The sequence below is a fragment of the Erithacus rubecula genome (genome assembly GCF_903797595.1).
Source record: "Erithacus rubecula genome assembly, contig: scaffold_661_arrow_ctg1, whole genome shotgun sequence".
Classification (NCBI taxonomy): Eukaryota; Metazoa; Chordata; class Aves; order Passeriformes; family Muscicapidae; genus Erithacus; species Erithacus rubecula.
In genome coordinates, this window is record NW_027635679.1 from 1 (window position 1) to 52,508 (window position 52,508).

General features: G+C 46.3%; 5 long non-coding RNA genes and 1 pseudogene across 9 annotated transcripts; 4 read left to right on the forward strand and 2 right to left on the reverse strand.

Moving 5' to 3' along the window:
* Positions 1-4,010: 4,010 nt before the first annotated feature.
* On the reverse strand, positions 4,011-6,199 carry LOC306816536. Of its 2 annotated transcripts, XR_013777699.1 has the most exons (6): positions 6,139-6,199; positions 5,423-5,523; positions 4,815-4,850; positions 4,652-4,690; positions 4,239-4,307; positions 4,011-4,146 (listed from the first exon to the last, which is right to left on the reverse strand). It is a non-coding gene; the product is annotated as an uncharacterized lncRNA (long non-coding RNA). The 2 variants fall into 2 exon arrangements; XR_013777700.1 differs by having other exon boundaries at positions 4,011-4,307.
* A 5,282-nt stretch (positions 6,200-11,481) lies between these two features.
* Positions 11,482-13,026, forward strand: LOC306816539. 2 transcript variants are annotated; one of them, XR_013777704.1, is made up of 5 exons: positions 11,482-11,614; positions 12,187-12,222; positions 12,347-12,385; positions 12,730-12,798; positions 12,891-13,026. It is a non-coding gene; the product is annotated as an uncharacterized lncRNA (long non-coding RNA). The 2 variants fall into 2 exon arrangements; XR_013777703.1 differs by having other exon boundaries at positions 12,730-13,026.
* A 16,647-nt stretch (positions 13,027-29,673) lies between these two features.
* On the forward strand, positions 29,674-33,471 carry LOC306816541 (annotated as a pseudogene). Its single transcript has 2 exons — positions 29,674-30,810; positions 33,243-33,471. The product of its transcript is annotated as an uncharacterized misc_RNA (transcript).
* Positions 33,472-36,236: 2,765 nt separating this feature from the next.
* On the reverse strand, positions 36,237-37,209 carry LOC306816537. The gene is made up of 2 exons (XR_013777701.1): positions 37,123-37,209; positions 36,237-36,386 (listed from the first exon to the last, which is right to left on the reverse strand). It is a non-coding gene; the product is annotated as an uncharacterized lncRNA (long non-coding RNA).
* A 3,591-nt stretch (positions 37,210-40,800) lies between these two features.
* Positions 40,801-47,842, forward strand: LOC306816540. 2 transcript variants are annotated; one of them, XR_013777705.1, is made up of 3 exons: positions 40,801-40,948; positions 42,508-42,598; positions 47,804-47,842. It is a non-coding gene; the product is annotated as an uncharacterized lncRNA (long non-coding RNA). The 2 variants fall into 2 exon arrangements; XR_013777706.1 differs by lacking the exon at positions 47,804-47,842 and adding an exon at positions 43,853-44,070.
* LOC306816538 lies at positions 44,103-47,175 on the forward strand. Its single transcript, XR_013777702.1, has 3 exons — positions 44,103-44,180; positions 45,329-45,395; positions 47,020-47,175. It is a non-coding gene; the product is annotated as an uncharacterized lncRNA (long non-coding RNA).
* Positions 47,843-52,508: the final 4,666 nt, after the last annotated feature.

The window sequence follows — 52,508 nt, forward strand, 5'->3', positions numbered from 1 at the left end:
TCTTTGAGACCCTTGCCAGGGCGTTTTGAGACCCCCAAGGAGGCCAGGGTTATGCCCTGGGCTCCCCATCTCCCCCCATGTTTGCACCAAAAACACCCTTTTCACAGCTTTGTTGCCTAACATAGTGGACAAAAGATAAGATAAAACAGCATATAAACAAACATGTTTCACTGTCAGTCCTTAAGTCTTTTATATCTTGTTTGAAGAGAAGTTCACATCCTTTGTCCTTGATTCTGCCTACGAGCTCCCTTCTTCACTTCCTGGGCTGGCATCTGCCTACGTCTTGGCCGGACATTGCCTCACGTATCTCACTGGCTTCCATCTCCGTCCTCTCTCTGTGGGGACACAAACAGAGCCCTTCCCCCAAATGCTTACTTTGAAAGCTTTTCAACTTTCTCTGTCTCTAAATTTTTGATCAAAACTGGAGAATTTTTCGTTCAACTATTATTTCAACTATTACCTAACAAAAGAAACAAACCCAAAGTTTACAATCTTCTGCAAATAAACACAATACAATAATTAACAGTGCTTTAAACAACAGACATACCTTTACAATATTAAATAATCATCAATTTAAAAAAAACTGTGTCATCACCTCAGTGTCTGCAGACAGATCACAAACCTTGATTCAATGAGGAATTAGATGGTCATCTCCGGAAAATGAGCACCAAATTCACTTCAAAGTCAGCTTCAGCTGTTATATTGATAAGTCAAATTGCCAATCCAAATGACTGGAATATTATTTTGATGCAGAAAACACCTGGGTTTACACAATTTCTCTTTCAGTTAGAATCAAGACTTGGCCAGAGCCTAAATTCTATTTGGAAGAGAACTCCCTGACATCTTCTTATTAAAGAAAAAAACCACAACTCTTAACAACAAAGATACAATTAAACATTTCAAAAATAAATCAAATTCCTCTAACAACTTGTTTTCTCTAAAATTCTTGTTTAGGTTAAGATACTTTGAACATAGCAAGACACTGCAGTGCTTCTGTGATAGCAACTCAGGAAACCAAAACACTAGGAATTTGTTCTGAGAATGAAGCTCAAATAATTTTCTGGAATTCTGCAAAATATTCAAAACCATAAGATAGCACAGTGCCAGGTCACAGAAGACCTGCCAAAATAAAAGAGAGAATTAATAAAAGGAAAACAAGAAACATTAATTTCACAACTTAGCTGATTATCTTCATACATTTGATTCAAGGACACGTCTGGAGGCTTTCCAAAACTTACTTAAAATATTGAAAGATTTCAGATTAAACAATGAAACAGAACACAAAATTGTTCTGTGATACAGAATTCATACAATCTTATTGCAGTGTTTTTAAAATTAAATACAGAAATTAAATTTAAATTCTAAAATCTAACTCAAAATCTATTGATTTATATTGACTGTATTGCAAATATTATAAAACTGGCTTCTTTAAAACAATTAACTACAGGAAAATTAAAACTCAATGTTGACATTTAGATAAATGTCTATTCATATCTGAACAATAACATAAATATAGATGATATGTATTCAAATAAAATACAAAATACTTATTATACCTTCAATTATTAAAATACCTAATACTATTAAAATACTTTCACAATTCTTAAAATTTCTGCGTCTTTTTTTAACAACAATAAAAAAAGAAACACCTTTAGTTTAACATACAAGAACTGAAAATAAAAGTGAGTTGGTTATCATGTTCCCTTGCTCTGTTTGTTCTCCACAATATAGGTAAAAAGCAGCTCTTGGCATCTCTCCATCCCCCATCCCTCCTCCCCTCTGCAGCACTGGGTCTGTGCAGGCAGGGCAGAGCAGCGGGGGTGCTGCCAGAGCCTCTGGGAACCAGGCGGCTGCACCCCCCTCCCTCGGTGAGTCCCAGAGCTGTGACCTCACGCTGCTGCACCGTGGGTTTGAACGGGCTGTGTCCGGACTGGCTCTGTCTCAGCAGCTGCCTGCAATTGCTCAAAAGTTGTTAATGTTTTCTCCTTTGACTTTAAAAAGCATAAATTTCTTTCCCCATTAGAATCTGCCAGTTCTAATGTGGATATCTCAGGTTTCCCTGAAACAGGGCATTCACCTCGTCCCCCAGCATTCCTAACAGGTGGAGGCAGGTCTGTCAGTGCCTTTTCATACTTCCCGCTTTTCTGCGTCCCGGTTGCCGCCGCAGGTTGCCTATCCCCGGACATCCCCGAGCCCGCGCTTTTCCCTGCTTTTTCGCGGTCCTGTCCCCCTCCCCTCTGTCCTCCATGGCCCAGGGAGTTGCCTGTAATGCCCTCCCGCCTTCTGGGGTCAGGATTTCTGAAGAGGCAAAGTAGCAATAATCTAAGTTTTCTAACTCACTTGGAAATAATTCTAACTTAATTTTTCCCCACCTTGCTGTTGGCAAGGCCTTTCCTGAACCACCTGCTGCTGGCAAGGCAGTCATAAACTTCCCTCCCCCAGCTCATGGCTAGGTGAGAATCCTTCCCCAGTCTCTGAGGGACTTCAATTGCTTTCTCCGCCTGCTGATAGCAAGGCAGCCATAAACCTCCCTCCCCCTGCTCATGGTTAGGTGGGAATCCTATGATGAGCCTGATTCTGAACCATCTTACCCAAACCAATTCGTCCAAAATCGATTTGGAGGTTCCTGAAACCGACCAGCAGTGCACAGGAGTGAGGCTTCCCGGGACAACTCCTCTCTGACTCGCGTCTGGAACTTGGCTTTTCTTGGCAGAGGGCCAGAAATCTCCTCGCCAGTCCTCTTCATCAGCGTGCCTTTTCTGAAGCTCGGTCTTCTGGGGGTCTGTAACTGCCTTTGCAGGCTACATAGATACACCAGGGTCCGTGCCAAATGTCTCTGCCTGAGGGGGTCTCCTCCATCTCTGTGCATCTAGTTGAGCTTGCCCTTCTGAGGGTCGGTACCTGCCTTTGCAGGCTGCAATGCCAATCCAGAGGGATGACAAGTGTCAGGGTCCAGGGGTCCGCAACCACCTTTGTGGGCTGAAAGTGACCACCCAGAGATGCCAGATGTCAATGCCCACCCAGAGGAACGCCAGATGTCAATACCCACCCAGGGATGCCAGATGTCCCATTCTGAAGTTTCTCCTTAGACCCAAGATCACCTCGGAGAGATATGAGGTGGTTCAAACCCTGGTTCTCTCTGAAGTAGCCAAAGAGTGATTGCCGCAGACGGTTTTCTCTTGTTTCAAGGATTGTTTATTATATCTTATCTCAGGGACCTTTTACTTGGCCAGCAGCGATCTGCTCAGCCTGGCATCCAGGGTGGAATCTGCCTGGTGAAGGCAGGGCTTATTTTATGTAGTTTGTACTATGTGTTACATGTTTACAAAATGTTCCCAATACAATACAATTTTATTAAATGGTCCAGCCCTGACCCCATCCAATCCAAGAGTGCCAACGTGTCACCCAATATGGATGACATGGAGAAGAAGGAGTAAAAGGTGTCCACCCCCCAAATTCTCCATCTTGGCCACATGTCCCTTATAAGAAACATTCCAAAAAGTCTATTTATCTACATTCTAACAATCTAATTTACACTTTACTAATTTTGATAGCTTGTTTCCATTCCCTCTGGGTTTACAATTTCCCTCAGGGGTTAGAATTCAACGCCTGAGACACCAGGGTCTCACTCAGGAGTTTTTGAGACCCTTGCCATGTTGGCTTGAGACCTCCAAGGAGGCCGGGGTATGCCCTGGGCTCCCACAGGACCCCACAACACCCTGCAATGGAGGATTATCCTTGCCTCTGCCAGGTTCTCCTTATTCATCTCTGGCCTGTGTGCTCCTGGCTTGAGCTCCCCACCATGGTCATTCCTGGTGGTGGGGAGGGGGAGTGAGGATTTCAGTGCCAATGTGGGAGGTGCCAGCAGGGTCAGAGATGTGTGGAGGTGACAGTGATAGAGTGATGGGAAGTGCAGATGGACACAGGAACAAGACAACACCTCTGGGGGAAACTTCTTGGAAATTTGGGGTATTTTTCTTTGTAAAACGAATACAGACAAAGAGCAAAGCTTTGCTCAAAGGGTTTATTGATTATTCAGGGGAAATGGCCCAGGGCTCAAAGGGTTCAGGGGGTTCCTCCAGGGGTGATCATCTCCTCATGCCGCCAGAGGGAATCAGGACACCGGTGTCCCCATAACTTGCAATCCTAAAAATCAAAACCCAGAATGTGACCTCTGGTGCCCACTGGCATAGGAGAGGGGCCCTGTCCCCACCCCTCTCCCTGCAGGCACAGCTCACCTAGGCACCCAGAGAGGCAGCCAGGCGCTTCTGCCGCAGAACAGCCTCCAGCTTTTCAACAACTGGGGGCTGGGGACAAACACAGCATTAGAGACACACTGGGGGCACTGGGCTGCACTGGAATGTGGGGAAAAGCATGGGGTCCTTGGGGAAAGGGGTTCTGCAGGGAGCAATGGGGGGCAGGAGCTACTGTGCTCCTGCCCAGAAGCCCCCAGGGGGGTGCTGGGGGAACAGGGGTGGGAATACAATGGGGCCTGGGAAATAGGTTCTCTGGGGAAGATCTATGGGGAAGGGGAGTTGTCTAGGGTGTCAGAAGGGGTGCAATGGGCTGTGCTGGGACAAACTGGGATGGTCTGGGGTGTGCTGGCCGTGCAAGGGGAGGGTCTGACACGGGCAGAACTCGTGGTACGCACCAGAGGCGTCTCCAGGTTCACGACATTGTCTAAATCAATCTGCAGAGAGAACAGGAGACTTTGCTGGGCACTGGGAAGGCCCCTGTGCCAGCAAGGGATAGGCGGACACAGCTACCCCCAAATTCCCAGAGGGGATGCCCTCCAATCCCAGCACACCACTCACCTCCTGGAGATCATCTTGGGTTCCTTCCAGGAGCGCCTGGAAATGGAGAACAAAAGTTTGGTCTGGATTGGACCTTGTGTGGCTGTGGGGGCACAGGGGTGCAGGGAGCAGGGTGGGGACGATGGGGTGGGATTTCAGGGCCTCCAAGGAGATCTTTTTGAGGTGGGGAGAGACCCAAAGACATTGAACTGGGGTCAGTGGAGGGCCCAAGGGACAGGACTGGGGCTGAAAAGGGGCTCGGTGTAAGGTAAAGGGGAGGAGAAAGAAATTGCAGGGTAGGGACATGGGGTGCAAGGAAGGGGCTGGCTGGGGACAGAATAACGAGGATGGGTGGGGACAAAAGAGGCAGGACCCAGAGAGGATTTGGGAAGGGGGGTGAGTCAGGGAATTGTTGAAGGGGACCCTGCTGCTTTGGTCAGGAAGAAAGGCAAAGGATTGAGGGGGCACCTGGAAGCAAAGACCTTGGGCATGGTCAGTGGGAGGCATTTGGGGACCCTGGAGAGGACACAGAGGAGGGAGCAGGGAGGGAATTTCTGAAGGGACCCAGAGTGTGGGATGGGAGGCGACCAAGGGCAGGGTGTGGGGACAGCGTTTGGCTGGTGCCTCACCTTGGCCTGTGCCGGGGGGCACAGCAGGATGGAGAAGAGCAGGGCCACGCTGAGCACAGCCACCTTCATCTTCCTCTTGCTATGGACAGCACTGACTGAGGCTGCAGCAGGGCAGGAGCACATTTATCCCTGCCAGGACTCCTCCCTCCACCCTCCCTGACAGCCCCCAGGCCAAAGCCCGGCTTGGCACAGTCCCCAGTCATGGCCACAAGCCTGGCCCTGGCACAGAATCCATCCCATCCGTGGCACTGATCCAGCCCCCTCCCTGCATACCCCCAGCTTCCTGCATGGGGCAGCTGCCCCTGGAAGGGACCAGGCACCCGGGGGACCAATGGAGGCAGGCAGGGATCCAAAGGCTGCTGGGGACCCTGTGAGGACAACCCCCACTCCAACACAATCCATCCTCCAACAGCCCCCTTGGGCAACACCCCCCATCTCCTGGTACCCCTCCTCTCCAAGGGTTTTTCCTTCAAGACATCCCAGAGCTGACACCAGCCACTCACCCAGACTGTCTAAGCAGAATTGTCACTGTTCCCCATCCTGCCCCATGGGGAAAAAGCAGATGGACTGACCCCTCTTCTTGGAACATCAAGACTCCAGAATCTTGGAAAACTGAGACATGATAGGACAGGGGTGTCAACAACCTGGGAAACATCAAGGTGATTTGGATCTCCAGACACTGGAGACACTGGGGAGAACTGGGAAATGATGACCACCTGAAGACAAGGCTGAAGCTTGGGGAATTGCTCAGGTGTGGCGCTTCCCCCATTCAGACCACCCCATTATTTCACTTTCCCTGCATGGCTCAAACTGGTCCCATCTTCAGCCCCAGGGTGGAGTCCAGGTGGCAATATCCTGTGACCTGAGGCTGACCCTCATCCTGTCACACCTGCAGTCAATAAACCCTCCCAGAGCACCTGGGTCCTGCTCTACACAGCTGCCACACACGGGGGCTGCCAGGGACCCCATCCCCAACAAGGCTTCAGCTCTAGAACTGTCCCTGCCTGGGGCTTGCCCACAGCTCCCCAAGGCCCTTGTCCCCACACAGGGTCTCTGCAATGCCCTGAACCAAGGCCAGCAGTGGCCCTGAGCAGGATATGCCCATCCCTGGGACATGGAGAAGTGGGCACTTCTCCTAGAGCACCCATTGGGATCAAATTGGGCAAACAGAGGTGCCCAGGTAGGGGAAGGATGTTGGTCCCCAGCCAGCATCTCTGATAAGCCCTGTTTACCCAGAGCCTGAGGCAGCAGGAAGACATTCAGAAATCTTGGGCATCCGAGAGGTGAAAATCCCCTGTGAAGTGGTTCCTGAGGGCTGTCCATGGCTTTGATTCCCCCATCCCCTGCTGCCCATTCCCTCCCATAGCCTTCCCTGTGGGACAGCCCAGGGCTGACCACATCCCCAAACCCGTTGAATCCAAGAAGAATTGCCGCTATTCCCGCTCTGGCACTTTGAGGAAACAGTGGTGGGCACTGACTCCTCTTCCTGGGGCATCAGGAATCAGGGCAAATAGGAATGTGGGAGGACTTTGAGTCAAGGGCAGGCAGGTGATTGGGATCTGCAGTCACTGGAGACACTGGGAACTCTGGGCAATGCTGATCACCTGAGGACAAGGCTGAGGCTTTGGGAATTGCTCAGGTGGGCCTATTCTCACAGCCAGGCCACTCCATTTCCCTTTCCCAAACCAGTCCCTTTTCCCTGCCCCAGAGCAGAGTCCAGACAGGAATGTCCCCTGCCCTGGTGCTGAACCCAGAGCCACTGTGGCCACCCAGAGCACCTGCGTCCTGCTCTGCACAACTGCCACACACTGGGCGTGCCAGGGACTCCATCCCCAACAAGGCTCCCTCTCTAGCATTGTCCCTGGCTGCAACAGGCTGCAGCTCCCTGAAGCTCTTGTCCCCGCACAATGTCTCTGTAGTGCCCTGAACCAAGTCCAGCAATGGCCTAGAGCAGGATGTGCCCATCCCCAGGGATGTAGGGGAGCAGGTGTTTGTCCCCAGGCAGCCACTGGAATCAAATTGGGCAAACAGTGGTGCCCATGCAGGGGAAGGATGTTGGTCCCCAGCCAGCATCTCTGATAAGCCCTGTTTGCCCAGAGCCTGAGGCATCAGGAAGACATTCAGACATCTCGGGCATCCAAGAAATGAAAATCCCCTGAGAAGTGGTTCCTGAGGGCTGTCCATGGCTGTGATTCCTGTTTGACATTCCAGGACATTACAGAAGATTTCCTACTTCCTAGGAGGTGCCTTGGAGTCCTGAAAGGTTGCAACGAGGTCTCCCCACAGCCTTTTCTTTTCCAGGCTGAGCAGTCCCAGCTCTCTCTGCCTGTCTCTGTCACAGAGGTGCTCCAGCCCTCAGAGAGTCTTGGTGTCCTCCTCTGGAACAGCTCTGTGAGTTCTGAGTCTTTCCTGTGCTGAGAATCCTCTTGCAAATTATTTATGCAGAAGACACCACCGATAGAAGAGGGGAAACTCATTCATCCTGAAGGACTGGCAGGAGTGTAGAGTCAAACTGTAGGGACAGATCCTGGAGAGCTGACACAGCCCCCAGAGAGAAAGGAACCCTCTCACGGGGTTCTCTGAAAATGGGGGATCACTCTACCCATACTGGGAACATCCGTGTGTGTCCAGCTCGTTCTCCTCAGGCTGTTGCACATGGTAAGTGCCCGTCCAGTGCCATCTCCAACTGGCACAGATCTCCAAGGCAGCCTAGAGCTCTCCTTGGCCAAAGTTCCTAAATTAGGACCCGCAGACACTTCCTGAATTCCTCTCCAAGGTGATTAGGAGCTTTGGTGCTTAGGAACATTGGCCAGCACACCAATGACATCCCAGCTCTTGTCCATCTGGTCAAGAATCCCCCACAGAGACACTCTGCTCTCTCATCCATGGGGCACAAAGCAAAAAAATTCCAGAGGAAAATCTTCCCCCATGGGCATTGTGGCTCTTGGTGCAAGTTCTAGAGCAAACAGTCAAGGCAGTGGCCTGAAATGTTTTCCCAGTTGACCCAAAATACCTCTCTGATGCATCCAGAGCAGAGAGAAACTAGAAATATTCACTAAAGTCCCGGAATGTGAAACAGGAATCACAGCCATGGACAGCTCTCAGGAACCACTTCACAGGGGATTTTCACCTCTCTGATGCCCAAGATGTCTGAATGTCTTCCTGCTGCCTCAGGCTCTGGGTAAACAGGGCTTATCAGAGATGCTGACTGGGGACCAACATCCTTCCACTACCTGGGCACCTCTGTTTGCCCAATTTGATCCCAGTAATTGCCTGGGGACAAATATCTGCTCCCCATATCCCAGAGATGAGAGAGCAGAGTGTCTCTGTGGGGGATTCTTGACCAGATGGACAAGAGCTGGGATGTCATTGGTGTGCTGGCCAATGTTCCTAAGCACCAAAGCTCCTAATCACCTTGGAGAGGAATTCAGGAAGTGTCTGCGGGGTCCTAATTTAGGAACTTTGGCCAAGGAGAGCTCTAGGCTGCCTTGGAGATCTGTGCCAGTTGGAGATGGCACTGGACGGGCACTTACCATGTGCAACAGCCTGAGGAGAACGAGCTGGACACACACGGATGTTCCCAGTATGGGTAGAGTGATCCCCCATTTTCAGAGAACCCCGTGAGAGGGTTCCTTTCTCTCTGGGGGCTGTGTCAGCTCTCCAGGATCTGTCCCTACAGTTTGACTCTACACTCCTGCCAGTCCTTCAGGATGAATGAGTTTCCCCTCTTCTATCGGTGGTGTCTTCTGCATAAATAATTTGCAAGAGGATTCTCAGCACAGGAAAGACTCAGAACTCACAGAGCTGTTCCAGAGGAGGACACCAAGACTCTCTGAGGGCTGGAGCACCTCTGTGACAGAGACAGGCAGAGAGAGCTGGGACTGCTCAGCCTGGAAAAGAAAAGGCTGTGGGGAGACCTCGTTGCAACCTTTCAGGACTCCAAGGCACCTCCTAGGAAGTAGGAAATCTTCTGTAATGTCCTGGAATGTCAAACAGGAATCACAGCCATGGACAGCCCTCAGGAACCACTTCTCAGGGGATTTTCATTTCTTGGATGCCCGAGATGTCTGAATGTCTTCCTGATGCCTCAGGCTCTGGGCAAACAGGGCTTATCAGAGATGCTGGCTGGGGACCAACATCCTTCCCCTGCATGGGCACCACTGTTTGCCCAATTTGATTCCAGTGGCTGCCTGGGGACAAACACCTGCTCCCCTACATCCCTGGGGATGGGCACATCCTGCTCTAGGCCATTGCTGGACTTGGTTCAGGGCACTACAGAGACATTGTGCGGGGACAAGAGCTTCAGGGAGCTGCAGCCTGTTGCAGCCAGGGACAATGCTAGAGAGGGAGCCTTGTTGGGGATGGAGTCCCTGGCACGCCCAGTGTGTGGCAGTTGTGCAGAGCAGGACGCAGGTGCTCTGGGTGGCCACAGTGGCTCTGGGTTCAGCACCAGGGCAGGGGACATTCCTGTCTGGACTCTGCTCTGGGGCAGGGAAAAGGGACTGGTTTGGGAAAGGGAAATGGAGTGGCCTGGCTGTGAGAATAGGCCCACCTGAGCAATTCCCAAAGCCTCAGCCTTGTCCTCAGGTGATCAGCATTGCCCAGAGTTCCCAGTGTCTCCAGTGACTGCAGATCCCAATCACCTGCCTGCCCTTGACTCAAAGTCCTCCCACATTCCTATTTGCCCTGATTCCTGATGCCCCAGGAAGAGGAGTCAGTGCCCACCACTGTTTCCTCAAAGTGCCAGAGCGGGAATAGCGGCAATTCTTCTTGGATTCAACGGGTTTGGGGATGTGGTCAGCCCTGGGCTGTCCCACAGGGAAGGCTATGGGAGGGAATGGGCAGCAGGGGATGGGGGAATCAAAGCCATGGACAGCCCTCAGGAACCACTTCACAGGGGATTTTCACCTCTCGGATGCCCAAGATTTCTGAATGTCTTCCTGCTGCCTCAGGCTCTGGGTAAACAGGGCTTATCAGAGATGCTGGCTGGGGACCAACATCCTTCCCCTACCTGGGCACCTCTGTTTGCCCAATTTGATCCCAATGGGTGCTCTAGGAGAAGTGCCCACTTCTCCATGTCCCAGGGATGGGCATATCCTGCTCAGGGCCACTGCTGGCCTTGGTTCAGGGCATTGCAGAGACCCTGTGTGGGGACAAGGGCCTTGGGGAGCTGTGGGCAAGCCCCAGGCAGGGACAGTTCTAGAGCTGAAGCCTTGTTGGGGATGGGGTCCCTGGCAGCCCCCGTGTGTGGCAGCTGTGTAGAGCAGGACCCAGGTGCTCTGGGAGGGTTTATTGACTGCAGGTGTGACAGGATGAGGGTCAGCCTCAGGTCACAGGATATTGCCACCTGGACTCCACCCTGGGGCTGAAGATGGGACCAGTTTGAGCCATGCAGGGAAAGTGAAATAATGGGGTGGTCTGAATGGGGGAAGCGCCACACCTGAGCAATTCCCCAAGCCTTCAGCCTTGTCTTCAGGTGGTCATCATTTCCCAGTTCTCCCCAGTGTCTCCAGTGTCTGGAGATCCAAATCACCTTGATGTTTCCCAGGTTGTTGACACCCCTGTCCTATCATGTCTCAGTTTTCCAAGATTCTGGAGTCTTGATGTTCCAAGAAGAGGGGTCAGTCCATCTGCTTTTTCCCCATGGGGCAGGATGGGGAACAGTGACAATTCTGCTTAGACAGTCTGGGTGAGTGGCTGGTGTCAGCTCTGGGATGTCTTGAAGGAAAAACCCTTGGAGAGGAGGGGTACCAGGAGATGGGGGGTGTTGCCCAAGGGGGCTGTTGGAGGATGGATTGTGTTGGAGTGGGGGTTGTCCTCACAGGGTCCCCAGCAGCCTTTGGATCCCTGCCTGCCTCCATTGGTCCCCCGGGTGCCTGGTCCCTTCCAGGGGCAGCTGCCCCATGCAGGAAGCTGGGGGTATGCAGGGAGGGGGCTGGATCAGTGCCACGGATGGGATGGATTCTGTGCCAGGGCCAGGCTTGTGGCCATGACTGGGGACTGTGCCAAGCCGGGCTTTGGCCTGGGGGCTGTCAGGGAGGGTGGAGGGAGGAGTCCTGGCAGGGATAAATGTGCTCCTGCCCTGCTGCAGCCTCAGTCAGTGCTGTCCATAGCAAGAGGAAGATGAAGGTGGCTGTGCTCAGCGTGGCCCTGCTCTTCTCCATCCTGCTGTGCCCCCCGGCACAGGCCAAGGTGAGGCACCAGCCAAACGCTGTCCCCACACCCTGCCCTTGGTCGCCTCCCATCCCACACTCTGGGTCCCTTCAGAAATTCCCTCCCTGCTCCCTCCTCTGTGTCCTCTCCAGGGTCCCCAAATGCCTCCCACTGACCATGCCCAAGGTCTTTGCTTCCAGGTGCCCCCTCAATCCTTTGCCTTTCTTCCTGACCAAAGCAGCAGGGTCCCCTTCAACAATTCCCTGACTCACCCCCCTTCCCAAATCCTCTCTGGGTCCTGACTCTTTTGTCCCCACCCATCCTCGTTATTCTGTCCCCAGCCAGCCCCTTCCTTGCACCCCATGTCCCTACCCTGCAATTTCTTTCTCCTCCCCTTTACCTTACACCGAGCCCCTTTTCAGCCCCAGTCCTGTCCCTTGGGCCCTCCACTGACCCCAGTTCAATGTCTTTGGGTCTCTCCCCACCTCAAAAAGATCTCCTTGGAGGCCCTGAAATCCCACCCCATCGTCCCCACCCTGCTCCCTGCACCCCTGTGCCCCCACAGCCACACAAGGTCCAATCCAGACCAAACTTTTGTTCTCCATTTCCAGGCGCTCCTGGAAGGAACCCAAGATGATCTCCAGGAGGTGAGTGGTGTGCTGGGATTGGAGGGCATCCCCTCTGGGAATTTGGGGGTAGCTGTGTCCGCCTATCCCTTGCTGGCACAGGGGCCTTCCCAGTGCCCAGCAAAGTCTCCTGTTCTCTCTGCAGATTGATTTAGACAATGTCGTGAACCTGGAGACGCCTCTGGTGCGTACCACGAGTTCTGCCCGTGTCAGACCCTCCCCTTGCACGGCCAGCACACCCCAGACCATCCCAGTTTGTCCCAGCACAGCCCATTGCACCCCTTCTGACACCCTAGACAACTCCCCTTCCCCATAGATCTTCCCCAGAGAACCTATTTCCCAGGCCCCATTGTATTCCCACCCCTGTTCCCCCAGCACCCCCCTGGGGGCTTCTGGGCAGGAGCACAGTAGCTCCTGCCCCCCATTGCTCCCTGCAGAACCCCTTTCCCCAAGGACCCCATGCTTTTCCCCACATTCCAGTGCAGCCCAGTGCCCCCAGTGTGTCTCTAATGCTGTGTTTGTCCCCAGCCCCCAGTTGTTGAAAAGCTGGAGGCTGTTCTGCGGCAGAAGCGCCTGGCTGCCTCTCTGGGTGCCTAGGTGAGCTGTGCCTGCAGGGAGAGGGGTGGGGACAGGGCCCCTCTCCTATGCCAGTGGGCACCAGAGGTCACATTCTGGGTTTTGATTTTTAGGATTGCAAGTTATGGGGACACCGGTGTCCTGATTCCCTCTGGCGGCATGAGGAGATGATCACCCCTGGAGGAACCCCCTGAACCCTTTGAGCCCTGGGCCATTTCCCCTGAATAATCAATAAACCCTTTGAGCAAAGCTTTGCTCTTTGTCTGTATTCATTTTACAAAGAAAAATACCCCAAATTTCCAAGAAGTTTCCCCCAGAGGTGTTGTCTTGTTCCTGTGTCCATCTGCACTTCCCATCACTCTATCACTGTCACCTCCACACATCTCTGACCCTGCTGGCACCTCCCACATTGGCACTGAAATCCTCACTCCCCCTCCCCACCACCAGGAATGACCATGGTGGGGAGCTCAAGCCAGGAGCACACAGGCCAGAGATGAATAAGGAGAACCTGGCAGAGGCAAGGATAATCCTCCATTGCAGGGTGTTGTGGGGTCCTGTGGGAGCCCAGGGCATACCCCCGGCCTCCTTGGAGGTCTCAAGCCAACATGGCAAGGGTCTCAAAAACTCCTGAGTGAGACCCTGGTGTCTCAGGCGTTGAATTCTAACCCCTGAGGGAAATTGTAAACCCAGAGGGAATGGAAACAAGCTATCAAAATTAGTAAAGTGTAAATTAGATTGTTAGAATGTAGATAAATAGACTTTTTGGAATGTTTCTTATAAGGGACATGTGGCCAAGATGGAGAATTTGGGGGGTGGACACCTTTTACTCCTTCTTCTCCATGTCATCCATATTGGGTGACACGTTGGCACTCTTGGATTGGATGGGGTCAGGGCTGGACCATTTAATAAAATTGTATTGTATTGGGAACATTTTGTAAACATGTAACACATAGTACAAACTACATAAAATAAGCCCTGCCTTCACCAGGCAGATTCCACCCTGGATGCCAGGCTGAGCAGATCGCTGCTGGCCAAGTAAAAGGTCCCTGAGATAAGATATAATAAACAATCCTTGAAACAAGAGAAAACCGTCTGCGGCAATCACTCTTTGGCTACTTCAGAGAGAACCAGGGTTTGAACCACCTCATATCTCTCCGAGGTGATCTTGGGTCTAAGGAGAAACTTCAGAATGGGACATCTGGCATCCCTGGGTGGGTATTGACATCTGGCGTTCCTCTGGGTGGGCATTGACATCTGGCATCTCTGGGTGGTCACTTTCAGCCCACAAAGGTGGTTGCGGACCCCTGGACCCTGACACTTGTCATCCCTCTGGATTGGCATTGCAGCCTGCAAAGGCAGGTACCGACCCTCAGAAGGGCAAGCTCAACTAGATGCACAGAGATGGAGGAGACCCCCTCAGGCAGAGACATTTGGCACGGACCCTGGTGTATCTATGTAGCCTGCAAAGGCAGTTACAGACCCCCAGAAGACCGAGCTTCAGAAAAGGCACGCTGATGAAGAGGACTGGCGAGGAGATTTCTGGCCCTCTGCCAAGAAAAGCCAAGTTCCAGACGCGAGTCAGAGAGGAGTTGTCCCGGGAAGCCTCACTCCTGTGCACTGCTGGTCGGTTTCAGGAACCTCCAAATCGATTTTGGACGAATTGGTTTTGGGTAAGATGGTTCAGAATCAGGCTCATCATAGGATTCCCACCTAACCATGAGCAGGGGGAGGGAGGTTTATGGCTGCCTTGCTATCAGCAGGCGGAGAAAGCAATTGAAGTCCCTCAGAGACTGGGGAAGGATTCTCACCTAGCCATGAGCTGGGGGAGGGAAGTTTATGACTGCCTTGCCAGCAGCAGGTGGTTCAGGAAAGGCCTTGCCAACAGCAAGGTTGGGGAAAAATTAAGTTAGAATTATTTCCAAGTGAGTTAGAAAACTTAGATTATTGCTACTTTGCCTCTTCAGAAATCCTGACCCCAAAAGGCGGGAGGGCATTACAGGCAACTCCCTGGGCCATGGAGGACAGAGGGGAGGGGGACAGGACCGCGAAAAAAGCAGGGAAAAGCGCGGGCTCGGGGATGTCCGGGGATAGGCAACCTGCGGCGGCAACCGGGACGCAGAAAAGCGGGAAGTATGAAAAGGCACTGACAGACCTGCCTCCACCTGTTAGGAATGCTGGGGGACGAGGTGAATGCCCTGTTTCAGGGAAACCTGAGATATCCACATTAGAACTGGCAGATTCTAATGGGGAAAGAAATTTATGCTTTTTAAAGTCAAAGGAGAAAACATTAACAACTTTTGAGCAATTGCAGGCAGCTGCTGAGACAGAGCCAGTCCGGACACAGCCCGTTCAAACCCACGGCGCAGCAGCGTGAGGTCACAGCTCTGGGACTCACCGAGGGAGGGGGGTGCAGCCGCCTGGTTCCCAGAGGCTCCGGCAGCACCCCCGCTGCTCTGCCCTGCCTGCACAGACCCAGTGCTGCAGAGGGGAGGAGGGATGGGGGATGGAGAGATGCCAAGAGCTGCTTTTTACCTATATTGTGGAGAACAAACAGAGCAAGGGAACATGATAACCAACTCACTTTTATTTTCAGTTCTTGTATGTTAAACTAAAGGTGTTTCTTTTTTATTGTTGTTAAAAAAAGACGCAGAAATTTTAAGAATTGTGAAAGTATTTTAATAGTATTAGGTATTTTAATAATTGAAGGTATAATAAAGTATTTTGTATTTTATTTGAATACATATCATCTATATTTATGTTATTGTTCAGATATGAATAGACATTTATCTAAATGTCAACATTGAGTTTTAATTTTCCTGTAGTTAATTGTTTTAAAGAAGCCAGTTTATAATATTTGCAATACAGTCAATATAAATCAATAGATTTTGAGTTAGATTTTAGAATTTAAATTTAATTTCTGTATTTAATTTTAAAAACACTGCAATAAGATTGTATGAATTCTGTATCACAGAACAATTTTGTGTTCTGTTTCATTGTTTAATCTGAAATCTTTCAATATTTTAAGTAAGTTTTGGAAAGCCTCCAGACGTGTCCTTGAATCAAATGTATGAAGATAATCAGCTAAGTTGTGAAATTAATGTTTCTTTGTTTTCCTTTTATTAATTCTCTCTTTTATTTTGGCAGGTCTTCTGTGACCTGGCACTGTGCTATCTTATGGTTTTGAATATTTTGCAGAATTCCAGAAAATTATTTGAGCTTCATTCTCAGAACAAATTCCTAGTGTTTTGGTTTTCCTGAGTTGCTATCACAGAAGCACTGCAGTGTCTTGCTATGTTCAAAGTATCTTAACCTAAACAAGAATTTTAGAGAAAACAAGTTGTTAGAGGAATTTGATTTATTTTTGAAATGTTTAATTGTATCTTTGTTGTTAAGAGTTGTGGTTTTTTTCTTTAATAAGATGATGTCAGGAGTTCTCTTCCAATTAGAATTTAGGCTCTGGCCAAGTCTTGATTCTAACTGAAAGAGAAATTGTGTAAACCCAGGTGTTTTCTGCATCAAAATAATATTCCAGTCATTTGGATTGGCAATTTGACTTATCAATATAACAGCTGAAGCTGACTTTGAAGTGAATTTGGTGTTCATTTTCCAGAGATGACCATCTAATTCCTCATTGAATCAAGGTTTGTGATCTGTCTGCAGACACTGAGGTGATGACACAGTTTTTTTTAAATTGATGATTATTTAATATTGTAAAGGTATGTCTGTTGTTTAAAGCATTGTTAATTATTGTATTGTGTTTATTTGCAGAAGATTGTAAACTTTGGGTTTGTTTCTTTTGTTAGGTAATAGTTGAAATAATAGTTGAACGGAAAATTCTCCAGTTTTGATCAAAAATTTAGAGACAGAGAAAGTTGAAAAGCTTTCAAAGTAAGCATTTGGAGGAAGGGTTCTGCTTGTGTCTCCACAGAGAGCGGACGGATATGGAAGCCAGTGAGATACGTGAGGCAATGTCCGGCCAAGACGTGAGCAGATGCCAGTCCTGGAAGTGAAGAAGGGAGCTCGCAGACGGAATCAAGGACAAAGGATGTGAACGTCTCTTCAAACAAGATATAAAAGACTTAAGGACTGACAGTGAAACATGATTGTTTATATGCTGTTTTATCTTATCTTTTGTCCACTATGTTAGGCAACAAAGCTGTGAAAAGGGTGTTTTTGGTGCAAACAGTGGGGGGAGATGTGGGAGCCCAGGGCATAACCCTGGCCTCCTTGGGGGTCTCAAAACGCCCCTGGCAAGGGTCTCAAAGACCTCTGAGTGAGACCCTGGTGTCACAGGTGCTGAATTCTAGCCCCTGGGGGAAGTTATCAGCACAAAGAGAATGGAAACAAGCTACCAGAATTAGTAAAGTGTAAATTAGACCTTCAGAACGTAGATAAATAGGTTTTTTGGAATGTTTATGATAAGGGACATGTGGCCAAGATGGAGAATTTGGGGGGTGGACACCTTTTTCTCCTTCTTCTCCATGTCATCCATGTTGGGTGACACTTTGGCACTTTTAGATTGGATGGGGTCAGGGCTGGACCATTTAACAAGATTGTATCGTATAGGAAAATTGTTGTAAACATGTAGCACGTAATTTAGACTATATAAGGTAAGCCCTGCCTTCACCAGGCAGACTCCACCATGGATGCCAGGCTGAGCAGACCACTGCTGGCCAGGCAAAAAGTCCCTGAGATAAGAAATAATAAACAATCCTTGGAACAAGAGAAAACCGTCTCCGGCAATCTCTCTTCGGCTGCTTCAGAGAAAACCAGGGTTTGAACCAGTTTATGTCCCACTGGGGTGATCTCGGGGCAAAGGAGAAACCTCAGAGACTGGGGCACAACACAACCCCAGAAAAACTCTTTTTCACTCGTTTAGCTATCCTTGTAGTTTTGTTCCTGAATGAAGCAGGTGAAGTTTTGTTTTGATGTCCAAGAGACAGGAGCAGGGCTGGCCAAGACCCTCCTGAATAGTCAAGGGCAAGACTGGGTTGGCCTCTTGTGTTTGCCATCAAGATTTTTAGCTCTGCTGCTGGCTGCAACCCACCAGGCATTGAGTGGTGGGGGCACACGCCATGCCAGATCTTGATGAAAAGGATGACTTCTGCTACCAAAGGAACATCCAGGAAGAGAAAATAACCCAAGTACCTGAATGTGCTATGAGTCACAGAATGGCACAGTTTGCATGGATTGCTTAGTGGATTGGAATTCAGTAGCATGGATGGAAATGTTTTTTTAGTGCTAATCATAGTGCCTTGTTTCCTCCATGCACTTGACAAATTATTAATAAATCTGTTAAGGGAATCTTTACGGTTCTAAGAGGAGGGGGAGATGTTGAAGTCAGTGAGTTAGGGGTCTCTGAATTCTTCAGAGAGAAACCAGAGTGCAGGGATTGAATAAGTTTTAGACTGAGCTCTGATGCTTTTAGTAAGTAAAAGGTTTCAAATGCCACAGAGGTAGAACGTGTTCTGCTGAACGTTGCAAACATAGTGGTATCTTCAGTAGAGGCTCCAGGCCTACAGTTGTAGACAGGACTTAGACATAATATAGTAAGAATATTGCTTACATTTCATAGATAATAACAACATAGAGTGTATGCATAGTGTTATACATAACCTGGTGTGCCAAGAAACTAGAATTCTAATGGGTTAAAAAGTGGTGGTCTGAGTTTACATCTTAGCTTCTTATATAGGGAAAAATCCTATATAAGAGTAAGTATTGGGAGAGTTGCTGCTTTTAGTTATTGGCTTTTGCCAGGGCTTCTAGCCATTCCCTTATTGCTTATTGCTGCTGCTTTTGCTGCTGCTTTTGCTATTGCCTGATGAGACTGATGTGCTTTGTAATAAGATGTGATTTGTAATAAATAATCTTTTTAACTATTTGCTGCTTTGCTTATTTAAGATCACCCGACAAGTAGGAGCCTATAGAGCACTGGGGGTCAGAAAGAACCCCACAGGTTTCCACCTCACTGTCTCCAAAATCTTGGTCTTTGCCCCAAACCACCACCTTTGGCTATGAAAGACATTCTCTAGTAACAGCAAATCAAAATTGTGTGATCACTAAAGTTGGAAAAGACCTCCAAGACCTTTCAGTATTCTTTGATGCCACCAGAAAACAGGACTGAAAGCAGAAGATTTTCTGGGGTTGAAAATCAACAAATCCACTCTCCCCAAGGAATTCCCAATGTTGGTTTGTGTCCCAATGGATGTTCCCGCCGCTGCCCACAGGGAGACAGGATGATGCAGAGCCCCCCAGCCAGGTGTCTCCCCAACACGGATCACCAGGGCTCTGCCCAACGGGGGTCACTGGGGATCATCCAACACCAATCCTCCCATGGGGGATGGAGCTGGAGCAGAGCACGAAGCTCTTCCCACACTCGGGGCACTCACAGGGTTTCCCTTAGCAGCGCCTCCATTGGTGTTGGGTCAAGTGAGAGCTCTGTGAGAAGCTCTTCCCACACTCAGGACACTCGTAGGGTCTTTCCCCAGTGTGGATGTGCTGGTGGCTTCTCAGGGCGGACATCCACCAAAGGCTTTTTCCACATTCCAAGCAGGTGTAGGGCCGTTCCCCTGTGTGGGTGTTCTGGTGCTGCATCAGGTGAGAGATCTCACTGAAGCTCTTCCCACATTTCCCACGCTCACAGGGCCATTCCCCAGTGTGGATCCTCTGGTGTCGGCTCAGGTTGGAGCTGCGGCTGAAACCCTTCCCACATTCCAAGCACTTGTGGGGCTTCTCCCCTCCATTAGGCTTCCCCACCAGCTCTGAGCTCTGCCTGCATCTCTGCCCACCTTCCTGGCACAGGGAGGGTTTTTCCTCATTGCAGCTCTCTGGGCTGGGTTTGCAGCCCCTCCTCGTGAGGGATCTCTGGGGCTTTTCCTCCTCCTCCATCTGTCAATGCCTTGAGAATGAAAAATCCTGGTTTGGGGAAAAAACAAGAGGAGAGGGCCTTGGGCTGGGGGCTCCTCCTTGCCCAGGTGGAACTCAGGAAGACATTGGGCATCCTGTGTATATAAGAACCTCCAAAACACCAAGATTTAGCCAAAAAATGCTCCAAACATCATGACACAGATGAAAAATCCACCCAACAGCAAGATTTGGCCAACCCCCCAGCAAAATATAAAGATTCAACCCCTGCAAATAAGAAAAACACCAGCATTTATCCCAATAAATGTCAGAAACACCAAGATTCACCCCTCTCAAATCATGAATCCCTCTCTCTGGTCACTGGATGCATGTGATGGGGACAACGCTCCTGGGGCTGGAGAGAAGCTGCAGATACAGAGAGGGGTGGAACCTTCTGCTGTTCCCTGTTTCTGCTCCTCCTCCTCCTGTGTCCCTACTCGTCCCCATATTCCTCTTCCTCCTATTATTCCTCCCTGTGCTGCACAATCCCACCTTTTCCTCCCCATATGCATTGTTTGACCATTTGCATTGGAATTTTTTCTGTATATATGTGGGTGAATTTAACTGATGCCAAAATTTCAGTAGGGGTTATTCAATGTTCACCTTTCAGATGGATTTTGCAACACTGGAAGAGCTTCAAAGGTGACACTTTAACAGATAAAATGTTAATTAAATATTGTCAATGAGGAAAAAAAAAAAAAAAAAAAAAAGCAGATTGTGGGAGCGGGGCACATAAGAGTCATCCAATGGCTGCCCTGGAAGAGAAGCAGGGGTTCCAGACAGCTAGGAGAGAAGCTTTAGAAAAACAAATTAACCCTGCTGGGGCAAAGTGTGGACAAGCTACCAAGGTCTTCTTGCCTGGGGGGGTAATTGGGCTGATTCCCTCTGGCCCTCACCCCAAGCTCTGACTGCTTGCACAGATGGAATGTGCACAGCTAAACACAGAGCCCATGGTGAGGATATCTAACTGCAACACAAACATTGGTTAAATAGCAAAGGGAAATACCAAATGGAGAACGTTGTGAAAATTTGACTAAAAAAAGTGGGAGAGAATCACCCCTCTCCCCACTCCAACATGTGCTGTCACTGTCTATTAGATTGGGTGTATTAGATTATTGGGGTGTTTTTGCTAATCCAGAGAAATCCTTTGGGAATCCAAGTATTTGATGATTTCATTAGAGAAAAGTAGTCAATTGATGCAGCCCTGGCTGGAGGGAGTGCCCAAAAATGGATAAAAGATACAAAGACACCAGAACAAATCCTATAACACCATGGACCAGCCCCTGGGAACCTTAATGAATTCTCATGAGGAGAAAGAAAATCCACCAATATTTTGATTAGGACAATTAGATTAAAAACAAAATATTATTCTCATTCTTACTATTATGATTAATATTCATACTATTATTATTGTGGAAGTTGTTGCTGTTATTACTGCTATTATTATGATTATGTACTAAGGAATATATTACCAGTCCTTGAAATAACAATCAATTGGCCACCTCCAGCTCCTGACCTTCCTGCTGACAAATCCAGGGAAAAGAACAAGACATTTCACCATGGGATGGGATCACATTACCTATTCACAGAAGGAGGAGAAGTTTGTGGAAAATTAAATGACTCCAACTGCTGTTTCCAAATAGATGATAACTGAAAAGTGGTAAAACAGGTCACAAAGGAAACAAGAAAGTAGATCATGCACCAGTCCAAACAGGGAAAGAATGGCCATGGGACACGTTTTCATGCTTCCCTGGCAGACCATGGGTTAAACGAATGCTGTTCCTCCTCTGATGTGCTGCAGCAACTCTCATCTTGCTCCCATGCAGACACCTTGCTGAGTGCAGCTCGTTCAGCAGCTGAGCAAGGGGATGCAGGTGGCAGCCAGGCCTGATCCAGAAATGGCTACAAAAGGACAGGGAGGGAGGGCACTGACAATAATCCCAAAATCAAGAAACACCCAGGAAGAAAAATACAGGGTCAGTGAGTGAAATTGCCTTGGGGATAGGGCCAGAAACGTGTACATGATAAAGCAATGGGAGAAATCTTCACTTTCAGAAAATGTTATTGATTCACACGGACTGCTGCTCACCCAAGATCCTGCTCCATTCCTGAACTTCGAGAAGGAGAAACACTTAACAGAGCTGTGAAAATTGGATGTTATACTAAAGGAGGGGTGCATAATAAGGAGAACATGCAGCAGGTGGATTGAGAAACCTGAACCTTCCAAGTCTCTTTTCTTTTTTCGGGAAAAGGAGGGGGAGATGCAGCCCAGAAAATGAGGGTAAAAAGGAGGCTGCCTTTTAGAAACAGCAAGACAAATGCCCATAGCCTCTCCCTTTTTTCATGAGTGAAGTCACTTTTACAGGACACCTCCGTCTCCTTTGTGTACACAAACCTCTGGCAACGTGAATTTTCCCGCACAGCCCCGGGGACTCTCTCAAACATCCCTTGCCCGGCTCAGACTCCTGCCGGGGCTCCAGGTGGGTCCCGGCTCCATCCCAGACTCACTCCCAGCTCCCAGCGCCCTCAGCTCCCGCTCACCCCGAGCTCCCGGTGGTTCAGGGCAGCAGCGGCTCCTTGGCCCGATGCCCGGGCCGGGCCCAGCGCGGAGCTGCTCCTCAGACGAGGGTTCCGAGAAATGGCGGAGCGCGGGAAAGGAACGGGAGTCCATGACGTGCACAGAGCCCGCCCCTCGCAAGGATGACTTCAATACAGGAATTTACATTCTAAGTTTGACAAGATCAACAAGGATTTGATACAGTTTCATGGACAGTGGAAATCTCTGATTCCAGGCTCCAAAGCCTGGTAAAGAAGGATGAAACCATGAAGGCTGTGCCTCATCACAGCAGAGTTTTGGATTCCCTGGAGCTGCTCAGTGAGACAAAGGGAAACTGCAGAATTGGCATATATGCTTAGACACTGCTCGGGCTGAGTCTGATTTTTGCAAGACCCTGCCCACAAAAACCCCAGTTTGAGGGGTCTGTGAAAAAACACTACGGTGAGGTGTGTCCCAAGCACAGTCCTAGAGCATGTGCTCCTTCTATTCCCTATTGAGAGGCTAAATTGCAAATCTTGGCTGAAGCTGGGTGTTGGGAATTTGCATTTGCAAACCTTCAGGAGAGTGGTGGCTCACAGAGAAGAAAACCTCTAGAGTCAAACTGAGGGTATTTTTAGTGTTTTGCATAGGTTTGCATTTTATAATGGTAATGAAATACTCGTCATAGTTCTTTTCTTGAAGATGCTGCTTCATCAAATCCTAGCAGATTTTCAGCAGTTACAACAGGTATGTGTGACACCAGACCTGCAGGGCCGTGGGTACTGCTCAGTCTGGCTCAAGGATTTTGTAAAGCAAAGGACACCAGAATCCAAACTGCAGAAATGTTTGTATGGCCTAATTTTCTTTTGCTTTCTCCTTCACAGGATAGCCCCAGCTGCCCTGAAATGAAGGGCAGGTGCCAGTGCCTCCACAAAAAGCTGTCCCATATTCAGAGATGAATATCTGAATTTGACAAGGAATAAGTGGAGTCCTGGAACCACACATGTGCTTCAGCTTGATGAAATCTCTGAACATGGGGTTTTTATTTCAAATTTTGAGACTGTTTTTTCAGGATTACTTAAGTTAGCATTTATAGGAGATTACATTTGCACTGAGAAGTTGATTGTTTCTTTAAAATGTAGGATTAGTTCAAAGAAGATTAGTAAGTGTAAGGAGTTGAAAGAAGTTAGTTTTGACCTTGAACAATATAGAAATTTCACTGTTGATAACTCCTTCTCTCATTGTTGTTTATACAGCATTTGGAGTGTGCTGTTCTGGTCAATTCTTTTCTTCAAGCCTTAGGTTTGTCCACTGAAATAAACTTTTTCACTAGACGGTGGACACCCAATACCTCTAGTATGAAATTGTACATATTTTAAGAAAATATTGTGGCAAACTGAAAATCTTATGATAAGTAGAGGGATGTTTTCTGAACTCTCTTGTTAATTTAAACTCTTTGCCTCATGCTTTCAAAGGCGTAGAATTTTGGACAACCCCATCCCCAAATCCTTGTTTGGGTAGGTGTGTTGGTTTCCCATGCTTGGGGGAGGGTTGGCTTCCCCTCTGGGAAAGCTCCACATGGTCCAGGAATGGAGGGGGCTGTCACGCCTCTCGGGACTTCTCCTGTGAGCTGCTGGCACCAATCAGAGAGCTGATTTGGTGATGGACAGCTCGGGAAACCAATGCAAAGTTATTTCGCTTTCACGAATCCCAGTGGATCACATGCTGGGGGATCTTTCAGCTTCTGCTCTCCGGAGGAGCGGGGCCTCTGGCCGGGGCCCGGCCCGGCTCCGGGCTCGCTCTGGGGCCCGGCCCGGCTCCGGCTCTGCGGGGAGCCCTTAGTCCGGCCCCAGCTTGGTTCGGCGGGGTCGCATGGCCCCCCCGGCACTGGCCACATGTTTTCTCATAATGACCTGGATACAATTTGAACTTTTTCATGCCTGGGTAAGATTCTTGATCTCCTGAACTCCCCTTAATGAGAAGGAATAAAGCATGGAGTCCACAGAGGTCGGCGGAAAGTTCCTGATGGGAAGAGATTGAAAGATGCAAAGTAGCTGAAAACCTTTTATTTTGTGGGGCTATGAGGGGATTGTGACTTCACTAAAATTCCTTTAAAAGGTGAAATATACTTGTGGAGGATGAGTGCTTGAGTTGAAGACTTTTTTTGCCTCAGGAAATGGAGCTCTCTGTTTTGGGACTGGAATATGACTAGAGACATTTGATAGAGAAGATGATGAAGAGGATTTTGTTTTTCAGCAGCCTGTCTTTAAAAGAAGCACCCCATGCGTGCATCGTAACCCATAACACGGCTCTGCAAGGACTGTAGGAATGAGAGGAAAATTCATAGTTCTGTAGGTGCCTGGCGAATGCAGACAGTGAAGGTGAAGACACCCCCTAATTCTACAGCAGAAAAAGGAACTTTTCTCTCTAAAGTGAACTGAAATGATTGTAACTGAGGTCTTCAAATTCACCCTGAAAATGGGTCCATCTTTTATGCTCAAATCACCAGGTCAAAGTGACTTGATCACATTTTTAGCACAGAAACACCTCGCTCTGATGGCATACTTTTTGACCAATTTTAGGTGCCCAGCAGTAAATTTCATGGTCAGATAAGCTAGTCAGAGTAATGTGACACAGACAATTCCATAAAGTTTCTACCATTTCTGCTGCTGTTTATCTCCCAATGTACTACAGGCCTGTTGGAAATACTGCCACCAGTCGATTCCTTTCAGAAAAATGCTGAAAAAATTAATAAATAAATAAAATAATGGAGTTCCTTCCTTTTTCTTCTCTCATGTTTTACTTCCTTAGTTACCATTTTTACTTCTCTTTGAGTTCATCTCAACAAAATCCACTGTAATCCTCAAAAGTATTTTGTCTCTCTGTTGGATAGCTTTATTTATTATCAGATTGTTCTCTGCAATAAAACCCGTTTTTTTGCTGACTTTGTTCCCTGAGTTGCAGCCTCATTGTCTCTCAAACCCTTCACTTTTCTTTGCTCTATTTGGTTCTTCTCAAGTGAGAATCAGAGCAGGGATTTTTCCTGCCAAGTTATTGATGTTGAATGGATAGTGTGTAAATCCTGTGAGGAGCTCAGTAAGAGTTAAAGCCTTTAAAGTCTTGTAAAACTCATTGCAAGCTGGGTTACGCTTCTTATGAGTCTTTGTTTATTGTTTGGATATTTAACAATAGCAAAGACTGCTCTATGGCAAAACCTCATGTAAACCAGGTACACTAAACCCAGTGATTTGAGCAAAACAATATTAAAAAAAAGATCACCCCCTGTAGTGTCGCATACTTTTTTTTGATTGTACCATTGTCTTTTTGTTCATTAATTTCTCCTGGTGCTGGGAAGTGAGGTAATGCTGATCTGGGGTTTGTGTAAAAATAAGTATTTTTCAGAATCCTGAAAGAGAACATTTTCTGGACTAGAAACAGCACAAAAGCTACTTAATAAATACGGGAATAGTGATGAATAATACTGTTCACTAGTTCTTGGATGAAGTTAGCTTTAACCGAGATTTCACAATGAAGAGAAAATCATCTTCTGCCAAATAATAAACAGACCATCTATCTGCGGGGTACAAGAACATAATTTCATTGTGCTGTGGATAAATTTATTGCAGAATTAAGTTAAGAATGTTAAATAAGTCTGAAGATGTAATTTTATTTTTAGTCTATTTGATTTTCTAAATTACTTACCTGAGTCATGTATGCTTACAGTTTTCCTCTTATCAACAATGACAATTCAATATCCAGCTCATGATTATAGTACAGTTTTGAACCACCTAGTAGACAACCACAGTTTTCTTTTGGGATTTGTATGATAATTTCAAGGTGAGACATCTACATAATGCATTGGACACATGTATCCGTATATCTGTAGTTAAAGTAATATGCTTTAAATTTGGGTACATACTGATCAAGTACATACACTTAATAAAGGGATGATAAAGAGATAATGTAACTATCCATGAATTTGAATGGTAGATGGGATAATTTTTGTTTCTTCTTGTAGCTGTTTCGTTTTAAATCTTTTCAAGCAGTATGTTTGTCTGATAGGCCACTCATGCTATATTGTTGAATCTGGAAGGGACATCTTTTGCTGTCTTCTGACTCCATAGCCAAAACAAAACAAAACTCCAAGATCTCAAACAAGGATAGAAGAGGAGAAGAAAGAAAAATTCTCACAACAGTGATAGAAAATTGCATCTTGAAGTTAGTCTGTTAAGTTTCAGTACAGCTGGCTTATTTCCATGTCATGCATCCTTTAATTATACATATAAAACATAGTTTAAATTGTTCAGCTCCTTGAGCCTCACTAACTGTCTGGGACACTGCAGTAATCCCAGTACCCTGATGGGGTGTTGCACAACTATGACTGGTTGGAATGTAGTAAACTGGTGATGTATAAGAGAGCCTAGAAGTGAGTTGGCATTTTGCAGCTGTGCTTGCTTTGCTGGAAGAGGAAGTAAAACCAGAAAAAACCTGTTCTTGTGGTACTATCAGCAGCTGTAAATCTAAATACTTATGGAAATCAAGGAACATGTGCTGAGTGAGGAAGGGCTGTTTTTTCCTTGATTGTTATTTATTTAATTTTTGATTGGTTTGTTATTGTTATTTGGTTTGGTTGGTTATTTCTCAGAAAAATCTATCTCAGATTCCTTTGTGGAAAAACATGATGTGTTTATGTGAAAGTGAAGATCCTAATACTGGATGATTGTATAATAATGCAAAAGCCTTTGCCTATTTTGTCTCAAAAATGCTTTCTGGAGGCACTGATCATTGACACTTAAAATATACCCTAGCTTGAAGATGGATGGGCACTGCCGACCAGGTGAGGCAAGTCTCTTGTATATGCACTAAACTAAATAGAAATGTGAAGGCATTTAGGAATGGGAAAACCAGCAAATTTCTTACAGACAATTTTTTTTTCCTTTTTTAAGCTGCTGAACTTGGAGGTCAGATGCAACTATATGTTGCATTTTCTGTCATATAATTATCATATATATATAAAGTCCTGGAGAGCAGCCTCCAGTCACCGGCATCAACAGTTTATACAGCAGTTGAACTAAGAATAACCTTGGAGAACTGACTCATTAACCTCTTAACAGTGTAAACTGCAGCTCACAACAGTTTTTGTTTTTTCATTGTCACAGAAGGGCCTCAATTGGATCAAAGAAGAATTTTGTTCAAAAAATACAAAATTCTTCTGCTGAATGTTCACTTTATTAAATCTCAAAAGATGAGAAGAAACAAATCAGAGAGAATGATACTTGGCAAAGAATTTTTGCTCCCCTGCAAAAAGAAGGATGGGACAACATCAAAAACATTCCTAGAAGAATGTGAGGAAGATACGTGATAAGTGGCATCAGTTTGGGAGAGGGTTCAAAACTCTTTCTTTAACTACTTTTACTAATGACGTCTGTTAAGCAAATGCAATCCAGAGCAGTTTCAGAAATGGCAACACTGTTCTCTTTTTAGGCACTAATGGGAAGGCATGATCTGCCTCACATCAGTGTCTGTCTAGCACTGGACATCTGTGGTCACCATGCAGGTACTTGAGTCACACCCTGTTTCCCTTTCCTCCCTCTCCATTCCTGCAGTTCCATTTATAGATGAGTTCCCCAAAGAAGGGCTGAGTATCATCTCTCCTGTACTCACAGTCCTTTGAAGATAAATAGACAAAGAGACAGCAGAAAGAGACAGAAGTTCCTTTATCAGAGAGATTGGCTAACTCTGTTTAAGGGAGACAATTTTGAAGAGGGTGGAAGGGACAGAGGTACACCTCTGCACAAATTTGAAAAAGGCAGACATTCTACTTTCTGAACAAAATCCTGACTGTACCAGAATTTTACACAGTATTGAACCTACAGTTTGAGAGCAAGGAGGTTATTCAAGACCCTGAAATTTTGTAATTAACTTATTTGGCCTTTTTAGGATGGTATTTAATCTTCCTGTGTATCATCCAAACAACCTGGATTTCTCTCAGAAAGATTCCTCACTACATGTGTTATAAAACCTTAGCCTACCTGACATCCTGCCCCAAAGCAGTAAGTATAACTAATAATAAGAAGAAAAATGTCTCTCTCTGGTATTAAATAAAATCCTACACCTGTATACTGAGAACATCCATGGGTCACGTCACCCAAATTTCTATTTGACAAGGGTTGTGTGGCAGGGCACTTGTGCCTGCTCTGTAGAGGGGAGCTCTGGGGTTCCCAGACTGCCGAGGGATGGGTCTGCCCTTGGTGTCTGTTGGGGCTCTGGGTGCCCAGGGCCATGCTGAGCTCCCTGCCCAGGCTGGGGCCGGCGGGCAGGGCTGGGCTGTGCCGCGCTCGGGGCTGTGACAGCACAGGGGCCGAGTCACCATGGGGCAGCTGGAAAAGGCCCCAGCGGGTTCCGCTGCCTCGGCAGAGCCTGGGCAAGCAGTGAGTGCACACGCAGTGAGGAGACGGGGCTGGAGGAGGGCTGGGGCAGCAGCGCCGGCCCCAGGCCGTGTGTTCTGCTCTGCAGCCGGGGCCCAGCCCCTGGCGGGAGCGCCTTGCTCAGGGCACGGTGCTTGCTGGGGCAGCAGGGCGGCCTTGCTGCCTGCCAGCTGCCGGGGCCTCTCCTTCCTGTGCCACGTCCCTGCAGCTCCTGCCCCCACTGCCTGTCTCCATTGCGGCCCCTCTGAACCCCTGCTGCGTGTCCTCCTGCAGACCACGTCTCTATTGCCATTGCTCTCCGTGCTCGTGCAAAGCCTGATGCAGTACCCCCAGCACCGGGGATGGGCTGGATGAGGCCACGCACCGGCGAATGCAGGATTGCCAGGAGCTGCTGCACTGCGAGATGGCTCGGCTGCTGCAGGAGCTGGAGCAGGGGCCCCCGGAGCAGCAGGACCAGGGCTGGGAGCCGTGCTCTTTGGTGCTCTGCACCAGTGGCCATTCTGGGCTCTTGCTGCAGTCCTGCTCCTCTTGGGCCTGTGCTTTAGCTGCAGGAGAAGGAGCCATGAGGCCAGCAGCAGCGGCAAGGACAGAGCTCCTGCAAGACCTTAGAGGACACAAGGGGAAAAGAACAGGAAGAAGACACTGTTCATCCAAAGGAAGGCGGAGAAAACACTGATGTGACATTGATGTGGAGGCAGACAACAGCAGCAGCAGACATGACAGAGAAGGAAGTCCTGTGGCTGCTACAAATGAAGATGACAATGATGCTATTGAAGGCAACAGTGATGCGAAGATGAAGGAAGACAGTGATGTTGAGAGTGACAATGGCCATGATGGAGTGCTGGGAATGTGCCAGGAGACAGTACTTCTGAAGGAAATGAAGATGAACCTGGAAATGTTGCTGGCAATACAGAAGGTCTAGATGAAGCAAATGAAGGAGAAAACAAGGATGTGCAGGTGGAGCGTGACAAGGATGCTGGAAAGGAAGAAGAAGGAGATGGAAATTAAGAAAAGTCCCATGGTGCAAATATGACAGTGAGGAACGATGATGTAAATGAAGACAAATATGGCAATGTTGCTGGAAATATGGAAGGCCTAGATGAAGCTAATGAAGGTGGAAACAAGGATGTACAGGTGGAGCAAGACAAGGACACTGGAAAGGAAGAAGAAGGAGATGGAAATGAAGAAAAATCCTATGGTGCAAATATGAAGACAGGCAAGAGTGATGATGTAAATGAAGGTGAAGATGATGTAGATGGAAAGGAAGAATACACAGATGTGAAGGTGCAGGAAAGCAGTGATGCCATCGAACAAAGAAACAGTGATTGGACTGAGCAGGAAGACAGCAGTGATCCTGGGAATGAAGTAGGCCGTAGTGGTTTTGCTGCAACTGAGGAAGAAAATAAGGAAGTTATAAAAGAGGATGACAATGATAGAAACAAGGATGAAAAAGAGGGTGGTGTAAATGTGGAAGGACACAAGAATGAAGACAGAAAAGAAGCTGAACAAAGTAACATGGCTGCCAGTGAAAAAGCAGGCAGTGATGGTGACAAGGAAGAAAGCAGCAGTGGTAGAATCAAAGACAGAGAAGACACTTGAGATGTTGGGAATAAGGAAAGCATCCGTTTAGTAGATAACATACAGTGGCCTGTGGAGGACCTGGGGAGAGGTTGCTCAGTGACAGCTGAGCTGATGGAGAGCTTCATGCGTGTCTTTGTGGACAGCAATGCTCTCTACCCGGTGCCTCAGGAAGCCATTGGGCTGGGCAGTGCCTTTGAGGGTTGGAGTCCCCGGGAGTAGGATGGGCTGTAGCGCATGCTGGTCCCACTGAATCCCCCGCCAGGGCACGCCTTCCACTAGAGCTGAACAGCGCAGGGCAGATGGCAGCAAGGACCTTCAGTGTCCGTGTGGAGCTGGTGTGCACGTGCAAGAGGAGCAGCTGAATGGGAAGCTGATGTTTTTCCTGCATAACTCGCAGGAGGAGCTGCGGCAGAAGGAGAAGGGCAGTCTCCTAGAGACACTCTGGGCATCAGCACGCTGGCCTCCTCCTAGGCCTGCAGTCCACCTGAGATTTTTCTTGATCAAAGAACACAGGGACTTTGAGGACAGAGCTCCTGATAACAGAAATCCTGAGGAGAGAGGGGCCAGAAACAGGAAGCCAACAGAGTGGGGAAGGAAGGTGGCATCTTCCTTCCTTCCACCTGATGATCATCCACCTAAGATTCTTGTTGGAACAGGAGGGCACAAAGTCACTACTGTGCACTCTTCACTTGGGGGATTGTGGGAGGGATGAAACTTTCATTTCCTCCTTGGCTTACTAGCAGTTCCTTTATCCCCTGATTTGTCACCAGTCATTGGAGACAAAATGCTTCAGGGGAATTGAGTGACTGTGGGGCTGATTTCACTCTGGTCTTGGTTTAATGACTGGTAGTACTTCTGCAATTCCTTCTATTGTTCATTTTGATAGGAATGCTACATTTAGGTTAGCTCAACCTCTTTGAAAAGAACTCTTGTCTATTCCTGTACTCTTAAGTCCTGATGTTGTATTCTCACTCCATCTTTTGTATTTTGTTTGCTGTTCTCTACCCTGCCTCTTTAAATGTTTCCCTGGAGCCTGTCTGCACTGCATTTCTTGCCTGCAAAAGCAAAGCTGCTTGTGGCAGGACTTGAAACAAACAGTGAAGAAAAAAGAGAGGCTCTTTACTCACACATCTCAGCAGAAGAGTTAGTAATGCACAAAAATACTGTTTTTTTCTGAGCACATCCACTGCAGGAGCAGTCATCCTGGCTGGTCTGCAGGGGACATTTACTCCACACCCTGTTTAGAATTCTAGAGTAGGATTGTAGAGTAGGATTATAGAGTAGGAATATGGAGTAGGATTGTAGAGGATTACAGAGTAGGATTGTAAACAAATGCATTTTCTGAAACCTCAACTAATCTGAAAGATTCTTTTGTTTCTCATTGTGTATCAGAAACTGAAATGTTATAAGTTTTGACTTAAACATTTTCTTGAATGACTTTTAGAACTGGATTACAACAGCTACACAGAATGCCACCATATCCTGAACAGGTCTTTGGGGTGAGGCCCTGGACTGTTCACTGATGAAGATAAGATAAAACTCAGGAGTTGGGAACACTCACAAGGCACAAGCTTAGCACCTTTGGGGAGGAGACAAGAGCCACAAGGCTGTCAGCTGCCAGGCTGGCACAGAGCCTCGCACCAAAGGGTGGGCAGGGAGAAGCTTTGGGTGTGTGTTGGGAGCCTCTGGCGAGAGGCTCAGTGAGCGCCCATTCTCCAGTGTGCAGACCAGCCCTGCTGTGGGGCCCTTCACCCGGGGAAAGCTCATCCACAGCAGAGGGGTGACATAGCCCATGTCACCAGTTGACATGAAGTTGGTGCATCAAGGATCACCATTTCTTGCTTCCTTCTAATTTTTACTGTTTCCAATTTCAGGTGACTTATTTTTATTTATTTGAATCTCAACATTTGAGTAAAATTTGTCTGCAGTGACTTTTCCTTTATGCTTTAGGCTGCAGTACATCTGAGTCAGGGCCATCAGAATTGAGCTGTTCTTGTGAGCTGTGGTGTGAAAATGCTCAAATAGTTGTGGTGGTTTCACTTCCAACCAGCAGTAACACCAATTTCATATAGTAGTTTTAGTTTACCAATTTAAAATTTCCAGCCAATGCACCAATTGTGGTGGGTTCTAGTGCTGGCCAAATTGCCTGCACATCCACTAGAATTGTCTACTAATTTCCTGCTGTGAGATAGGGTTAGGAGGGAAGGCAAAGCAGGCTCAGAGGTACAAAGGAAAGGGTATAAATGAAGACTTTATTAACAGAAACTAAAGGAAATAATAAGAACAATCAGAATAAAGCCTCTTGAACACTTCTCCTCCCTCCTCCCCATGCTCTCTTTTCTTTTCCACTGACAACATAGAGAAACAATTCAGTCAGTTTGTCACCTCTAGAGTATTCTTTCTTCAGATCACTTAGGGAGATGAGTCTCTCCTGTCAGTCTATGGAGACTTCTCCACAAGAAAACAGTTCTCTTCTGACTTCAATTTCCACAAATACCAACATCCTGGGAAATCTCAAATCGCAAAGTCCCTCCCATCTTTTCACATCCTTCCCACAGCTGAATTTATGGGCCGTGTCAAACTTACGGGGTACTATTTTTAAGGATGAAACTGTTTGAGTAAATGTTCTCTTCATCTAAATTGGGGATCATCTCCATCTCATGAAACAGAGGTCTTCTTCTTCCCTGGGGGCAAAGGATCTTCTTCACTCCTCTCTCTCTCTCTGTTCAAAATTCTCTTGGGATCACAGCTACTTCAACACCTGCTTACTTCAGCACTGGTGCTTCTGCTCATGGCTGTGGTGAGAAGGCTTCATCTGCCCAAAATGCATTTCATGAGTTACACAGGAACAAGTGTCTAATGTAGCAATTATATATTCTCCATAGCTTACAAGAGAATTTCAGTCCAAGAGTGAGGCATGTCCTCAATCCCTCCCATCTTGGAACTTCTATTTCACTGACCTTGGTGTCTTCATGTTGTTTTGTTTCTGTGTGTCTGTCCCTTTTCTCTCACTCCAGAGAGAATGGAAGGTCTGCAAGCCTCATCTGTGCAGTGAAAGAGTCAATATTTTGCCCGAGGCCTGCAGAGGGCCATGAGATCCCAGCCGGGTCTGGCCGGAGCTGTTTGCTGGAGGATTCTCCGGCAGCCGTGCTGGAGGAGGCCGGGATCTCAGCAGCCAGGCCAGCGCTGCGGCACATCCGCGGGGCGATGGCTGCCCTGCCCTGCCCTGCCCGGCGGCTCCTGTGAGACTCAGCAGCAGCAGCAGCAGCATTGCAGCCCAGCCACGGGCCCGCTCTCGCCGTGCTGAGGGCAGGGGGACCCGGCTGTGCCGGGACGGGGCCCGGCGAGATGCCGAGAAGGAGCGCGGCCCCATGGCAGAGCCCCCGGCCGGCCCGGCCCAGGCCCGCAGAGGGCAGAGCCGCCCGGCCGGCCCGGCCCAGGCCCGCAGAGGGCAGAGCCGCCCGGCCGGCCTGGCGCTGGAGCTCAGGGCGAGGGAGAGAGAGCCCGGGCTCGCTTCCATGGAAATGTGTGTTCACACAGGGGCATCCGACCTTTGCATTGGTGTGACAGTGTGTCAATACTAAACATCAGCCACTGCTTGGTTTTTGTCTGCTCTAAAGGAAATTGCTTGAAATAAGGTCCTTGCAATAACTGATTTGCATAACTGATTCATTTCTTCCTTGCAAAAGAAAAAATGCAAACTAGAACATTAGTTTATGTGGGTCTGTGCAAGTGCTAGCTTATAGAAATCTCTGTGTAATATATTGCTGATTTACAGATGAATCCTGTGAAAAGCAAATTTGAGATGTCTTTCAAGAGATGCTTGCAAGCAACAGATTTGCAGTCTGTACTTTGACTAGATCTGTAGAGATTTTTGGGAAGTGGGTAAATTGTGTTCTGCTGGTGAATCACAGTCATCCTTTACAGACCATGAGTGAGGCGTGACCCTGCTGGATCAACATCTACCTCAGATGTAATGGTCATTTAATGACTGGCATTTTGCAGCAGTTTTCACTATATCACATTAAAATATCTATGCAGAGGCTTGACATCTCGCCTGTAAGTCGAACAGTTAGTAGAAGAAACAACAATTGAAGAATTCCAAGTGTATCCATAGTAAGGAAGAAGATGTGGCCATTGGCATGGAAACTAGTTTCAAAAAATATTTGACAGATTTTGGTAGTTTGACTACGTGCAAAAGTAATTGTGCATATGTGCCTTATTAATTTTCTGCAAAAATTTGACAAATATATTGACACTAATTGCTTTGCACCAATGAATATAATAAGCTATTGTGATGTAGTCAATGACTTAAGATCAGGCATTGTTACGAGCGTATAAAGTGGAGAACACTCAGAGTAAAGAGGAAAAGACACCACTGTTCTTCTGATCAACTGTGTGTGTGTGTGAATGTCACGTCTGACCCGATGGTGACAACTGCCCCACCTGGTTTTAACAGATGAAGATAGAATACATACCCTTGGTAACACCTGGCATTGGAACCCAAGACATTTGTTAATTTAAGATCTTTGCCTTGAGTGGTCGAAGGTGTAGAAGTTTGGACAACACCATCCCCAAATCACCTTGTTTTGGAGGGTTACAGAGGAATGCAGATGGGCTGCTCTAAGCTGTCAGCTGAAGCACCTCCCGGGACTGCCTGTAGATCTTGGTTTCAATTTGTCACTGAGCCAAGGAATATTGAGATCTTTGCAAGTGTTTTGTAAAACACATTTACAAGTGTTGGAGACAAGATTTTTCAGCATGTTTGAAAGATATATTGTTTGAATGTATCCCTATGGAAACTCTATTTTGTAGTTCTCTCAAAAATACTCTGATGCAACCAGTCTTTCTAGAGAGACACAGATGTTGATGCTTGCACAGATCTATGGGAATTTCGAAGTCCAATCTTTACCCTGTTTCATGTTGTTAATATATTCAGCTAACAGGGTAGAGGTGTGGCCAGCAATGCCAAAAAAGTTTTGTGCAAAAGGATAGAAAAATGACTGAGGGAGAACAATATTTGGGAAGCCTCAAATGGACCTATGAATGCCCCTTTCTTCCTTGGAGAATATTTTTAAACTTTCTCAATTTTCTTTTTTTTTTTTTTTGCAATCTCTAATGGCAGTCTTTTTTAAATCTGTGCATTGCTCTGCAAGTAGATTTTATATTTCACTTGTCACAGTTCCTGTCAGTCTAACACCAAGTAGCTACCTTTCCTAATCATCTACCGAATCCTCAATACCCCATGGGTTTCTTTATATTTGTCTTCTATAGCTTGTCTCATTATTTCTTTGGACACTCTAACTTGTTTTTTTGTTAGCCACCACCCTTCACAACTATATCAGACATTCGAGGATTTTGCTAAGTGATTTTTTTCATTAGAGTGTTCTTTGACTGACTTGGAAAGGTTCACAACTTTGGATAGAGCTGGCAACAAGATGCTTTGTCCTGCCACCTCTCTATCAGTTTTGTCTTCTACTAGGTTTCTGATGTTTCTGGGTGTTTGTCTGTATTGGTGAGCTTTGCAGTGCATTATTGCCACTTTAGCAGGGAACTGATCACTCCCAAAACTGTCCATACTTCCTTGGAGATCATGATTCTGTGTAGAAGGGTTGAGGAACATAGCAGGGTACAAGGCAGTAGCTGTCTTTAGTACCACGTCTTTCATTCTAGAAGTACCATCTGTTACTTTATTATTTTGCTCAGGGATAAGCAGTGACCTCCTTTTTGCTCTAAACCAGACATAAGCATGTGTGGCACAGAAACTGTCATTTTTTCCCATTCATTGTCAAGCCCATTCTAACAATAAGGACCATGGTGGCTGCTGCTCTGAGGTGAACTGGCCAACCCTCAAGTGCATAGTTTAGTTGTTTTTTGAGGAATACGCTCTTTTCCACTGGCTTCTTTCCTACATTCCCAGTCTGGAGTGTGGAGCTACTGTGCAAGGTGAAGGTGCTCATGGATGAACAGTGCAAAGAGTTCAGTCAAATCTGGACACTCCAGAGCAGGGGTTGTCATCAATGTCTTTTTAAGATATCGAAAGGCTGTTGAACATTCCGTAGTCCAGTGAATTTCCTCCTTGGATTCCTTTGATGGCTCATAGAAATAACTTTCCAAAAGTCCATAAATGCCAATCCATAAGCAACACCATCCAGTTATTCCTAAAGAGACACATAGTTCTCTTATAGATCTGGGCTCTGATGTTTGACAAATTGCTTTCTTCCTTTCTATTCCACAAATTACCCTGCCCTTGTGAGTGTGGCAGCCAGGAGATGAGACATGGTCTGGATATGGACATGGTCTTTTACACAAAGACAAGATTTTGTGATATGGAAAAGGAACTTTGGATGGTCATATTCAGCACATTTTCAATGACATGCTTTTATTCCCTCTCCCTGTAATGACTGAACAAGAGTTTTTTTGGTGCCAGCTGACTGAAATAAGGAGTAAGCTTGGGTATGGAGGAAATGGAAGTAAAATGATGAGAAGCTGACTATAAAACTTTTTCCAGATGTGTCAATAACTTCGATGGCCACCTGCAGTCAGCACAACTATCAGCCTGCAATTGTGTTCAGGGTCAGTGCTGGCTCTTCCATGTCAGCTCATCCTGCAGAGTCTGTGGGGGCCTGGGCATGCTGCTGGCTTGTATCCCTTTAGGAGACTGGGATGAGGAAAGGTCTTGGGGCTCTTGTCAAAGAGATGCTATTTGAGCGAGCATGTATGTGCTCAAAGCCTCACAGACTGACCAGCCCATGGCAGGATAGACCAGTGCTGGAAGGGCTGCCCCTTGCTGCCCTAGTGAGGGGTGTTAAGCTGCACCTTCACCCCGCAGACAGCCAAGTACAGCACTTTTGTGCAGAAACACTTAATTAGCCCTGGTTTGCAGAGCTGCAGCACCTGGGGTGGCTGGAGCATCCCTTTGTGCAGCTGGAAATGAGCTGAGTCAGTTGTGGAACTGGGCAGGGCATTCTCACCTGTGCCCATTGAGAATTCCATCTGTCCCGGGTGTGTCCCGTGCGGCTCCTCAGTGACATCCCACCCAGCCTGGAACATGGAACTCCCCGTTTCCAAGGACCCGTGGCCATTGTCACCAGCACAGGCAGGACGGGTCAGACCCTTCCGCGGCTGCAGCCAGAGTGGAGGTGCCAGAGCCTTTAGCGAGTGCTGATCCACACTGGTTGGAGCTCACACCTGCTGCTCAAGAGGCTGATCCACACCTGAGTGGAGGTAAATATTTACAGTTCTGTGCAGAAAGGGGGGGCTCAGTGATAAATTCACAAAGCCAGCACCACAAGTACCTGAACATTACTATTTATTCATTTTAGCCAGCAAAGCCATTCATGTTAATTGACTGTAGGTTACAGTATTCTCTTCATAATTAGTATTCTGTCTGCTGTTAGGTGCAGATCTTATCACTTCTCATACTAATTACTCTGCATGCTCAGTCTCTTTCTTCTTTTATAGTGAGACATTTCTTGAGTGGGTGGCCATGGTCTGCTCCTGCTGGAACGACCTTTTACCCAACAGAGCTGATTCAACACAGTTGCTACATTGGCTTTATTAATTTTTGGGGTTCTGCCAAATGTCCTTGTGCAATTCCGAATTCTTTGTGTCCACCATCCGAGGTGCATTCATCTTCCCAAGCCTTGCTAACCTCCCCTAGGTCTGAGGCCACTGAAGCCTATCAAGCCCCACACATGAATAAGGCAATTCAGCCAACAAGTAACCTGCCTTTCCAAGGCCAGGCCATCACTTGGAGCTTGTTGGGTCCTTCTTGTTTCATGGAGAAAATGTCTGTTTCTGTTAATGAGCCTTGAAAGCCAGAAAGGCCAAACAACAAAGAGCACACATTTTCCTAGCACATATTGCCCATGTTGCAGATGTTGCTGCGGGATCAGTGTGTGTGTGGCAGCGGATCAGCCGAGGCAGGGCGGGATGGCGGAGCTGCGGGCCTGGGCACGATCCACTGTGCTCCGCAGGGCCCAGCCCGCACTGCATCCCGCAGAGCCCCCACGGCCGCTGCCATGCCCCTCAGGGGGACCCAGAGGGGCAGCACCAGCAGCTGAGGGGCTGTGCCGGGCTCTGGGGTCGGCTCTGGGTCAGGGCTTGGCCATGGTGCTGGTGCCAGGTGCTGCTGACCCTGCGGGACCAGCTGGGCAGGGCTGGGCCCCACTGGTGCCCCACGGCCCCTTTGAGGCAGCCCCGGGGGAAGCGACTCCCAGGGATGACACTGAGGAGCTGCCAGTGCAAGGGGGAGATTCCCCCTGCTCTGACACCACTCAATTCATGCTCTGGGAATGGCTCTTGCTCAAAATGAGTGCACTCCTCATTGTTCCATATTTAGACCAGGGTCACCAAGAATGTAAGGATAAATGAAACCCAGGAGCAGTTATTTTTTTAGTATTGGAAGTAGACATTATTTTATTGCCAGCTCTGGTGCATAGGGGAGAGCTCCAGCCACATACATGCCACTTTCTAAGCATTTACACTTACTGATATATTTTCAGTAAACATAGAAATTCCTGTCCATTGGTTCTAAATGATACACACTCCTCATTTACTACTTATTGTTCTCTCTTGTATTGGATGTTGATTTCTCCCTTCTCATGCAAATTAGTCCCTTTTTTTCAGTCTGTTTTTAGTTTTTTCCCCCACAAAAGTTCTTTTGACCTGTGAGGCTGAAATGTCTTTATTAGTTTCTTCTTTATGTTCTGGCCATTCCAATGTGTTCTTGGAGGGCTTGAAGTTTAGATTCAAGGTATCCAGATTTTGAAGCCTTCAGGCTTTGTTTATCGAATGTTATCAGGGTTAGTTTAGAAAAATGAAAAACTTTGGGGATCTAACCATCCAACTGTGACAACAGATTGCCAAAAGACACCTAGCTACTTGCTTTGTAAGGCAGAAAATTACAATGGTTAAGATGAATAAACTGCTTATGATTAATTAAACAGTTAACTATAAAGTGAATTAAATTCAGTAACCAGGAGAAAATGGACACTAAACAAGCAATGAAAAGCTGCATAATAATCCATGTTGATGTGTTTGGCACCTTACGTGATTTGTTCCCATTCTTTTATAAATGCATGGATGCTCTTAGAGCAAACTCGTTCATGAAGCTGACATAAAAGGATGCAAAGTTCAGGTGACTCCCAGTTCCCCTTCATGCCCAGTCCCTGTCCTAAGCTCTGCCACTGCTGATGACTGAAACAGAAACATTAGTGGAATTGTGCTGAGGCAGCACTTCGTGCAAATGACACTCTCACAAGCACAAGTCACAAGTGACATTCTCACAAGCAAAAAATTGAGGGATTTCTAGAAGACTGTTGAATATTTCTTTTGCGATCTTTACAAGTGAATACTTCAATTGCATTAAAAGTTCAGGCAAATTTCAGATGAATACCTTTTTATCTTCCCTGCCAGCCACTTTTGTTTTCAGAATGAAGCATTTGGATGGCAGCAGGTTTTTTTTTTTAAAAAGTATGATTATGCCAGTAGACATTGTAGCGATGTTTGAGCTCCAAGGTGGCACATTCTAGACTAAATAATGAGTTCAGGACACAATCCAAATTTTGTTACATCTGAGTAACCTGAGGTAAACTGTTTCCATTTCACACCTATGCAAACAATTACATCTAGAGCTGAGGAAAACACAAAGGGTTTTGGTGCCTGTTCGAGTCAAAATTCAGCTTTTGCAGTTGAAATTCTTCTTGGAGCTCACTCCAGCATGTGCTTCCTTAGTACCAGATAAATCCCAGCCTGGAGTGCTGTCCAAACCTTGTGATCTTTTTGGGAACCACTCTCACCTGGTTTGTCAGCTGAGCTCTGGCCAATTCAGTTGTACTCAGGCATTGGATTTCAAGGGAAGCCCTTGCCTATAAATTCCAGCAATTGGGAAAGGATGGCTTTCTCCTTGAACTCTTGGCTGCATTGGAGGCTCAGTGATGGTCACTCACTGAAAGTGCAGCTCTTGCTCTGCCTTAGCTTAGTGCAGAGCATTTTAAGGTGACAGTGTTGTGTCTTTTTGGAGAGACAAAATTAAAACCACAAATTTCTCATTAGGGATGTGCTGTTTCACATGTGAATGATGATTTCTGTGATTCTTGGTGAGAGTTTGCATAGATCCTAAGGGAATACTTCACATTGAGCAATTGGTATTGAAGAGTGGCAGTAGTGAGACAATTGTGGAACTGGGGCTGGCAAATTTTGCTTTGGACTGGCACAGAGGAACTCAGGTGAGACAGGTCTGGTTGCTGGTAGGGTAGAGGGTGCCCTTGCAACATGCTCCATGTAGTGCCAGTAAGGGATTGGGCTTTGTTACAGAATCAGAGAATATTCTGACCTCACAGTGATCCACAAGGATATGCAAGTTCAACTCTGTCTCAAAGAATTCCAGTCATAATTTTAAATCAACTTGCTTGCATTCTCCCAAATTCCCCTTATGACATTCCTTTTTCTGTTTTCGTTTCCTTTGGGAAAACAAGTAGACATCATAAGAGCCCAACCAAACATTTCACATTGTGCACCTGAGAAGAAGGAAACAGCCATGAAGCCAGCAGAGAGTGAAGAGAGTCCTTGCACTGCTGTTTATCGCCGACCCTACAGGGACAGGGTGATTCATTTGCTTGCTCTGAGGACGTACAAGAAGCCAGAGTTACTTGCCCGCTTGCAGAGAGATGGAGTCATGCAAAAGGACAAGGGAACCCTTGGCAAGATCCTCCAGCAGGTGAGATTGTGCAGTTTGGCTCCAGCAATTTTCTTCCGCCACGTTGTTCTTTTATCCTTAATTTTTACTTGTTCCTCCACTGTTTAAATAAGAAACTTTCCTTTTAAAATATTTCCTGTTCAACATGGCTGTTGTTGAATTATGCAAACATTCATAGATCATCAGAATATTTCCTCTTTTGCTATGAGCAACGTCCGGGGGGATAATTCAGATGGACACAGTTTTGGATGCACAGAGTTGCTTCTTAAATGGATTCACATACTTGCTTCCCTTCCCAACACAATACTAGTTCTGGTTTTAAGACATGAATTCTTGATTCTGGGTATATTTGTTACTTTGCAGTTTTTATAATGAGAGACAGACATCAACAGAGACCACCAGAGCAATATCAGTGTTAATTATGTTTTCAAAGAAGGAAAAAGGGCAGATTTTGAGAGATGATGGTGGTGTGTTGTTGAGTTATTTAATGTGTTATAGCGATCAAAGTGATGGAGATTTTCCTGTTTCCATCTCAGCAGGAACTCTCAGCAGTGTCAGGTGATGAAGTCTAAACCAGCACACTTCATATCAGTGGTCTTGAGGTTTTACTAGGTCAATTTACCTTTTTGAGTAGATTTTGTATTTGTTTTGAGAAAGATATGAACCTCATTTACTGTCAAAGGAATAGAACAAGACAAGAGCACGACTTTCTCATAGAAGGACTCTGCAGGAATGAACCCTGGCTCTGCCACATGAAGAGGGAGGGACACTGGGCCTGACCAGCTCTGCTTACACATTGTGGCACTAAATGTTGTTTTGAAAGGAACACTTATGAAATATGAATACTCACTTATTTCCAATCAGTGATACTTTGATTCAGCTTAAAACTCATGTGATAGAGGAATAAATCCTCTCTGTGTCAAAGGATATTGTTCAGTTCCAGTTGGGTGAACACAAAGAGGTGTTCAGAACTAGCTGGATTTCTGTAGTTTGCATTTAGAAATCATAATAAAGGTTTGTTTTCTGAAATGTCTGCCTGTAGGTAGCCAACCTGAATCTAAAGGATAATTCCTTCAGTCTGAAGGAACATCTGTTTCAGACCCTTCAGACTGATTGGCCTGGCTACACTGAAATGGATAGGGAGAAGTTGAAGGTGATACTTGCTAGGTAAGTTCAGTCTTTAGAGGAAGGAGAAGAGACTCTTCAGAACAAACACCCTGGGAGATGAAGCCTCACTTGTTAGAATATGCTGAGTCAGCAGCAACCCATCAGGGTCCTGCAGTCCAACTCCCTGGCCCTGCACAGGACACCACAAGAATCACACCCTGTGCCCAAGACTATTGTCCAAATGCTTCTTGAGTTCCTGCTACAGTGACCAGGGGCCACGAGAGCCTGTTCCAGAGCTTGGGTGCTCTCTGGGGCAAGAATGTTTTCCTGATATCCAGCCTAAAGCTCCCTCAAATCAGCTTCATGCTGTTTCCTTGGCTCCTGACACTGAATGTCTGTATAACCTGAAACAAAAGAACTATGACTGTTGATATTGAGGCCTTGGAACATGAAATGTTTCACCACCCTCACAGCAAATCAACTCCATCTCAGAACCCCACCAGCACCAGGCAAGCACCATCTCCAGGACCTTCTGAGACACATGCTCCAGCAAGACCTGCTCAGGTATTTGGTGCATTTTTAACATTCTCTATTGTGTATTAAGGTTTGGCCCTCTGCTGATGGTGTAAAAGCTGTGATGTGCATGTGCAGGACCAGGCCAAAGCATGTTGTGCCTCAGGCATTCTGACTGCTTTGGCAGGAAGGTTGTGATCAGAAGAGAGGATCCTGCAGGGGTGCAGCAGCACTGTCCTGAGCCAACTTTCTGCTCTGCCTGGAGACTTGAGCTCAGTCCCCACTCTCAACTCATTCCCTGCAGAAGGGCTCAAAGGGCTGGCTCTGCATGCATGACAAAACTGGGACAAAAGACTACTGTACATAAGAGGCTGCTGTACATAAAAGGGTGGGGCAGATGGGGCCCTCTGGCTTCCTTTTCTCTCTCTCTTGCTTTCATTCTCATTGTTTACTCCAGATCTACACTATCCATGTGACAGGACCAGCACAGGATCTAGGGAAGTGTGATATTCCCTCACTCCCTTCTCTGCCTTAATTTCTCTCCTCCTTTGCCCTGCCTGGGAACAGCATGGCTGTCCTGTTCTACTCCATCCTCAGTCCTGGATTTTGCTGTGGGAGTGAGGAGCTTGTGGCCATGTGTTGTGCCATGTGAGCCAGCACCTTTGAGAAGGTCCTTGGGAGGAGCTGAGAGATGGAAGTGAACTGAAGAAAATGGAAGAGCTCATAAGTCACCACTTGTGAAAGTCTCTTGTGTAAAGTAAAGAATATTTTAGCCATCAGCTTTTGAGTTTAAAGAGTGGAGTGGCTGCTGGAGTGAAGGCAACTGCACCTAAAAGCACAAGATTATCCTGACATGTGACTGATGTCTTTTTTCATCATCCTGATGAGAATTCACAACCAGCCACAACACCCTGTACTCCTGGGTTGTGTCAGTGATGCACTGATCTTGTCTTTAACAGGGAGACAGCTAAAACAGACTCTTTAGTAAATCATGTGTATGTGTGACATCAAGAGCTGTGTACAAGCATGAATTGGGAGCTATAAAAAAAACAACTGGACCTCCCCATTTTGGGGAAGCCTTAGATAGAGCTGCTGAAGGGAGTGTCTTTCTACCAAAGCCTTTTAGCTACAAACTTGAAGTCTTGATGAGAAAGTAGGAATGACATAGAGCATGAATGATCTTTTTATCTAAGGAAGATGTTTTTTTAACCATTGCAACTTCAGAAATGCTATTATTTTACAAATGGGAGCAAATCCTGATCCTGATCATAGATTAATGAATTAATTATTTTGTTATTGATGCAGAAACGGCCTCTGGCTTCTGACTTCACCAGTCCTGTGCTGAGCAAGAAGAGGCGAATTGGTCACCAGCAGTTCACCAGTCACGTCCAGCCAGCAGCTGGAGGTCTCTCTTCCTCCTGGGTGCTGCCTTCCACAGCCCTTTGTAATCAGAACATGTCTCCAAGGGTTGGCTCCATTTCCCCCTGCACCCATGAGGTGCACCAGAACAACAAGTTCCAGAGTTCTAGAGTCCCAGAGCCTGCCATGGAGCAGATGGAGATCTCCAATTCAAACGGAGAGAAAAATGAATTGGGAAGGCTGAAGCAGTCACATCCTTTGGATTTTGATGAAGGTATTAATATGCTGCTTTTCCTAACTCCTCCCTGGAGAACTGTGGTGATTTGGTTATTCAGATAAGCTCCTACCCAAATTAGGCAACAAGTGAGATCCTTTTCAATTGTACAGATGTTATTAACAGTAAATGCAACCCAGAGAGATAGAAAGGAATAAGAGAGGAGAGGTGGGGTGTAGAGAAGAGAGAAACATTAGTTATGAAAACATCACCACCACATGGATTCTCTGTGGTCCAGGCAGTCCATCTTCACCCTTGGTCTTGTCAGTGGTGGGGGTTCCCAAGTGGCTCTGGAGGTACCACCTTTGTACTGCCCAAGATTTGAGTACCCACAGGTACAGATGGTCACAGCTGCTCTTAGATCTCGGGCTGGAAGGGATGCAAGTGTCTTTTCCTTACACACAGTCTCTACAGCAAGAAAAAGATTCTTGCTTGAGTCTAAAAACATGTGAGCATTGTTCTTCAGGAGCCACCAAATTCAGAGCAGCTGGTGAAGGAAAAATCTGGACTGTGTTTCAAGTTGGGGCTTAGGCTGCAGCTTTTGTGCTGACTGAGCCATGAGAGCAAAGGCACTTTTGGAAATGAAATGCTCACAGCAAAGATGTTCTTACAGGTTGTATTGAACATACTGTGACTCTCCTGCTGACAAGAGTGCAGAAAATTTTCATCCAAACTTTGTTTCATGGGAACTTTGGGCCTCTGGAATGGACAAGGAAGTGGCCATAAAAACATGGCATGAGAAGAACTCCAGCTTTTTTCTCTATTTCTTTTTAGAACCTCCATGTTCATCACTCTCTCTCCCCCTCTGTCTATCTCAAGCTGTTGTCTTTTGTGAAACTACATCTGCTGCTGCATGACTGGAATGGCTGTAGAGATGCCACCTCATGCATTCAAAACAGAAAAGCTGAGCTGGGCTTTACACCATGGTAGTGCAGTAGAGAAAAGTGGCCATGCCTTCTTTCTACAGCCCAGAACTGGCTACTGGAGAGAAAATTCTGTGTGCCCCATTATTGATTTTTGGAGCTTTTTTTGAGTAATTTTCTGTGATAACAAAGCTCTGAAGGACTTTTACAAGACCACCCAGTGGGTATTTTTTGGCTTTTGAAAGATCTCCTGATGAAGAGTGTCAAAATTCTGCTTTTCTGCAGGAGAAGGAAAACAAACTTCCATTGTCTCCACATGCTCTGCCACAAACACCCAAGCAGACTACTTGAGGTGAGTGAAAGAGCAGTTGAGCCTTGGCACTCGCAGTGGGTGCCCTGTGAAGCTCTTCCCAGTTCTGAAAGGATGATGTTGAGAAGGTTTTGCTGGCCCTGCACGGCTAAGAGCTGAAATGAACACCGAGGTGGGTTCAGGCTGGGCTGGCCCTCCCTTCCTGCAGTGCAGTTGCTCAGGGTCAGCTGCAGCAGTGGTGCTGCTGCATCCCCCCCTTGTATTTGCAGTGCAGGAGGGGAGGCAGAACTGTGTGTGTGTGGTATCAAACACTGGAATGGCTGCCAGCTGCTGTCAGAGCAGTGATGTTGGCAAGGGCACCCAGGCCTCCTGCAGCCCTGGGGCTCTGGGGCAGCTGTGTCCTTTGGAGCAGGCACTGCAGGGCCCTGGGTCACATTGGATACAGCCAGGGATGCTCCGTGGGAAGGCTGAGGGCAAGGTGGTCCTGCAGGGGAGCAGCTGAGTGAGGCCTGTGCAAGGACTCTTGCTAGGAAATGTCACTGGGCAGAACCCAGAAGTCCAGGCTATTTCTTCTCTAGTACCTCCCCAGATGTTGAAAGACATCTGTGGAGTTCAGAACACACCAGCACAGCAGTCAGGTGCATCTGGCCTGGGATGCATCCCTGGCACAAGCTGCTCTCTGTCCTGGTACTGAATTTCAACTTGTTAATGATTTACTGCTTGTAGCAATTAATCTCAGGGTGTTTAAGAGGATTTTTTCCCATGTGAGGGAGTTTTTGTCATTCAAAAGAAGCTGGTGTGCAGGCCAGGAGGAGCAGAAGCATTGGTGTGTCAGTGTTGGGAAGTGGTGTCTATTATTCTCATTGACACTTCTTGGATTTGTATCACGAGCTTGGTAAACCTTACTCATTTTTATTTGAATGAGAAGGGAATGAAGAAAATTTTTCACCCATCAGAGGCTTCAGGCATTAATGAGTTTTACCCTCGTTAGGAGCTGATGTGGTTTGCGTTTTTGTAGTTGCACTTTCAGACTTATACAGAGTTTGTTTTTAATGGCTGCATTACAAGCACCTCAGTTCCAGGCTCAGTTTTGTAAATGCTGTCCACTAGAAGAATCAAATATTATCATGAACTCTGCTTTGCTGTTAGACAGGCAGACATCAATGGAGCTCAAAAGTTCAACTCTGTGTAACCAGAACCATAAATTCAGTTCCTGCCAAAAATGTATTTCAGATGGGTTCTCAAAAGTAAATGTATATTTAAAAGTTTTTCCTATATAGAAAGATAATATAGCTTAGCAATGTTTATTCTCTTCCTGAAGTTGTGGTCTTTGTTGGTCATTTGATATTTGAAAGAAGTGCCAATATTTTCCAAATGTGTTTCATTTGCTAATGAAGCAAACCTCTACAATATAAACTATTAGTAACTAAGTGTCATAGAAATGTGGCAGATTTCTGGAGTGACCTGACTACATCCTCTTAAAGCAAAGAACTTGCATGTAGAAACAGTCAGTCCCAGAGCAACTAACTCGAACCTTGGGAGTCTCTGTTTGACATTTGCCACGTGGTTGCTGCAAAACTACACATGAGCTTTATGGAATAGGAACACATTAGAATGTTCTCTTAGAGTTCACTCACAGAAAAATGACCCATTTTTTTTCCTTTAGAAAATACAATGCCATAGTCTCCTTGGAGCAATGCCAGCACTACAAGGATGACTTCAATGCAGAGTATGAGGAATACAGGAATTTACATTTTCAGATTGATAAGATCAACAAAGATTTTACACAGTTTTATGAGCAATGGAAGAGTCTGATTCAAGGCTCTGAAGCCTATCAGGTAAAGAAAGATAAAACTGTGAGGAGTGTGTTTCATCCCAGCAATGTTTTGGATTCCCTGGAGTTGCTAAGTGAGACAAAGGGAAACTGCAGCACTGGCATATGTGCTCAGACACTGCTTGGGCTGGGTCTGATTTTTGTGAGACCCTGCCCAAAACACCCTGTTTGAGCTTTCTATGAAGAAAGAGTAAGGTGAGGTGTGTCCCAAGCAGAGTCTTGGAGCATGTGCTCCTTCTGTTCCCTATTGAGAGCCTTAATTGCAGATTTGGGGGATGCTGGAGCTGGGGATTGGTTTTGCAAAGCTCCCAGAAGAGTGGTGGCTCACAGAGAAGAAAATGTCCAGAACCTAACCCAGGGTATTTTAGTGTTTTACCTTGGCTTACATTTTATGGTTGTAGTAAAACATTCTTCATGGTTTTTTTTCTGCAGATTCTGCTTCATCGAATCCTGACAGAGTATCAGCAGTTACAGCAGGTATGTGTGGCGCCAGACCTGCAGGGCCATGGTTACTGCTGAGTGTGGCTCAAGGCTTTTTTAAAGCAAAGGACACCAGATTCTAAACTCTGCAGAAATGTTTGCATGCCCTAATTTTCTTTTGCTTTCTCCTTCACAGGGTAGCCCCAGCTACTCTGAAATGAAGAGCAGGTGCCAGTACCTCCACAAAAAGCTGTCCCATATTCAGAGCCGAATATCTGAATTTGACAAGCAATAAGTGGAGTTTTGGCACCACACATCTGCTTCAGCCATAAAAATAACTGACCTCTGGATTTTTTTTTTCAAATTTGAGATTAGGCTTTTAGGATTATATAGGTTAATATAGAACTGTAGTTTACATTGGAACTGAGCATTTGATTATTTGTTGAAAATGTAGGATTAGATGGAAGAAGTATAGGAAGTTTTAGAAGTAGAAAGAAGTTAGTATTGAACTTGAAAAATAAAGAAATTTCACTGTTGATAACTCCTTTGCTCATTTGGACTTGTATGGTATTTAGAGAGGCTTTCATCTGGTCCATTCTTTTCTTCAAGCCTCTTGGTTTATCCTTTGAATTAAAATATTTCAGTACGAGGTGGAAGCCCAGTACCTCTAATATGAAATTGTGCACATTTGAAGCAAGTATTGTGGCAAAATTAAAATTTTTATGATAATAATTATAGGTGTGTTTTTTGAACTTCATATGAATTTAAACAGTTTGCATTAGGCAGAAGAGGCATTATTAAATTTGTGACAATATTCAGGTGTGAAAATACAGAAATCCTTGAATACTTTCACAGCCCACACATCTCCACCAGGTTCTGTAGAATGGCATCAAATAATGCACAGGTATGGAGACAATGAACTGGTGCTGCACTTATTTGTCAGTGGGCAGAGCTGTGGGAGGCAGGAATTCAAGGTGATTTCAGAACAGGATGAAGAAAGGGAAAGACAACTTCCATCTGGAGACAGAGTGGCACTGCTCTGCTGACCCAGGCAGAACAGGGCACAAGTTTCAAATCAATAGGAAAAAAGAGTTTTCTGGAAGGAAACCATGCTATCTAAGCACTAGTGTTCTTTCCACAGCACTAGAGCATGAATGTACATGAGATGCAAATATTCCTGTAAAGGGTTAGAAAAAAGTCATTTATCTATGATTATTTCCACAAATATATCCATGAATGAATAAAAAACCTCCACACCTACGTATATCATTAAGCAGGATACTCTGTAGATTCTCACATTAACACTGGCATAATTATGTAGGAGACTTGCAAAGGTTTAAAGATTTTTATTCTCCCTTTTCTTCTTCAAAACCTTCAAAACATGATGAAATTTACTTTTTTAAACTGCAGCCTGCTGTGTGCTGAAGCAAGCCATTATTTGCTTACTCATCATCATCTTTTCCCTGTCTGTTAAAGTCACTGATGCATTAATTGTTCATCCAAACTTGAAACAGTTCATGAGGAGTCTGAGACAAAATTAATGCACTGATTTCAATTGAATTCATGTCCTCTGCCTCTTCAAGCTGAAATACTATTTATTACATGTCAGAATTAAGTCCTGATACCTAATAAATGGGGAAATACAAACTATAGTGACTAGATGACCATGTTTCAAGGGATCATTGCATTTTAGTCTTATTTGGACAAATTAGTGATCCAAGAGAGAAAGACTGGTCAATTATCAGAGTGGAAGTAGGTGAAAAAGATGTCTAGGTGGGATGCAGTTGGAGGCAAAAATTAAGTATGTGGGAAAATTATTCTATATCAGATTATTTTAACATTACTACATGCATGATCTTCAAACAAACACATGGGGAAAAACTCTCATGACATAAATGTTGGTATTCCATACATGGAAGGAAGGAAGGAAGGGGAGAAAGAAAGCATGGAGTTTCCAGGAGTATCCAAATCAAGCACTTTATTCAGCATCACTATGGAATTTTCATTAAGGAAAAACACTAAATGGAGGGCTCATCACCCATTCAATTTTTTACTAACATTCAGTGAAAGAAACTAATCTGAGTGTAAAAGCTTGCATGTTGAAAACATGAGTGTGTTGAGAGATTTTTAAATCTGGCCCAAAGGCAATTCACTGTTCAAAATCCAAGTCTAAAACTTTTCAAATTAAATGACCCTGGATGAAGTAGGAAACACCAGTCCTTCCCTTGAACCTTTACTTGCTTCTTCTAGCTCAGTCCTGAAAATGGTAAAAGAAGATCCCTCAGAAATCAAATGAGCAGCAGGGTATATCCCTAAAAGGCAGCTGTAGATCTGAAATAACTTGGGAATCAGAGAGACATCAGTGAGCAACTTTTGAGTCAAACTGTTAGTGAAGAACCTTGTTCCAAGGAAAGGACAGTTTTTCTCAAGGAAGTTGAGCAGCAGGATATCGAGGCTCATGGAGCTGGCAGGGATAAAGCAGACAAAGTGGGACATTTGTAGAAATTGACCCTGTGATTCAGTGATCACAGCAGGATGAAGAACCATTCTATCAGACCCTGGGATTAGTAAGAAATGTAGATGCCTCTGTTTATTATATTAGGCCAAGCTGTTCCTTGTCAGGTGGCAGCAGCTGCTCAGCAGAAGGCACAGCTTTAACTCGAGCTCATCACACCTGGAGGCAGCCCTAGAAGTGCTGCACACCTCAGCTGGTGCCAGAGCACAGGGACACCCGGACACCCTCTTGAGACCTGTGTGTGCCATGAACTAAAGGCATTTCCCCAGACCAAGATATCCAATCCAGCACTCAGCACAGAATGTCACTGCCAGGGAAGTCTGCACTACAGAGAAAAATACAGTCACAAAACCTATTGGGGAAATTGATATTATACAAGAAAAATTCAAATTCCGGTACTTTCCTTCATTAATGAATTTATGTACTAGCCTCTTCTCCTAAAATGTAGTTAAACAGTGTACACTTTCCTATAGCAGTACAATTCTTCATGCATTCACAGCTGGCAGAGCTCTCATACAACTTGTTTTTTCTCTTAAGTGTAAGGAAGGGCTTCGTTCAAATGAACTGTGCTGCTTCCTCTGAAAGATACAAAATCAGTGAAATAATAGGTGCAAAGTCATAGGTTCTTTAAGGCAGGCAACTCCTGTCTAATATAAGGATTGTTTACATTTAGCTTTATGTGCACTTAAAATTACAGTCATACAATTTTCTTATGTTTGTGAAAATAATTTTTGTGCTCCCAGAAATTGCAGAGTCAAATAAAGCTGAATTGGATACAAATGTATTCCTCACCATAAAAATGGCCAAACCAAGAACAGCTGCCAGTGATACTTTTCCTACGGTGCTGTTTGGCCCAGGTGTGGATAAAACCAGCATCTGCCCTGCTCAGATCATTCTGGCCCGTTGATCCGAGCCTGTCCCAAAGTGTCACAAACAAGGACATGGAAGTTCAGCAGCCCGTGCTCAGTGCCCTGTGCTCCTCTCAGGGCTCCAAGAGCTCCTCCAGGGACGGGATAAACCCCTGGCAGTGGGACCAGCGCCTGCTGTGCCAGCAGGCAGCCTGGATGGTGCTGGGGCAGCAGCCCATGCAGGGCTCGCTCAGTGTCAGCCCCGGGCACTGTGGGCAGTGCTGAATTCTCAGCAAAGCTCTGCTCAGGCTTTGGAGAAGTGCAGGTGATCTGTTGGATTGATCCCTGCAATGCCCAAATTCAGAGTCTGTGGGACAGTCTGGCTGGGTGAGTGAGAGTGATGTTCCCATTTTTTCCTGTGGCCTTTTTGGGAATGCTGCCAAGGAGCCTGATCTCTCTTCTGGCCACCTGGAGGCATCTGCACATGCCAGGGAACTGTCAGTGGGGCAGGGTTAATCACGGGTTGTAGACTACTGCAAACAGGGTGGTGTCAAAACATCCCTGTGCTAATGCCTGTGCCCCATAGGAAGAGTCCAACATCTGTGAAAAGCTCCTGCACATTCACAGCAGCCTCAGTAACTGTGTTTGTACAAGCATTCCAGAAAAGTGTGTTTGTAATTTCTCAGCCAGTCTGAAAAGTATTCCAAGGGTTTCTGCAAGCAATCGATTGATCAATCAATCAATATTTTTAAGGGTTAAAGAAAAGAAATTAGAGTAAGAATTTGAAACAGTTACATTATGACATCTTACATACATCCAAATGAATTTCTGCATTAGAATTTTTGAGGAGACAAACTCCTCATGAAATAGGATAGCTGTATTTTCTCTCTAGACAAACACAAGTAAGGTTACAACACAATCAATAATTCATGTTTTCTTTGCAAGTTACATTAAACACAGCCTAAAAACATATGTGATAAGAAATAATTGTAAGTGCAGTTCTTAAATTACAAACTGCAGCAAATGCCTATTGTACCTGTCTATGTAAGACTCAATAAACAGCTGAATGCTCTCAGGAGCTCCAAATTGTTCCTCTTAGCATCCTGAATGGATGGGCAAAAGTAGCATTAAACAATATAATAGAATTCACAGAATTACTAGGTTGGAAGAGACCAAAATCATCAAGTCCAATGCCCTAACACCCCAACTAGACCATGGCACCCAAGTGCCACATTCGTCTCTTGTCTAACCCATCCAGGGATGGTGACTCCACCACCTCCCTGGGCAGACTATTCCAGTACTTTATCACTCTTTCAGTGAAAAACATTTTCTTAATATCCAGCCTATATCTTCCCAGGCTCTGCTTAAGACTGTGTCCTCTTGTTCTGCTGCCTGGTAAAAGAGACCAAACCCGCCTGACTACAAAAAACCTTTCAGGGAGTTGTAAAGAGTGATAAGGTCACCCCTGAGTCCCCTTTTCTCCAGGCTAAACAACCCCAGCTCCCTCACCCATTCCTCACAGGGCTTGTGCTCCAAGC